Consider the following 72,089-nt stretch of genomic DNA (forward strand, 5'->3'; position numbering starts at 1 on the left):
AGTTCATACTTTTGTTGAGGCATTAACCATAAGATAAAAATTTTGCTAGATTCGGCTGTAGGTCGTCATGCTTTGGTTATAACTTATGAGGAGTTGTATACGTTGTCGAACTGCATTGTTCAAGGGAATCCTGGGTAGCATTCAGTCTCAAAGAATGCTAAAAAGAAGATTGCAGGTATGTTGGAGGTGTACGAATTTACTATAATATTCTCCCAGGTTTTGGCACTGCAAAATCAGATAAGGAACATGAAGTAGGGAGTAACACAGCCTGCAACCATAGTTAATGCAGTTCAACAAGCTACATGGTAGTGTGAGATTTGTGGTAAAAGTGTCTATTATGCATTTATATGTACTATAAAACCTTAGTTCACAATGTATGTGGGCAATGCTCAAAGGCAGAATTATGGGAACGCCTAAAATTTAAAGTGGCAGACTCAACCCTCTATATTAACCATGGAACGCAACAACAACAGCTTTAGAAACCATAGGTTCAAGGTAATCAGGCCACAAATAGAAATATTGAAAAGATACTAAAATAAGTGTTGGCTTATCAAACATAATTAGAAGTGGATATAAAGAGCAGTGGGAAGACATAAAGACTCAGTAGCAGCTACAAGGAACTTGGAGTTGTAGGTAGGGTATCTACAGCTGACACTAAAAACCAAGCCTCAAGGTAGTTTTCCAAGTAATACTAAACCTCATAAACAAGTCATGGCAATCACTTCTATGAGTGATAAAGAGCTTAATGAAGAACCTCCTAAGAAAACTAAGGAGCTAGATATTGATTTGGTTTGTAAATAGGTAAATAACAAAGTTGCTAAAACTTCAAGAAAGTCTGAGTACTCAAAGAAAAGTCTATTAAATAGGTGAAGAAGATCCCACCACTACCTTTCCTATAGAAGTATACAAAGTAAAAGGAGAATGTTTACTTCTACATGTTCTTTAACACGTTCAGAGATCATCATATTAAATTACCTCTTTTAGATATTTTATAGGGAATGCCCAGCTATGCCAAGTACTTAAGGGATGTGGTATCCAATAAAATTATGTTGTATGATGTGGAGGTTGTAGCACTCACTAAGGAGTTTAGCTCTGTAGTGATGCAAAAAATGCCCAAAAAGCTTATGGACCCTGGAAAGTTTACTCTCCCCATCCAAATTGGTAATAGTGAGGTGGTCCATGCACTCAGTGACTTAGGGGCAACCATAAACTTGATACCCCTATCTTTGTTATATACATTGGGCTTGGGAAAGCCTAGATGGACCTCTGTGCTACTGTAACTGGCAAACGGGACCATAGCCTGTCCTTAAGGAGTCATAGAAGATGTTCTCATTAAGGTTGGTAAGTTTATTATTCCTGATGACTTTATTATTTTAGATTTTCTGGCAGATTTTTAGGTGCTGATCATTTTGGGACATCCATTCTTAGCGACGGGATTATGCAATCCACTTAACACACTATCCCATTACAAAGACTTATGCATAATTATTGTGATTGAAGAGGATAAGTATATGTATGGTGGAGATGGTTCCACAAAAGACCTTTTTTGACTTTCTCATTGAGAATCCTAAGCCATAACAATGTAAGCCTGACATGATATAGATTGATGAGCCTGGAAAGGTTACTTGTAAAAAAGTTGTTGACCTTGAGAGTTCACAATAAGAGGTCAAAAACGAATAAGAAGATGTCCTCATATTATGATAAAAAGGATGAAGGAATGTGGATGAGCCATATTTGGGTTGTGCTGCGACACTAAATCAGGTGCTGCTTGGGAGGCGACCCAAGTTAAATAGGTATGTTTTACTTTTAGTTTTTTTAGCCTTTACTTCACTTGTTTTTGTTGTATTGAGTCACAGGTTGATGGGAAGTCTGAGCACTGGAAATTTAAACTAAGGAGCATGGCAAAGACTAAATGTGGGGTCCCCAAACCCCCTTGATGTATAAAGATACAACTAGTTAGGACTAAAGGCCTCAGGGAGTATTTCTATCTCTACTTTTAAGTTATACTTTGGGGACAAAGTAGATTTTAAGTGTGGGATGGGAAAATTCCCATTTTTAGGGTAAATTTAAATTTTTTTGTTAAGAATAAATGTGTGATATTTATGTTGGTGCTATATTTGACTACATGATGCATTTTTTGTTATGGTAAAAGTATGTTGATTGTGTGAATTACTATTTTTGAGACTCCTAGGCTCATGTTCATAACTCTTGCACTTGTTGGCTTAATATTGAATTCATGCTATTGTGTTGTTAGGAGTCTATGATGATTCTACTTAAGTTGAGCATGTTCGATATATGTGTGAGGTATTTGTATAGTCCTTGTTGCATCTGATATCTAAAACTTACCTGGTGTGTGTGTAAAGCAAAATAAAGAGTGTGGGTTTAGGAGATGATATAGGCATTTCTTTGATAGCCATGTTTCATACCCTTCTTTTGACCTAGACTTGTGAATAATCTTAGTTAAACCCGCATTGAGCCTTCATCCTTTTCTTTGGAAGCCTCATATATAGCCTAATCCCCTTCTTTGATTTACCTTAATTTGATCTAAGCTCCTAAGAGCTTTAGTGTAAACTTAATTAAGTCAAGTTGTTGAAAATTCAAGTAGCATAAAGGTGAAATTGAAGCCCCAAAGTGCTAGTTATTGGTATGTGAAAATTGTTTTGTTGTGGTTGGGAGTTAGAGAAGTTTGTGCTAAAGAAAAGTTCCCCTTTTTAGCCCAATTGTGTTACAATGAACCTATTTTAGCCGTGGTCCTCCTAGGACATTGTGCACCTTAATTAAGCAAATTTCTCTTAAGTTGAGGATGGCTATCATAGGGTGTGTAGCATAAAGTGGGTGTAAAAAGGGCAAAATTGAATGATATGTACATAGTATACTCCCTCCCTAATGTATGTGAATAATATTGATGAGCTGGGGAAAAACATAAGATGTGTTAGATGACAGTAGTGTACATGGATTGTTAGAGATGGGTTTCAATTATTAAAAGTGATGTATCAAGGTGCTTAAGGAAGATAGTCACTATTCCTATTCGAAATAGTTACTACCCATCCCTCAGCCTACATTACAACCATTAAAGACCTATTCAATCCTAATCTTCATTATTCTAATATTAGTGGAGTACTACACTAAAGGCAAGCATATGGCTCATCTTGTGTAACTTGTGAATTCCTTGTGAGAGTGAAAGTAACTTGATTCTTGTACTCATTGTGTTAGGAATTGCATTTATGTGAGTGTTTATGGGCAACTCTCTTGTGGTGAGGGCACAAGTTTGATGAATGTGTGTCATTTGTATGATGTCTTTTATTGAGCAATATGCATGAGTTTTCCAACCCGGTGAGTCAATTATTGAGGCTAGGATGTTTCGGAATAGTATTCTTGAACTTTCAATTGTGTACGTAACATGGTTAGTGTAGAAACTTGCATTCTGTGTAGTCATTTTAGTACTAGCTTGAGTGTCTCACATATAGTGGAAGTGTAGACTCTCGTAATCTTATGATGTTTAGAGTTAAGATTTTTTCAAGGACGAACAAGGTTTTAAGTGTGGGGTGATGATGTGTGGTGTATTTATGCACTCTAGTGTTGTTATCCTAGCCTATTTAGCCTTGTTTTGAGGAAAATTCTTGTGGTTTATGTGTTGATTATGATATAAGTAGGAATTTAAGTGTGAAAGGATGTGATTACAATGTTTTAAAGTGTTTTCAAACAAGTTTGGGTTCAAATCGATCATTTAGAGTCTAGGTGAGAAAACTTGTTTTACTAGCTTAAGCTAGGTATTGAGTTCCCAATGAGTTTCCAATGTCATTATTGTGGATTTATGAGAGGAAAAAATTTTTTAGAGTGTGGAAAGTTTAATTAAAATGATCCAAGAGTAAAAACTAAGTTTAAGCATAAGTGGTCGGGATTAGTGCTTCGTTTGAGTTTCTAGCTCGTAGTTCTTGACACGGTGTTGTGTTGAACTCAAATGCTTGGTGTTTGATATTTTAGGATGCTTGAGGATTTAAGGTGGATGATATTTTGATGTTTATAAATCTGGAATTGAAGGAAAAATAACACCACATGGAAAGGATGGACGATGAACACTTGGATAAAGTTTTGGAAGCAAATTCTAGTGAGGGCATGAAGATTAGCCCGCGACGCCTCAACCATAGCAGTGCACTAGAGACCGTGCAGCCTGCCTTAGAGCGGTGCAATACAGCTTGTGACACCTCAACCATTACGGGGCTCAAAGTCCCGAGATGCCCCTATTCCTACACGGCTTAGGCTTGCATCTATTATAAATACACGCTTTAAAACACTTTGTACTTTAAATTTGGACTTCTTAGAGCATTGAGTGGGGCTGCTAAACACTTTATTTAAGGTTTAAAATTTTTAACTTTATAGCTTTTTAATAGATTTGATTATGCATTCCATTAGTTTGATCACTATTATGTCTATTAGTAGCTAAAATTCCCCTTTCCAGGGTTAAATCCAAAAACATGACTACTATCATTTTGAATTAATTTAGTTTGTTTTCTAATCATATTTTGTTGTTTGGTTATCCTTGTTTTTACTATTTGAAGGATTAATGAATCTTTGAATATATTCATTGTCCACTTTGTGATCTCAGCAGAGGAACAAGAAGATATAACATGGGCATAAACTAAGTAAGGTTCTTATTCCTTTTATGAAATAAGGAATTCTAATTAGCGTCTAGGACAGGGATGTACCTAGAAGCCTTGCTTGGTTCACATGTAGGATGATTACTTAATGTGTCTAATTAGATTATTACATTCCCACTCAATGATGAAGTTTTACTGTCCAAGTTAGGTAAATGATTAGAGGCCGATAGACCATGATCATGCGATAAGCCCTTTGAATCAATAACCAAGATAAGCGATCTAACGAATAAAGTTCAATAGCGTAGTATGATTGATCGAAGTGAATTAACCTTGGGCTTTACTTTATTGATTGTCTTTAGTATTTTATTTTATGAAATGTTTACTTTAAATTTAGTTTAAAATTTTCAAAATCTCTCTAGGTTATGCTTGCAATGATTAATCTTAGAAGTTAAACTAGAATTGAAAAGTTGTTGGAACTAGTCCCTGTGGGATAGATATTCTGCTTTCTTTAAGGCCACTATATCACTTGGTTGACCATGTACACTTGCATATGTGCTTGAGAACTACCACAAGGCCCTGATTCGGGTCGTGTCACCATCCTTCTTTTGCACGAACAATAGTAGTGCACCCTACAGGGACACACTAGGACGGATGAAACCCTTGTCTAAGAGGTCTTTCAATTGCTCCCTAAGCATCTTCAACTCAGCTGAAGCCATTCTATATGGGGAAATATAAATAGGACAAGTGTCCTGAACAAGTTCAATACAAAAATCAATCTCCCTATATTGAGGGATACCAACAAGGTTATCGGGGAATACCTCTGAAAACTCATTCACCACCAGGAAAAAATTCAAAAAGGGACCCTCTAAGTTCGAATCCTTAATTCAGACTAGATTAACCTTTGGAAATAAACTTTTGAGCTATAAGATATGATATAAACTTCCCCTTAGGTTCTAGGGAACCACCCTCCCACTAAACAATTGGTTCAATAGGAAATTTAAACACAACCTTATGGGTCCGTCAGTATAGGAAAGCATAGCACGAGTGCAACCAATCTATTCCTAGAATAAATCCACCATGTCTAACTCTATCAAGTCCATAAGAATTTCTCAACAACCAAAAGCTACCACACACCCCTTATAGACTCTTCTGAATAGCATAGAGTCTCCTACCTGGGTAGAAATAGAAAAAGGGTCTGACAGACACTCGGGACCAAAACCAAAATGCATAGCAACAAATAGGGTCACATAAGAGAGAGAGGTCACCAAATCAAGTAAATAGTACACATCAAAATAAAAGAGTTTTAACATATCAGTAACAATATATGGAAGTGCCTTGAACTCCTGACTAGTAGTGAGAGCATAAAGGTGGTTCCAACTAATGCCAGAGCTAGAAGTGGCACCCTTTGATGCTAGAGATGATAAAGAGGCAACAAGAACCTTGTTTTCCCCAGAAGCAACTCTAGAGAGACAGTCCCACTACATATGGCCAATCTGACCATACATAAAACATCACTTCCTCCCCTTCTCATACTAACCATGATTATGCTGACCACAGAATCCACAAGAAAGGTAGGATGCTATGGACTGGGCCCCACTATCCTGAGAATGGGCAATCAATGCCCTAGAAGCTACACAACACTAAAAATATCTCTCTCAACAACTTTGGGTTGGGAGTACTAGCCATAGAATAGGAGATATGGCTCCCACAACTCTTTCTCTTAGCCACTTTCCACTCTACTGTTATCTCCCAGTTTATTCTATAAATCGAGACCTCTTACTCTGCCTCTCATCAATCTCATCATATTTCTTTTCTCCTTGTCTACTTGGTGTATATGCATAACGAATCTGGACATGTCCATGTCCTTGATCTATAATGCAGACTTACTCTCAAGGATCAAATTATGAGACAATCCTGAGGCAAAATTTCTCATCTAATCACTCATATTGGATACCAATTAAGGAGCATATTAGGACAACTGATTGAATTTCAAGGCATACTGAGTGATTGTCATCCTTTCTAGCCTCAAGTAAACCAATTCTTCCGTTTTAGCTTCTCTCAACACCTAAGGAAAGAAGCAATGTAGAAATGCACTAGAGAAATCATCCCACACAGCAGAACTTGCAACCTCATCTCTCGATGGTTCACACTTTTTGTAGCTTTAGTATGACACACCTTTTAATGTGTAGGCAGAAAACTCTACACATTCAACTTTTGAAGCATTAATAACCCAAAAAATCTTCTCTATCTCATCAATAAAGCTTTGAGGGTCCTCCTAAACCCTTGTACAAGTAAAAATCAAAGGATTCAGGCTCATGAATTGGACAAATCTAGTGCCCTTAGACAAACCCATAGCAACACCAATAGAACCAGACTATTATGACTATGATGTCACCAACTGTGTCAATAGGGAATGCAGTGATGAAACTTAGCATCAGTAGCCTCCCCGGGAGGTGACTGAGTATGAGGGTCACCCTCAAAAGGAGGATTAGTAGGGGTAGGTGGAACCCTATAATAATAGTCAGATGCAGCGACCATTGATCTGGTATAGACCCCAAAGGTTGGACACGCTTCGTCCATATTGTCCTCAGACGGGATAGAAGGGTTTACATAAATGGATCTTCTTTGAGGCATGATCTGAAAGATGAGAAAATGGACATCAGAAGAATCAAAGACCTTAGGCTCTGTAGCTCAAAAATAACACACCAGAAAAGGGAAATATTTCTTAATGTCTCATAGCCTCTCTTTTAAAAGTGTGGCGCGCTACATACCCATAAAAGAGACTCTACTTGAAACGAATTTATGCTCACCCAGTTGACCATTAACCTGGCTTTGATACCAACTTTTTCATGACCTAAACTAGGTTCTAGTCGTGCTGGTATCTCAAATCCTACATAGACTGGAGATCAACCCTTACCTAACCTAACTAACATCCATATAATAAGATAGAGCTATATAAGACTAAAAAAACTCATAAAATGTCTAAACCATTTATCACCACCACACACTGAACCATCACACCCAAGTCCACGATAATCCACAAAGCCTCTACAATCCAAAGTCAATAAATTATCGGGACCTCCCCCCGTTAGTATCCAAAATCCACATCTAAGGAAGTCTAGTATATATAGTAAAAAGACCATGAAATGAATGCCTTCCAAAGTACGGAAGCTCAACACTTCAATGTCAACTCACGAACCACTTAAACACCTGATCACTGTGCAGGAAAAGAAAAAAAACTTTGGCCCTTATATCGCGTATGGCTATAGTGAACGGAGATGATTAGCAGTTAGAGCACTAGTATGTAATTCAAGTATAAAGGTACAAAATAATGCCATCAATAAAACCAAGTAAAGTCTTCATATGTAATCACATGTATGTATACATATATATATATATAAGTAAATAGAGGAATAAAATAATTCCATCAATAAAACAAAGTAAAGTCATCATATGCAATCACATGTATACATATATATATACATATATATCCTGCTGGGATAGGTAACAAGGCTTAGCATCAACCATCAAACCATTATTCAAGTAAAAAACCATTATGTTAGGGTTAACCATGACCCATTTGTTAAAAAATAATTTCCATACACCCCCATGTGAGAAACCATTATCAAAAACATCTATAAACACAAGTGACAATACGAGAGAACAATACTTAGCAATATATATTACCCTCAACTATGAATTTCATAACCACTATTTATGATTTAAGAATAATGTTTAAAACACATGATTTTTGAGAACTAACAATGAAGGAAGATTCACATGCCTTATTCATAAAGATTAATGGATAGAACTTGATTCTAGAGCCTCTAGATGAACACCTTGTAAAAACCCTAGCCTAATCTTAAAGAGAGAGTTTAGAGAAGATTTTGATAGCAGTTTGATCTTTCCAAGTGAGGAATAAGGGACAAAATAGTGTTATAATATGTGTCGTATTAAGGGTTTGGGGTGGGAAATATCTATAATACCCTCAGATAAAAAACTATAAAAGACTTGCGAGAGGTACAGTTGGACCCCTCCACTCATACCCCATCATACGAGTGGTACCTTCCACTCGTACCTTGATAAAAATTTTGGAAACCATAATTTGTACAACGTATGACTCCTTAGCATGATTCGTAGCCAACCAAATTACTAGTACCCATTTAAGTCGTACCCTAGGCAGAATGTCAAGGCTAGACACTGAACATCATATAGTTTGTACTATATTTCTCGTATCATATGCATACAACATATGTGATTCCTTCTCATACCAAGAATAGAACCTGACCAATGTGACACTGACCAATATATGACTAGGGTCCTTGAACCATACCCATAACATACGAGTAGTATTATAAGTCATATGATGCATTGAATGTCTAAGACAAATTTTGCAAGGCCTAAAGTTTAGGGTGTTTTAGATTAACATTCACTTATCTTTCTAAATTAATTAAATTTGAAAATATGCTTATTCCTCTTGCTTTTTTATCCTTTGTGGAAAAGAGGGAGGTGGCTTCACACTTGCTAATATATTCTTATTATTCTTATTTCTAACCATAGCCTTTTATGTTGCTTTCTTAGGCTTAGCACTTCTAATTTTCTGCCACTTTGTATGGAAACCATATTAACCTTCTTGGGGTGATTATTCATGTCACTTTGTAGACCTCTATAAGATCTTGTGTATTGTTCCCTATCAAGCTATCCCATCTAAACCTCTAAGGTCGTTATGGCTAACCATTGATTTTATATGTCATTGTCTATTTGTTCTTGGTTTTCCTTGATCTTCTTCAATATCTCCTCAATATTGATTGGCTGTGCATTAGATTTACTACCATGAGTATGTTATTATAGATTTTCATTCCCCAGTTGGTTCCTATACAAATTTTAATTGACATTCCTTCTTAGATTTTTGCTCTATGAGAGGTTATGGTGATTTTACCAACTTATGTTATAAGTGTTCCAAAAATTATGATTTCTATAGCATTGAGAATTATCAAAAAATTTAATTGATTCTATCTTTACTCCACATGCATAAGACGAGTGATCACTATGACAGATACCTTACACCAAGTCTAGGTTTGCTGCACAACTTTTATCGGAGATTACTTCTATCCCAAATTTAGGTTACAAACTTAGAATTTATTTAATTCTTTATAGAAGTATTTGTGTCATTATTAGTGTCAACGAATCTTCTTCTAATAACCCTATAGCCTTCTTTGTGGTATTTCTTGAAAAATCAACATTCCATTTTTGGTTTCTCTATGAGATATGATTCAAAAGAGTATCAATTTCATCATAAGTATTTTCTAATGCTTTTTCACTCACTGATAAATCTATAAGAATCTTTGTTTTTTGATCACTTACTTTTATAAAAGTATGTGCCAAAACATTATTTGTATGGTGATAGTATGGACAATCATGAAACACTGAATTTAACCTTTCCCATGCTTGATACAGATTCTCAACATCATTCTATCTAAAGATTAATATCTCACTCCTCAACATTTTTGTCTTTCCAAGTAGAAACAAATGGATCAATCAATCTTTGGTCAAATCATCCTAAGTGGTGATGGAATTAGGCAGTTCTAACTTTGATTATCTCTTCACTTCCTTTTATAGAGAAAAAGGAAGGAGTGTGGGTTTCATATAGTTAGATGAGACTCCTATGGGAATGTATGTTCCACTAACCTCAAGATAGTTCGACAGATGCTGTTGTGAATTCTTATGAGATAGACCAGTAAACTGCCTACTGATTTAAAGTAATTGCACTATATTTTATTTCAACCTTAATCGACCACCTTCTTTCGATCTATGGATATTGGAGGTGACATTATTAATCATTGGGAATACCACCTCACAAACTGCTCTTGCTACCATTACTACAGGAATAATTTTTTCCTACTGAGCCAACTGAATTTGCTGAATTAGGTATTGAGGAGAAACTACTCTTCTCTGTTTATTAATTGCTCGTTCAAGCTAAAAATAAAGTACAACCAATTATCTTTCTATTGCCATCTTTAAGAATAGATTGTAAAAATAGTGTTGTCAACATTTGTACAATTCCAGTAAAAACAAAAGTAAAAAAATTAATAATTTTCTTTGTCCCTAACGATGACACCAAAAACATGTTGTATCCAACCACACACGCAAGTGTATATGGTCATTCAAGTAATATAGAAGATCTTTTTCAAGCCAGATATCCAACCCAAAGTGAATTTGATTTTAGTAAAATTTTAATTTTATTTACTATTAGTGTATCAAACAAAAGTCTTTGTAAACAAAGGTAATAAGATATTGAGTGATTTTAAATAGGTGAAAACAAATAATTAAAGATATATTGTACTTAACACATTTCAAGAAATATCTTTTAGAAATTTTAGGTTAAGGAACATGTTGCAACTATGTAAAATGGTACTCTCTTGTGAGTTCTTTTATTTATCTAGTTGTTGTTTTATAGGGTTGATAATATAATTATGTCTTTCAAACCTCTAATATTCTACCTAACTAGATATTACTACTAAATAATTGAGAGTGGATGGGATAACTGTAATACCTTACATTTTTCCTAGTTCAAATTCATCCCTAGAACATCAAAGATCTTGCTTTAAAGATTAATATATTTTATTCCATGTGAAATTTTTAAGACCTTGAATTTAGCCTTACCTCATCTAGCATACCAGTACATTCAAAGTACTGATGCATACTTTTCTCTTATGCTATGGTGTATTAACCAAAGGTTCAAAAGAGCGAGTTCCAAAGCACCCTTAGCAGTTCTGACTCAATCCGCAACACTAGACGTAGCAGTAAGTTCTCTTCATTCAAGGATGATTGTTATTTTATTATGGCATTAGAATCAATTTATTTTCAGTAGATGGAGTTAGTTGGGGACATATCTCATCAACTCCACAGTTCAGACAGTTAGAGGCTTTTCATATAGATTTATCAATATTCAGTGTTCAGTTTTGAGTATTTTAGATGTTTTGAACCTTATGGAAAGTTTCCACTAGTTTTTTGTATTTATTGTATTATATTATGTAGTGCTTAGGTGTATATATCAGTAGAAGGTTAGCTTGTGGTCCTGTGAGATCATAAGCACAGTGTGGCATTCTAATTCTAGAAAATTGGGATGTTACAAACTTAGTATCAGAGCCTAACATTCAATAGTGTCCTACGAAGTATGAAAGCCATATCTAAAAGAGTCTTATTCATGGGAGTGTTGCACAACACATTTATGTACAGAAGGCTATAAGATATTTTTTGAAATATTTCCCTTCTTTCATGTATCAGATCGTGCTATAGAAAGGTCCTCTAAGAAAGTTGGTAGATTATCAGCATGCTCCACTCATGTCAACTTTACCTTAACTTCAAGGTAATAGAAATAGTAAAGCTCAAAGTCCTAGAGATAGGGCCTTCTCAAACCGTCCCTGCAGATAGTTATAGGATTGCCCATAGGCTCAGTAGTATTCCTTAAGATCCTTTCTCAGAATCTTATGATAGCATATGACCTAGAGTTAGAAGCATAAAAATAGGAGTTTAGTAGTTGTAGAGTTGGAATAGCATTAACCATATCGAGAAGATTATGTATTCATAGGGATAGTTGTATAAGAGGTAAATCAGTAGGCTTCAACAGTACATGTAAGAATTTAAGGTTATTGATTAGAAACTAAGTGTAAAGGTATGGATGTGAGTTAGAAGGTGTAATACTAGTAGTCGATGAAGGAACAAAAGAAGATGATGTGTTTAGCGAGACAAACATATTTCGAAAAAGGGTGTGGATATGTGATTTATGATGGTAGAAACTAAAGAATGCTAAGAGTTGTATTCCAGAAGATTGTATTAGCAGTGTGTTTTATACGTTTAGGTGCGGACTATCCGGATGTGTTTATCATTCATGTGCATTATTATGCCTAATACTCTAGAGTAGATTAATTGTAATTCAGTTCTTAGTTTAGTAAAATGTTCTTAGACTTATGGTGATGACTTGAAGCTAAAGAGGAGAGTATTGTTGAAAGAGTGCAGAAGAAGTACTTCAGTTAAGTATAAGTTTCAGTATGAGTTAGTCAAAAAAGCCAGCAAGTAAGTTTAGCAGTCAGATAGTTAGATCCATGTAGTTTGTTTTCTAAACTTTCCATCTAGTCATGCTATCAGAAATCTCAAGGAATGATAACTATTCAATGGTAGAAAGTCCTAGTAGTTGCAAGATAAGTTCAGTTCATGAATCATGCATTAGTTTTAGCTCTTTGAGGTTTAGTTATGATCCAGTTCGTAGATGCCTTGTGCATCACCTAAATTTTCTCAAGTATGCTGGTGAAGTAAGCATTCATATATGGACATAGAGTCCCAAGGGGGAGATACCCTATAATTCCTTGATGCTTTCATGTCTTTAAACCCATTTAGTTGCATGTTAAGATGTTTCTCGTAAAGCTAGCATCAGTTATCATTGCAAAATTAGTCAACCATTAAAATGTCAGTTCAGTCAAGTATTTATGCATTACACATGCATGTTCAATAAAAGAAGCTAAACTTATCAGAAATTTTAGTCATGCATTCATGAGTAGTTATTCATGCATAAGATATGCATTATGAGAATTCAGCTTATCAGTAGCCTCAGTCAAGTATTCATGCATAAAATATGCATGTTTAGTAGAAAATCTCATCTTATCAGGGTATTCAATAATGCATTCATTAGAACAACTCATTCACGAATCCATGCACCAGATATGCATGTCCATTATGACAATTCATCTTATGAATAGCTTCAGTCGTGTATTCCATGCATCAGATATGCATGTTCAATATAAAATCTTAGTATATCAGTAGTTCCATTCATATAGTCACGTTTCTCATGCTCATATCCAACAATTAAGTTCATCCTGCTAGTATTCTCAGCTTAATCAGTCTTATTTTAGGACGAATGTTCCCAAGGGGAAGATATTGTAATACCCTACACTTCTCCTAGTTCATATTCATTTCTAGAACATCAAAGATCTTGCTTCAAAGATGAAGACTTTTTATCATGTGCAAAATTGAATAATCGTTCCATCAATGCCAAATTTGCCAAAATTCAACACTCGGGCGAAGAGTTAGAGCCATTTTAGTTAGATAGTGTACCACCTGGTACTTTAGCGCATCGCGAAGCCAGCCAAAATGGAAATTGTCAAAATCCAGTGAGCCTCCATGATTTCACCGCATCACGGTATCTTTCTAGATCACAACCAAGGTGGTAACATGATTTCCAATGCATTGCGCAAATGCCCAGTTTCCCAATTGTCAAATTTCTAGTAAGCTGGTGTGATTCTGGCATGTCGCGCCATCATTTAAAATCAGGATTTTTCCAAATTTAGATTTTAATTCAAAGGGGAAAATGGTCATTTTTATTCCCCTGTATATACTCCATAACACGAGATTCAGCCACATTAAACACAAATATTATTGTTTTCTCTCAATTTTCCTCAAGAATAAGAGCTAGGGTTCCAAAATCAAGACCTCAATCATCAAGGTTTCACCATTAATCTTCTGAGGAACAAGTAATAAGGTATGCAAATGTTAATTCCTGGGTTCCTTCCACCCAAGAAGTTTAAGAATCCTTTTCTAAATTCAAAGATCTTATATTTTAGAGTTTTCATGATTCATGTGAATTGAAATTGAAGTTCATGTTATTTTTGAGTTTTAATTCATTATTTGGTTACAAAGTTTCAAGCTTTGATCCTAGTTTGTAATATTAATGTGATGTTCATGACAAACCCTCTTCAAATTGCATGTTAAGTGATGTATTAATGTCAATTAAGTGTAGAAATTATTTAATAACCAACGTATGCTCCCCTTATGTTTGATAAAATGCTTATCTAAATGAATTAGAGCCATTATAGCATGTTGACTAGAAATCCCCAATTATGTGCAAGCTTACATGCAAAGTGTTTGTTGAAAAGCCTTAATGAATGAATTGTGACATGATAGCATTAAATTCCCCAATTATGTGATCTTCAATGCATGTTAAGTCTTTGATGCAAGACCTTGTTGAATGGAGTATGAGCCAATAGCATGTCTCCCTATATTATCACATATTTATGATTTCTAAATGCTTGAAAAGATGCTTTAGTGATTGTGATGGTGAATGAGTGTCAATGGTCATGATTATTCAAGAATGGTTATGTTTTAGTTTTATGTTATCGAGTCCTTGGGGTATTTATACCAGACAAATAAGTTGTTGTCTAGAGCCAATGTTAGTTTTCACAATAATCTCAGTCAAGCCTTGATCGTTAGCACTCAGTCAATTATAGAATCCAGTACTCTCAGACAGTTACAGAAGTTAAGAAATCTCAGTAATCTAAGTATCATTAGCTTTTTAGCTTCAGTTCAGTACTTAGGTCAGATCTTAGTAGTATTCAAGAATTCATTTCAAACCTCCGTAGTATTCAAGTAATCAATTCAGAACCCAGTATCATTCAGTCAGATAATGAGATCCAGTAGTGTTCCATCAGTATTCGTAACCAAGTGAACTTAACTTAACTTAGTTGGATCAGTCAAGAAATATGATCAATAACATATTCAGCTCAATCAAAGTTCAGTTAAGAATCAGTTCAGAGTCTTTCAGTTAGGAGTAGGAGCTAGCACCGAGAGAGTGCAGGGATACCAGTATCCCCGTTAGAGAGTCAGAGTCGTTAGCAACAATACCTGAACTCCACAACTGCATAATCGACGCAGGACTAGGAGTCACCTATTAGATTAAGGCTTGACTATCATATTGCCTTAGGCTTGATTTCCTGTTCAGGATCACCTATTAGAGAGGCTTGACCATAGTGGAGGTCTTTACTTATGGCATGGTATTGACACCCTTCCAGCTGGGATTACTGATTGGACCCCACCAGTTCAGTTTTTAGGCATGTCGGTTAAGTGAGAACTCCCACAGTTGTATTTTCATTATCATTCTTTAGAGTAGAACACAAAAATCAGGGTTGTCAGATATAGTCACCTATCTCAGTAAGGAACTTAGATACTTCCATAGATTCATGGACCATCCACTAGATAGGCCTAGTCTCTCAGAAAGTTAATTAATATCCATACTAACAGATCCAGAGACCACCTGTTTGATAGGCCTGATCTCATTCAGTTAATTATTCTTATTATCAAATCCAGAGAACACCCGTTAGATAGGCCTGATCTCAGATTTAGTTAATTATCCTCATTATCAGATTCATAGATCTTCCACTAGATAGGTCTGATCTTAGACATAATCATTTCTTATCATTGGTAGTAGACTTAGGGATCATACGTTAGAGAGGTTTAATCTCTGATTTAGTCAGTCGATAGTTGCAAGCTCAGAATTTAGTTATTGATATAAGCAGATGCAGTATCATTAGTTTCAGAGATCAACTGCTAGAAAGGATTGATCTCAACTGCAGTTCTTATTCATCAATATCAGAAGATTTAGTTATTTAGTATCTCAGTAATAGTAGTGAGTTCAGATGTCAGTTAAGCAGTATCCGAGTATCAATATTCATGGTTACTGTGATTTCAGTTATGGTTTATGTATTCATGCATATGTCCTCATTCATTACTCTCATGTTATTTAGTTAAGCTATGTTCATGCATAAGCCCTTGCATTTATCGTTACCTCATATAGCATACCAGTACATTCAATGTACTGATGCATACTTTTCTCTTGTGCTATGGCGTCTTTACCATAGGTTCAGAAGCACGGGATCCAGAGTACCCTTAGCAGTCTAGACTCAGTCAGCAACAGTAGACGTAGCAATGAGTCTTCTTCATTCGAGGATGATCCTTATTTTACTATAAAATTAAACTCCATTTATTTTTAGTAAATGGAGTTAGTTAGGGACATGTCCTATCAACTTTATAGTTCAAACAGTTAGAGGCTTTTCAGATAGACGTATCAGTATTCAGTTTTCATTTTTGAGTATTTTAGATGTTTTGAACCTTATGGCATGTTTTTGCCAGTTTTCCGCATTTAATATATTATATTATGCAGTGCTCAGGTATAGATATCAGTAGAGGGTTAGCTTATAGTCCTTCTGAATCATGAGCACCGTGTGGTGTTCCGATTCAAAAAAATAAGGCATTACAATAACTCAAGTTAAGTGCATTAAGATATCTTTCTATTCTATTATTGAATGAGGTGTTCTAAGTTTGTTCCTATTTTATAAATGAACCAAACACTTACTTGTTACAGATTAGAACCCTCCCCATAGACTCTTCGATCTACCCTAATGATTCTCCTTCCTATTTCACAAGAGGATTATAGATTTGTCTTAATTTTGGTCAAGCATTAACAAAGTGATAATACAGAGATTAAGAACAAACAATATGATAAATCAACATAAAATCAATCAAGCGTATAAAATACAAGCATGCATTCAGATTCACTCCAGAACAAGGGTTTCCTAAACACACATGCGAAAAACACGATAATGTGATGTGTCCATACGATAAAATCAACTAAGAAATTAAAGGGGACAAGAAACCTATTAGTGAACTTTTGTCAGTGTTTCATGCCTCCAAAAATGACCTACCCCCTTGCAGAAATGTGAAAAAGCAATATATATAGTAGGTGAAATAACCCTAATACTAATTAGTTTTAGGACACAAAATTAAGTCAAACATGTCATGCATGCTTGGCGCCATATAGTTGTTGGAAGTCTTCGCTGCCAAGTGTTTTCCCTCCTATGGCACCATGCGCATGTTGTAGAACTTACGTGTCTTGGTTAAAGTATGGATTGAGGCACAATGTGCTAATATATTCTACTAAATATGATTCACCTAGTGACTTATTCCTAAGTTCTCTAAAAGCTCCACATCTCATTTATGCTCCAAAAGGGTCATTTTACCTTGCATTCCTACAAACAAAAATATATAATCACATTGGTTAACTCATCATCAAAGATATACAATAAAAACAAGAAATTATAGGTAAATACATTCTTAAAATAACATATAAAGGTAAGTAAAACATGATAAGTGGGTGTATAACTATGAATATGATCAAAGGCCAAGCTCAACTCACTTCTTTCTGTCTCAAGGCGTCGACTACCTTATTTCTCTTGCCTAGATGGTAGTGAATATATAGGTCATATTCCTTTATTAACTCAAGCCATGTGCGTAGTCTCTAATTAAGAAACATTTTATTTATAATCTACTGAAGACTATAGTTATTAGTGAATATCTCTCTATGAAAGCCAAAAGGTATTGCCTCTAAATTTTAATTATGAAAAATAACGCTACCAACTTCAAGTCATAAGTGGGGTAGTTATGCCTGTGAACCTTAAGTTGTCTCAAAGTATAAGCTATAACTCAGTCCTGTTGCATCAAAACACAACCCCAAAAAAAAAATCCAAATCATTACAATATATTGTAAAGTACTCACCCTCAACTAGAAAAGTCTGAGTAGGAGCTACAATAAGTATTGCCTTAAGCTTTAGAAAGCTTGCCTCCCACTCATTAGAGCACTAAAATGGGACCCCTACCTAATCAATCTAGTTATAGATGCTAGAATAGAGGATAATCCCTCAATGAACCACTTATAATAGTCTACCAACCCAATAAAACTACTAACTCTAGTAATAGATGTGGGCTTGCCCAATCACAAACTTCCTTAACATTCACTGGGTCATAATAGTCGCATCTTTAGATTCCATTAGCCCTATGAATGATACAGACTCAAGACAAAAATTATATTTGAAGAATTTTGCAAAATTCCACTATTCTCTCAATGTATGGAGAACAATCCTCAAATGTTGCTCATGCACCTCCCTATTCATTTAATTGCCAATGATGTCATTAATAATCTCAATCATGAATGATTCCAAATAGGGCTAGGAAGCTCAATATATCAAGCCCATGAATGTTTGTGGGGAATTGGTGATAATGAATGTATATATACCTTGAAAATTGAATGTACCAATTATTAACAATATAGTTTACCCAACAAGGGTCAGGGACGAATTCACAAGGAATGAGAGCGAGAGCTTCATTCTTAAGTGTCACATGCAACTATAGATTTACATATAATGCTAAAATTAAAAGAAAAAAGTAAAATGGGGTGTTTTTCTTGAATAATTTTTGTATTGAGCTAATAGTTTCAACTTTTTTTGACAAAATGAATTCTATAAGAATATAATCAAATGAGTTAAAGCACTTGGGTTATGCCTTTTTGATAATAATTTTATACATGGGTAATTAAGAATACACCTAGGATTCATTTGCTACTTCTTCTAACCATAGTTTAAGGGATTAGGAGTTATTTCTTAATTCACAACCAAATTTCACATGGGTTTCTCTCGAACAATGAAGTGTCTACACTAACAAACAATCAATATCCTCAAAATGGATAATCTATCACTAGCATGAGAACTTAAATCATTTTAACTCAAATTTTGTTAGCTAAATCTCATCATACATGTATCTCCTTTCAAACAATACAAGATATCCAAGCATAGACCAAGTTTGCAATCATACTCTATAGATTAAGACAAAAAGATTTAGCTAAAATAATAACACATAAACTAATACAAATGTAAGTAATCACTACACAATAAATACTCGTTAATGCATAACCCCAAGTTTGGGAAATTAGATACTCATAATAAAGGGAAGAGAAATTATACTAAATTATTCTTTCATATTTTCAAGGAATCCAATTGTTTCCCAAGATAACTAAATTCCAAGTAGTAGTTAATCTCATATCTGGGGTTTTATTAAAAGCATAAATTTTAACAAATTAACAGAAGATAGCATTTCCAATGGCCAAAAAAGGCTTAAATAGCAGTTAGGAAAATGGGCTACATAATTATAAAATGATAACACCTGACAAATTGATTAAGAAAAGTCCATTATCAAATGAGTCATTGCAGCACTGAATTGCTTGTTACTTACAGATTTACCAAAACATCAAGCTCCCTAGGCTGGCTTCTGTCTCTTTTGGTGACACAGAGTGATGTCTATCAATTTCACTAGTGATGAGCTAAACTACTTTATATGTCACTATTTCATTGTTTGCCTTGGCACGAACTACTAATATTAGTGATTACTAGGCAAGATCATTGATGCATAAGAAATATTGGTGATGCAACAATTGTCTATTACATTACTTTTGTCAATTTTTTGCTCCAATCTTCATCTGCTTTGCACATTTTTTCCATCTTTTTCTATTCTAATCACTTTACATTGTTAACCTTAAAATTAATCCAAAACAACACTAAACCGTATTTAATTCCTAATGTTTTTGGCAAATGAGTCACCTTTTATCGTCTTATCAACACCCTAACTTAAACCTTTGCTCTTCCTAAGTGCACAGAATTCCAATTCCTACAAATATAAAAAGTTTAGAGCTTGGAAATGTACTTTATTTCTGAAAACACCTTGCCCTTATGATTTTGAAAAAAAATGGCTCAAGTTTCACTTATCAAACACTCAATTTGTAAGCTAGAAGAAGCAAATGTTGGCTTAATGTTACCAAGACAAGCATCTATTCATATACTCCAATCAAGATTGAAGAACACTTAAGCTTAGAAATTAAGAAACCATATGCAAAGAAGTCCCTTCCCTCAGGACATAATTATCATCAACATTAATTTTAAGGACTAAAATGAACCACTCAATCTCTAAAAGATGACCAAGGACACAAGTACCACATAATAGGTTTGCCCATAAGCTCTATTTCACCACATCCAAGCATACTACTTCAAAGATCATCAAGGTCTTATCTTGGCTTGTAGCGTAGGCTATAGGTAAGGTAGGGAAAGTTAAGGTTATAGCTACTCTAACTCATCAAAGAACATATACAGACCTTATTCAACCTATTTTCCCAAGGTTTGCTCTTTCCTTAAATTCACAGACCAATTTTCCAGAATTATTCAATCTATTTTCCTCTTCGTATCCTACCCAACCTTGAATAACTACACATATTTACAACAGTAACTAACAAAAAAAATCTTAATTGTTTTTCACCTTTTTCTCATATATTTTTTATATATCTATCATGGATACAAGGATAATTTGAAGAGGATATTAGAGGACCCCACATTTATGAACTATAAAGTACATGCAAATTTTGAGGTCTACTCTACCTGCAACTCAAGATTTTGGCCTAAGTTGCTATTTAACCTCACCTAGACAATATGAGAAGGTTTTGTTTGATAGAGGGGTATGAGGAAAAATGGTATTGGATTATAATAAGGTTATTGAAAAATATAGGTTTCAAGTCTCAAATTCGGTACAAAGTTTGTTACTCAACTCACAAGGGGTTGCATAATTTTGATCAAAATAGTGGGTTTCTCTTGATTAATGGCCTAAGATCTTATCTCCAATATAGAATATTCTTTTCTTTAAAACTATAGAAATTGAGCAAGTTTTAGGTGGACTCAATAGATAAGATCAAATAAAGATTTCTCCTACACATAGCACTCAATCTGATCGCACATGACACTCAATCTCATACTCAAAGTACTCTTCCTCAATTGTTGTACCACATTCATAGCACATATTGGGAAAATTATACAAGTAGCCAAAATAAGATACGAGAATCTAGAAAAAATAAGAGTTTGACTGCTTAACTAAACCAACTGAATTTTTTTAAGAATGGCCACATTCTTGAAAGATGGACATATATCACAATGGATAATAAATTCAAGAGTTGCGCATGTGATAGACCTACTTATGTGTACCACTTGAGTCAAAGTGCTCTATTGGTTGTGCACTTTCCTCACAAAAAGCATGCCAAACTGAATTTTATTTGCAATGGAAACAAAGACTACTAAGATAAAAAATCAAAATAAAGAAATAAAAATCATACATCACACACTCAATGAAATCAAAATATCAAAATATTGAAAACCAAATAAAAAGTATCCAAATGTCAAATCAACACATCAAAATAAAAAAATATCTTGTAATTTCAAATAATGTACCAAAAAGCCAAGAACCATGAGCTAAAAAATAAAGATCCAATAAATAAATAACCCCATTCCCACTAAAAAGTATGCATTTTTATTAATGTAATATGACAAAATAAATATAAGAGAGCTAACGTGAGGGCCCCCCTGAATATGGCTAAGCCTAAGGCAGGGACTAGCTCACTGAAGTAGCCATTGTCTTGATATTAACGCACAACTCAGCTTCATGTATCAAAAGGGATAGATTTGGTATAGGATCTATTGTCTCTAAGACTACAACTGAGCTAGAGGTCCTAATGTGTATCATCTTATGGACTGACCTCTCCACCGTAATAGAAACTAAAGCATCCTAATCTCCAACCTTTATATATGTGCTAATATCTCTGACTCAACCTATATACCAATTTGGTCATGCTCTTAAAAGTATCCCTAGATATTAACATCTTCCATCTCATCATCTAAATAGCAACATCCTCATCAATCTCCTCCTCCCGACCACATGATCAATATCATGACTGGGCATAAAACTAGAGGTGGTGCCTCAGATTGAGCTATCCAACGATGTGTCACTTTAGGGAATCAAAGCTCATCTACATGCTTCCAAAGAGATGCAAGCTTATCCTTTATATGGGCTTCAGTGTCCGGCATAGTAGGCTATAGTGGGGCACTTAACTGATCCAACCTCTTCCCAATGCTCTTAATAGTCACATGAAAACCCTAGATCTCCTAATGTACCAAATCCATTATAGCTTTCACCATGCAACAATCATCTCAATTATATCTCTTTTAAGTCTAGTCGACCTAGAATCTCTTAAATTAGCTAAATGCACCATCTGGATGATATCATCCTTATTTAATAGGGCTCTCAAAGAAACCAAAGTAGTAGAAGTCTTAAGACTATAGCCTCTAGGGTTAGGTGGTTGTGATGTTATACCTGGGGAAGCAACAAGAGGTGTAGAAGTGGTAACTAACAAGGAGAGGAAAGAACTCAAGAATAGTAAGAAGTGGTTGGTTTGCACCACTATCAATAGAACTAAAATCAACTACAGGGGAAATATCTAGTCATTCTTTCTTTTGCTTAATCTCTTGCATAAGCTCAATTCTAGTGATATCTACTAAAGAGATTGGGGTATACTCAAAATATTTCTTCTTGAAAATGGGAACATTAGCATTCCTACATAACTTAATAATTAAACATGGAAATACAAGTGAAGTTTTCTTTTGAAAGGCTCGACAAGCAATGTCTAAGATAATAAATGAGTCTAGATTCAACTTTCTCATTCTTGTAGTTGAACTTACAACCAATTTTCTTTGACTTATAGGGAAGGATATATTTGGGAGGGAAAAATATTACTACATACAAAACTCAACAAGTATGACACCTAAAATGAGATATATACCTTTAGAATTTGAACCCTCAGTGCAATCCATATGGGACTATTGTTACTCAATAAAGGGGCTAACCATGCCCGTACATCCTCCAAAAAGTCCTTAATTCTAGAAGTAAAGTTGTGGTTATCAATTTTTGTACACCCCTAGAGATCATTTATTATTATCTAATCACAAACAATATTCACACCTCTTACTTTATCAATATCCTTCATATCTTGCAGCCTTCTCTATTTCTTTCTGATAAAAGCTTCTATAAGCTAAGCAAAATTCTCTAACACAATTAACAATTTAAGGCCTCAAAGGGGAAGTGAATACATAAAATCTAGTAATATCGAGAAATTATAACAGCGTAATGCCGATAATACCTAATGGTGTTTACCCTCTAAGCCATTCAAGCTCAGCTACTACTCATCAATAATTAAGCATTCACTTAGGACCTTAAGATAATTAAGCATATGGTCACCTCCATATGGGTATGGAGGTTTCTTGGTTGGAGTAGTGGAGCTTTATCAAACTTTTGTTTCTTTGTTGGTACAACCTTAGGAGTAGTCGATGGCTGACGTATAAGAGTAGAGTACCCTTCATCAAAGGAATTTAGGTTATCCCTCTCGAAGTTTGAGTTATGATTTAAGCTATCTTTCTCAATAATTAAAATTTGATTGTAGACCAAGTATCCATCGAGAAAGAAAACTCCAACCTCTTACTACTATTCAATCAAGTATTTGATACATGATGGCAGTGGGGAAGTGGTCTTTACCTATTCGTAAATTCAACTTCTAATAGTAAATACATACTATCCAACCCATTTTTAGATGAATGAGTATAAGATTATTGTTATTATTTGAACCGTGATACCACCTTTCTTTGAAATATATTAAACTAAGACTTTTCCCTATGCTATTGATGTGCCTTGGAAATAGGGCATATTCGATGCATAAAACAAGGAATTTATGCTTGTTATTAGGTTAGTTTAGTAGATATGATGTTGTTTGTTGCATGGTTGTAGGGAAATCAGGCAGAAAGTGGCTTGAGTTCAAATTAAAAAGGTTGAGAAAATTCTAAAAATAATGAAATATTTGTTTGACTATAAGTCGTTAATACATCATATGACTCGTAGCACAACTCATAAAGATGGCACTGGCTAAGGATAAGTTGGAGTAGCTAAGTATCAAATGATAACTACTCATAAGGAGTGAATATGAGTCATAGCATATAGTCGTAAAGAGATCAATGAGCTATGCTGAAGTCCAGAAGTCAATTCATAGAATACTATAAGTCATAAGTTCTGGATACGACTCGTAGTGAGCAATTATAGTGAGACCAATGTTTGAAGTCCTAAAGTTTAAGGCACAAGTGATCACGATTGAAGAACACAGGTTGTAAGGACTGGCGACGACTATTGGTGAGGAATCATAATGACAATAGAAGCTTGAAACATTGAAGATAAAGTTACACTAGATTGTCGACGACTAGATTATATACAACTATTAAAGAGACCTTACGAGTCCTAATAATTTCTGACTTAATTTTCCTATTCCATTTTTATTTGGATTTCATTATTATTTTGAGATACTATAAGTACCTTAAGGTTATTCCTCTATAAGGTTATGCACTTTAGATGCACTTTGGGATTACTCTTGATACTTTTTGTTTTGTTATTAATTAGAAATTTTGGATTCTAATCTTTCATAATTGTCCAATTAATTACATGTATTTTTTATTGACTATCATGGATTGTTGCATGAACATGAGAAGCTAAATTCCTTAACTAGGGTTGTGGGAACCCTAGTGGAATATCTATGTAACGAAAGTGGAATGTTTGTCTATTCTATTGTAGTTGCACGTATTTTGAGCTTCTTCGTATCAATTGGACCCAGACTACTGTAGAAGCTTAGGAATCAACTATAATTAAGAACGTCCTTTCAATGGAGATAAAGATTGGGAAAAGGAGGTTACGATAATGATTTGAGGATATTTACCCTCATATAATCAAAATGAGACTAAAAAGGTAAGGGTTATACTAAGGTTTTACACAAGAGACTACTATACGACATTTTGAGACTCACAAGGTAATGAGTAAAATCTATCAATGCATTTATAAGATGGTTGATAGTACATAGCGTGACAACTTTTCTTGCAGAGAAAGAGTTTAGGTGGATCGCACATAAGAAACAAAGTTGTGAAGCCTGGGGGAACACAATCCTAGTGTTAGTCTTCTACTATTTACAAACTCAAGAATTCAAGTTTGGTTACTTTCTATTGACTTCAAAATACCCCCATTTACTTTTTTGCACTTCTTGTAGAATATGTCAAATTTAAGATACTATTCAACATTTTCCTTGTGGGTTCATCCCCAACCATAGTTAGATTACTATATTTGGCATTAATCACAGCATACCTCTTTGGAGGTTAGTTTTAGGCATCATTAAATTTTGGCATTGTTTCCATGGTAGACGGTGTGAATTATTTTTTGAAGTTGGAGATGTTTGTGAGTTTTAATTTTCTATTATTAGTTGGGTATACATCGGTGTATGCCTAGAATTAAGAGTTAAGGCAACCCATTACTCTCTATTAATCTTGAACTAGAGAGAACTTTACAAACTCCACGAAGGATGTTAGAGTAAGTTCATAATGGTGTTCCTACTGGGGTTTGGGATCCACAGAATATTGACAATAGATAGAAAGAGCAATTTTTAGTAGAGGTAGCAGAATAGAAAAGCATAGCCAAGAAGGCTCAATTGGCTCAACAGTCATATCTGTCTTTGCCAAGACCAGTAGAAGATCATCGAGCACTACTCTATGCAAATCATGATTGATAGCATTGGGTAGATCTTGAGTAGTCCTAGCCTACCAGTATGTACAACCATATGATGAAGATGAAGATATGGGTTATGTAGTGCCTGCTGAGACTGGAACAATTATTCCACCTCCTTTACCCCCTAATATGAAGTTTGATATTACCAATGCTATGATCCAGTTGTTGAATCTGCACGGTGTATTCTTAGAGGTAGAAACAGATGATTCAAACATATATGTAGAAAATTTTACTGGATATGCACTTCATATACAATCCCTGGGGTAGATCAGGAATCATTGAGGTTATAGTTATTTTACTAGAATATGAAGCATTATTGTTGCTAGAAGAACTTCCTAGAGGCTTAGACATGACTTTATATAAGATGCATAAATAATTTTTGAACCAAAGCAATGGAAATATATAGAGTATAGAATATGAGCAATGTTGTCAAAATTAGTAAAAGGCCAAGAAAGTCAAGAAAGCTATCTTAAGGAGATTAATGTAGATCTATCAAGGTTGAATTAAAAAGTTGAGTCGTATGCTACCGTGATCAAATAACTGTAGAAGCAGTTTGGCCAAATGTCTGCCATATTGAATCAAAAGAAAACTGGTACTCTTTATTATAATATAGTACAGAGCACAAAGAACGATAGTCATTGCCATACCATTACCACTAGGAGTGGTAAAACAACCATGGATTCGCTCGTATCCACTGTGAATAAGTCAAAGAATGGTTTTGATCTTGTTGTTTTCAAGGAAACACCTAATGTAGAAGTAGAGAAATTGTTAGATATTATGGATAATAGTATAGAATATAAAGATAAGGGTAAGGTTAAGGACCCTGTTCAAAATATCATTCCAAGATACCGACAACCATATCCTCAGAGATTGAAAAAGAAGCAAGAAGAGATTAAAAAAAAAAATGTATATCCATGTTAAAAGAGTTGTATGGAAACATTCCATTAGTTGAAGCATTAGAGAAAATGACAAGTTATGGAAAATTCATGAAATATTAAGTCATTAGAAAGTGGACTGTGAGCTATGATCCTGCTGATAATGGTCATCACTGTAGTGTTGTTGCCTCTAGATCATTAGTAGAGAAGAAGGAAGACCCAAGAGCCTTCACTATTCCATTCACTAGTAAGTCTTTCAAATTCACTCGAGCTTTAAGTGATCTAGGAGAAAGTATTATTCTCATGCCGTTGGTTGTGTTTAAGTAGTTGGGGTTAGGAGAACCTACACCAACATCAATGATATTTTTGATAGCTTACTAAATCGTTAAAAAGTTGATTGGTTTTCTATGTGATATGTTGGTAAAGTGGAATCTTTCATCTTCCCAATTGATTTTATGATACTTAATTATAAGGTGGATTTCCATGTCCCTATAATTTGGGCCAGACCACTCCTAGCTATAGGTAGGGCATTAGTGGATATGGAGTTGGGACACATGAGGTTCAGACTAATGATGAATCGGTAATCTTTAATATATGCACGTAAATATAGGAACCGAATGATCTAATAGTTTTTGTCCATGATAGACATCATTGATGATGAAGTTGATATTGTGACTGTGCCAATCGAAGAATAGCTAGTTGATAAAGCATTAGCAGCAGCGATTATGAATTTCTATAGTGATGGAAGTGAGGAGTATGATAAGATAGTTTGATCTCTGTATGGGGGAGGTTCATATACTTACGCTCCAAAGAAGCTTGATTTAGACGTGAAGAATAGAACCAGCCCTGTAGCTCACCATTAATTGAACAACCACTAGTATTAGAGTTTAAGTCCCTCCCATCCTTTTTACGCTATGCTTTCCTAGGGGCCAACAACATATTGACAATACTTATTATTGTAGATTTGATAGTGACTGAGCTAGAAGAGTTATTATCTATATTGGAAAAGTTCATATGAGCTATAAGATGGACTATTATGGATATTGTGGGTACTCATCCAAGAATCTGCACTTATAAAATACAACTTGAACTGAACTGTACACCGACTGTTCAGCACCAGCAATGATTGAACCCTCCTATATAGGAGGTGGTGAAGAAAGAGATCATTAAGTTATTGAACGTTGGTGTCATTTATCCAATTACTGATAAAAAGTAGGTCAGTCCTATTTAATGCATATCGAATAAAGGTGGCATTAAAGTAGTACCAAATGAGAAGAATAAATTAGTGCTAATGGGACCAGTCACAGCTTGGAGAGTGTGCATAAACTATATAAAGTTGAACACATGGACCCAAAAGGATCACTTCCTAATGTAGGGCTCTTTATGAGTCACAACCAAACATTATGACACATAAGCAGGAGTTGTAAGGACCTATAAATCAGATCACTTTTAGTTAATTGGTCTTTGGAGTCATTACGACTCTTAGAATGAGTCATAGTATTTGACTACGATATGTCACATAGAGTTGTAATAACTGGACACTCAGGTAAGGTTCCATTATTTATGAAAGAAGTCAAACTCTTAAGAAATTGTTACTAGTGGTAATCAATACTTATGACTAGGCTTCATAGTTCAGGTATCGCGGGTCTGCCCTGTCCAAATCGTGATTTAAAATGAAAGGGGCACCGGACCATTGAATTTTTGAACTCCCTCTTTTATTATTAGCTTGAAAAACTCTAAAGCACTCTAAATTCACTTTAAAACACAAAATAAACAAAGTCCATTCCTCCCTCAATTCAAAAATTTCATCAAGAATAAGGCCTAAAGTTGTTTAAAGTCAATAAATCCACAAACAAGTAAGTGTTCATGCTTAAAACCTCTATTTATTAAGTTAATTTTTAAAAATGATACAAGATTCTAAGATTACATGATTCAAATATGTGCATAAATTGGTAATCAAACCCTATTCTTAAAAGTGTTTTATAAATTATGGAAAGGGGAGTAAAAATAGGTTTATGCTTTAAAATTGTGCTTATGGGTGAATGTAGGAAGTACTGAATTGTGTTGTAATGTATATTGTTATTGTGGGATTAAGTATTGGAACCAACTAAGTCTAAACCCCTATTTTGTAGTGGACACAGGACTCCTAACGACTCGTTAAAACACTTAACAAGTCATTACGGGACTTGTAACCACTGATAACATGAAAGATTAAAAGAGTGTCAATTCTGATAACACTACGACTCACTTGAAAAAGTTGTAATCAATCGCTATAACTCATAGTAAGGAATCATAATGACTAGTATGTTTATGCAGTATATGAAATATTTTTGGTCAGCTTATGATTGTTGGTAACAAGCCATGGTCTAACATTATGACTCTCTAGGAGGACTCGTAATTTGAACAGAAACTACTAACCTAGGCTCTGTCTACATTATGACTGATCCAAATGATTCATACCCAATTATTACTACTCATACCCCTTAGTTGTAATGAGTCTAGTACATATATACTAACACTAAACTTCTTTTATTTTCTATCTTATTCTTATAATTCACTAATTAATCATATGAAAATAGGTACTCAGGGCTCCTAAGGATGATTCATCATCGAAATAAATTCCTTAGAAGATCAACAAAAAGAAACCTGCTCCAAATTCTGATTACAAGTTGGTAAATGAGGACACCGATGATTCTAGCGGTGACCTTAAAGTATCTCTAGTAAAGGGGCAGGTTAAGCCTCAGAAACAACTACCTTTGAGAAATAAAACAATTGTCGAGGAAGACACACCTCCCTAAATGCCAAAAAAGAAGAATCCCCATGTCTAACCACAACATTCACTGTCCCAGTTAGAAGAGGCCAGTGATAAGGACAATGAAGAGGTAGAATCTAGCTCTGAAGAAGATAGTGAGGGTGATGAAAATGGTGGTAACAATGAGGATCTTGACTCTAGTTATGAAGATGAAGTTGATAAGAATAATGGTGAGGAGCATGTGGCTCTGATTTACTTTTAGCCACCACCCCTCAACAAATTCCATTATCCATCGAACCTGTTTTGATGCCTATTATTGAATGGTAGGGGTACCCCAAGATGCAGCAAACATATAATAAGGGAGTAGAAATAAACCCGTCAACAAGAAAAATAAGGAAAGGAATATATCTGGTGAGAAGGTTAACTGCGGTAGGCATGTCTAAGATTCTTGAGTTCAAAACCCAGTTCAAAAAATATTATTTTTAATAGATGACCCTATCTCCGGGGAAATTCAATCCCGCACTAGTACAGGAGTTCTATGTAGCCTACAAAAGGATGATAAGAGGAAATACCCACAGGGAAACTTGTGTAAAGGTGGTGATCCAATCACCTCATTGACTATTCGTAGAGTTTGGGAGAACATCTCCCTGCAGACTATTTAGAGTTTCTTGCATGAACCTAATTTCCAACAACCAGTGAATATGGATGAAATTGAGTACTGCATGGATGAAATATGCAAAATAACAAGGAAACAAATGGGTACGACAGATAAGGTGAATCATTTCTAGAGGATAGCAAATATTATTACTACAAATGAAAAAGAAGAGAGTTGGGTAGTTGGTGGTCCGGGAGTGAACTCCTAACAGATTGCCAAGAATACGCTAAACTTTGAAGCAAAGACATGGTAAACACTTGCTCGACATTGATTGTGTCAAAAAACTAGGGACAATATTTATAGTTCAATCCGCACAGCATTAATAGTTAGACTTATGGTTGGGTATGAGTTCGACATTCCATAATTCATCGCCAGAGAGATACGTGACCAAGCGGTGGGTAGTAATGTGAATTTTGCATTCCCTTGTTGAATCAGATATTGTTGGAAGGGAGGGTAGTAGTACTTCAAGAAGTAGATCATTATATTGAGCCAAAGAACACCACTAACTTAAGGTTGATTCCTAAGGCAAATAACCCCATAACTTAAGGTTGATTACTACTAGTGTTAGATTTATGGAGGTAGATGACACTCTAGTTAAGGGTGGGTCATCTAAGACCCAGCCTTTTAATACAGCTTGTAAATCTACTGCTCTTACTCTCTCACAAACTATAGCACCATATCCATCTATATCCAGATTTATTTTGGCAGGCTATTTGATAATTACACAGGCTATATGGAATGAGGTAATAAAATGATTAAGTACCATGGAAATAAAGGCGCGTTTGATAGAAATGGGAATAAAACCCTAGGTTGAGAAAGGAATGGAAGAAAAGTATAGGAAGATACAGAGACAGATGGATAGTTTCAAGATGAGAATCACCCGAAAACTTAAAGATATTCAACCCACTAATATTTTAGGGGTAAAGTCTTAAATAGTATAGCTATGAAAGTTGGTTGATGAGATACATGAGTAGCTATTTTACCCCTTCCTATTATGGTGGATATTCATCTAGAGGAAGAGATTGACTAAAATTGGGATGTCAAAATAGAAGATGGAGGAAGAAAGTAAGAAAAATAAGAAAAGAAAGAGATTGAGTACTAAAGAAGTAAATAGTAAAGCAGCAAAAACAGCAAGTGTGCAGAGTAAGAAGGGTTAGGAAACAAGGGTCCAAGAGATAGTGGCGGCGGCCAGTAGCTCAAGACCTACTGATGTTTTTGATGGGGGCATTGCTTCAGTGCCACCGCCCGATCATCCCGTTAGTGCACCAGTAACAAATGATGCCAAGTTGTTCAAGATGTTCTAACAGCTGATAGCACTACTATTAAGGAAAAAGGGGCTTGATTTAAGGTTCCTGTGATGATCTTATATGAGCTGGAGCCTAGGGAACCTAAGTATATCCTCGATCCATGTTTCACATTTCTACATGCACTAGAAATAGTGTAGGATTTAGTTGGTGGTGGAGGGGTGTACCACAGTCACCATGGGGTATGGTTTCCTTGTTTAAAAACCTGTAAGCCGTAATTTAAATAATGAACCTACATATTATGTTGTTGTGTAATATTTAACTTAGAAAATTGGTTCTTAACTTGTCTTTTGTTTACAATCTGTTGATATCCCTTAAAAAGTTTTTCATTTGATAAACTGTTTGATGTGTGTATGCGACTGTTGAGAATCCCTTATTGGCATTATAAATAAAGATGAGATAACTATGGCATGTAGTTTCATGAACTAGATAGTTAGTGATTGATATCATGATCCTGTACAATATGAGTGTGAGGTGTTACTTAGTTCTCAGTGTGTGAATAGTCCAGAATTTACGTGGTTGCTTTTGCCTAGGTTGTATGTTGATTAGTTAGGAGATGATCATAGGTCATTTTTCAATAGTTCACTCGAGCCTAAAATGCTAAACAAAATAAAATATAAATCCCCTAATTCATAAGTTGAGCCTAATTGACCTGTTTTTGTAGTTTACATTAATTTCACATTCCCATTTGACTTAAATGAACTAATTTAAGCCTTGTCCTCGTGGACACTATGGACCACAACTCAATCAAATCACCTAAGTTGAAAGTGGCTATTATAAGGGTACATAAGAAAAAAAAAGTATGAAGAAAGAGGTATAGATAAAAAAAAATGAGGGTAGGCTAAAAATAAAATAAAAAGAATATAAAAGAATAAAAAAATGCAAGAAAAGGAAAAAGAAAAGAAAAAGATAACCACACCCAGCCCAAAATAGGCATGAAAATCAATAAAAGGGAGAAACAAGGGTGGATTGAATAAATAGATGGTAGAAAAAGTGGACCCGGAAGAAAGCGTAGTGCCAAAGAGGTAGAGTCACTTACAATTTCCCAAATGTACCATAACCAACCCCTAGCCTACCTTACAAGCCTAACAAAGTCTTATAGTGATCCTAGCTTGACCATCTAAAAATTTAGGTAAAGAGCATAAGGTCAACTAATGACATTTTCTATACACTATGTGGAATTTCTTTATGAGTGTGAGCGTCTCTAGACCATTCCAGAAATAATAATCTAAATCAAACTGAGTGATAGGGATTTCTTTGACTATGAGGGTCCATGGGTTACAATGTCAGGTTACGTATTTATCTGGGCAATGTATATTATGTAGGCCTAGTTGGTTGTTATTAATGTAATGCCATTATTTGATTTTTGTGAGTAACACTATTGTACCATATCAAAATACGTTGTAATGACTTATGAAAATGATATGGGGGTGGCAGGGTGGGATAAAAATATGTTGTGCTAATTGATAAATTGACCACCACATATGTTACAAAATTTTTCATATTTAAGTATTGTGTGTTGAGGGTAGCGAATTTGTTTTGCATGAGGATATGCAAAATATCCAAGTTAAGGGTGTTGATATTACTTGGAAACATGTAACATTCGATGCTTAAAATAATGAATTTATACTTGGAATTAGGTTAGTTTGTAGATATGATGTCTTTTGTTGCATGGTTGCAGGGAAATTTGCTAGAAAATGGCTTGAGTTTAAAGGATTGATGAAAAATCTAAAAAAGCTAAAATTGTGGTCAGGATACGAGTCATTTAGACATCATACGACTCGTATCCCAACTCATAAAGATAGAACTGGCTAAGGCTACCCTGGAGGAGCTATGTATCAGATGATAATGACTCGTAAGAAGTAAATACGAGTTGAGCATGCATCCGTAAAGAGAACAGTGAGCTATGCTGAACTCCATAAGTGAATTCATAGAATACTATGTGTCATAAATTCTGGATATTACTCATAGTTAGTAATTATAAAGAGAACAATGTTCAAAGTCCTATAGTTTAAGGCACAATTGATCACAAATGAAGACCATGACTCCTAAGGACTGGATACAACTCTTGGTGAGGCATCATAATGACAACAGTAGCTTGAAATGTAAAAGATGAAATTACATTGGAATGCCAACGACTAGCAAACATACGTCTCGTAAAGATAACTTAAGAGTCATAATAATTTCCGACTTTATTTTCCTAATCCATTTTATTAGGATTTCATTATTATTTTGAGATACTATAAATAGCTTATGGTAATTCCTTTATTAGGTTACGCACTTTGGACACAATTTTACATTATTCTTCATACTTTTTAGTTTTGTAATCAATTAGAGATTTTGTATTTTACTCTTTTATCATTGTGCAATTAATTACATGGGTTCTTAATTGATTATCATGGATTGTTGCATGAACATGACCGGCTAAATTCCTTAACTAGGATTGTGGGAGATTTTTCTATTCTACTATAGTTGCATATAGTAAAACCTTCTTCATGTTAATTAGACCCAACCTACTGGAGGAGCTAGGGAATATCCAGTATTCGAGAATATCCTTAGAAGGGAGTTTAAGATTAGGAACAGGAGGTTAAGACAGTGATTCGAGGCTATCAACCCTCATCTAATAAACTCGAGATTCAAAAGGTGAGAGTTTTACTGAGGTTATAGACAAGATATAATAAAGTGACACCATGAGACTCATAAGGTAAAGGGTGAAACCTATAAATGTGTTCACAAGACGGTTGATAGTACATAGCTTGTCAACTTTGCATGCAGAGCAGGAGTTTAGGTGGATCGACCCGGAGAACCTATCAATGTAGTTGTAAAACTAAGGGGAACACAACCCTAGTTTTCATCTTTTACTATTTACAAAGTCAATCATTCAAGTTTTGTTACTTACTGTTAACTTCCAAATTCCCGAATTTACTTTTCTACACTACTTGTGATTTTATCTAATTTAAGATACTATTCGATGTTTTCTCTGTGGGTTTGATCCCAACCTTTGTTGGGTTACCATATTTTGCATCGTCTGAAGCATACTTCTTTGGAGATTAGTTTTGGGCGATATCAGCTATTCAAAATTATTTGCACAACATTCACATCTAAATACCTGATTATCTCCATTTTAATAACCTATTTCAAGAAAGTTTTCAACCACTATTAATGTTCAATAATTGATTTTTAAATTAGCATTGAAGTTTATCTTATGGCTGCAAATACCAGCTGCAATCTTTATAATCTCAGCGATGGCCTATCCAATGGACCGAATATATCTTTTCACCACCAATTTCATTGCTTTGAGTTGCCATGGCATCAAATCTCCCTCATTAATTATGGGTAAGGTGTTACTCTCTCCAAAGAATACATAATATAGGTGTGGCGGTAGATGTTTAATCACTTTTATAGTTCTAAAACACCCATGCTAGAGACTCACTAATGATCAATCTCTATATTATTAGACACTTTATTATAAATCATATCAATTATTGAGATGACTTGTAAATCCATAGATCATTTCTTACCATACTCAACATTAACCAAATCCCATCCACTACCCAAGAATGGTCTACCAAGAATAATAGCGACCTCATGGTCAATTTCACGATCTAAATCAATAGGAAAAATAAAATGGATCACCTTCATAAGTAAATCATACAACACACCCACAGGCTTCTTAATAGAATAGTCGTCCATTAAAAGTCTTATTATAATTGGCTTAGGAGCAACCAAACCTAGATTTTGAAAAACAACAAGTGGAATAAAATTAATACTTGCACCAAGATCATATAAAGCCTTTCCAAATTTCTACATCCCGATAGTGCATGGGATGGTTAATGCTCTCAGATCATCTTTCTTCACAACCATTGTACTAGTCATTATTGCACAATATTTGTTCGTCACTTTAGTTGTTTTGAAATCCATGACTCGCCTCTTTGTCATCAAGTCTTTCATGAATATAGCATTCTTAGACATCTGTTGTAGGGATTTTAACAATGATTCTTTACCAAAATATTTCTAAACTTTAAAAGGAACTTCTTGAACTTTGAATCATCTTCATTCTTCTTAAGCATTTATCGAAATAGGATGGATTTTGACTTACGTCCTTGAGACAATTGGGTTTCATCCAATTTCGAAACATTACTATTAACTTCTTATGACACTTTTTTTCCTTAGACATTTTCCACTTCTTTTGGCTTCTCAATACTTGGCTCACTTGTCCTTGGGGATTCATCATTTGACTTAACAACCTATTTTTTTTTCTCACTCAAATATTCTCCAACACCTTTATCACTAGGACCTTCATCAATATTTGAAACATCATAGTAACAATTCCATGACATGATTATTATTTTTTGTGTTTGAGACCATGTATCTAGGAATGAACCCTATTGACCTTACATTCTTTTTCAAGAAAATATGAACTAGTTAAGTTTGAAGTTGTTTGATCGGGTCTGAATGTGAAGTGACAATTTGAATATGTTGTAATAAGTCATTATTAATTTTCTTAGCATACTATCACTTTCTTCAACTCCCATAAGGATGCGACCAAGACATCTTCATTCTTATACTTCTCTGGATTAACAAAACCCATTTTTATTCCTATGGCCAAATCATGCTGAGGAATGTACCTGTCATAGTTCTAATCTTTATCCCTATAATATTGGTTCCTATCTCTTACCTTATCTCTATAATCTTAATATCAATCATGATCTTTCCATTCACAGTCCCTTTTATTCTATCCTTAATTCTCGTCCGACCTTTGATATGTAGGTTAGAAATCCCTCATTTGGTTTGAAAAGAACCAAATTTCTACAAAAAGACACTTCATCTATCATCATCATGTTCATTGTCACCCTTAGAAGCAACGATATTGACCACCTTTAAAGTTGATCCCATTACAAGTTTGGTGTGGAGGTCCAAGTGTGTCGTTACTTTCATCATATTTTTGTCTCTCTTCTTATCATTTTTCCTTTGTTTTTAAATCATAAATGATTCATACAAAACCTCCATGGACATGTTTGTATCTCTAATGTGCCAACCTCAAATTTTTTTTGTCATTTGATCCAATAACACCAAAGAAACAACATAAGATTCATTGACTATAGATCCCCCAGTCACATTATCTGCTATCATATTGTTCAATTGATCAAATGCTCTATAAAATATTTGGAGGAGCATCTTGTCTGGGACCTCATAATTCAGTCATTGCTACAAACTCTTGTCAAACCTTTGACATACTTCATGAAATGGCTCACCACTCAATAGGTGGAAGTTAATAATCTTATCCCTCAGTTGTAACATCCAAGATTGTGGAAAGAATCGATCCAAAAAATCTTAAAATTCTTTCATGAATTAAATCCATGAAGTTATGGTACCCACGAGCAACTCCCGCAACTGTAGTACTGCATCTCCCATTAATGAAAAGGGAAAAAGTCTCTACCATGTTGACTATTCTGAAATATGGTCAATATCGAATGAAGGTTAAATGAAGGTTGGCATCTTTTTTTACTTTTACCCCAAATAAACCCTACATTTGAAGTAGATAGAGCATTACTTAGTGATGTGAAACACTCTATTTACTTCCTTTAGTGAATACAGATGGCACTCACTCTACAGTATCCTTGAAGTGATCCTCAACCTCAAGGTGTCCAACAAAGGTAGCAACATCACTACCATATTGACTCATTGTTTTGCGGAGGATTAGATTATCAACTTTATATATAAAAAAAAACAAATAACATAAAGTAATCAATATGGCCAACTTAAAGTAACTTTAACACTTTACATAATGAACATTATGTTTCATTTTTCCACTACATGCATCCAAACACACAGAGAAGTGTACGCATCGTACAAGTAATATAGGATTGAGAGTTCAAATATCGTACCCACATGGACTTGTCAATTAACTATTTTTCTAAATTAAACTAATCCTTATTATTCATTTAAGAAGTAAATTCCAAAATATGTATTTATGAATTAACTAAATAAAAATAATAACAATAATAATAAAAAAACTAATTAATAAATAATCAATCACGATGTAGAGAAGATTTTTATGTAATTAATGATTGAATCGATCTTGGATTATGGATTCGCAAACAATTATGTCGAGTATTAATTTCAACAACTTATTTAATTATCTAGTTGTTGATTTAAGGGGTTGATTATATGATCATGCTCTTTTGAGCCTCTAATCGTTTATTTGAATTGACCTTACAACTACATCGTTCAACAGGGATGTGATAACCCAATTCAAATGAATTTATATATCTTTCCATTTTGTAACCAAGTAAAGCTATCTAGGCATATTCCTATCCTAGTAACAAATTAGTTCTTCATTTACTAAATTAAATGTCTTATTCCCTATATTTTTTGTTCTATCTCATTGATTCTTCTTCCGAGTTTGTAAAAAGAATATTAATTTATTTTTGTGGTTGCTAACCATTAAAATAGTATCCACAAGGATATAAGAACAACTTTATGATAATTACATAAATAGAATTAAGAGTTACTAAACATAGATGTAGTTAGCTACCATAATCCTAGAATGAGAAGTTTAACTCCACATGGACATTGAGCAGTTACAATAAATAATACAAAGAATCAACATAAAAATAAATAATAAAGGATAAGAAAAGATGAAACCCATATTCTCTGGCCTCCACATTCATTTCTAACTCTCTCTAGGTCAAAATTTATGTGTAAACTGACTTTTTGGAATATCTATAGGCATAGGGAAAATCCCCAAATAAAAAAACAAGTCCAAACTGGACTAGGAAAAATTATCACGGAGCAATAGCTCCTTTATGCCACACTGATAAAGAGGGGTATGTCATGCAATTAAGGCGGCTAACCACTGGCAGCAAATTCCAATAGAAATTCGAATGTCACTTTTTGATATTTTAGTAAATTTATTTCATCAAGTTGCCTTCTTGATTTCACCTATAATATTCCATTTTTAATTCATTTTAGCTACAAATCTCTTCTTCTTTACATTACTTTAATCCTACATATTAGAATATAATATTAGGCACAATCCATAAAATCAATACTCAATAAGAACTAATAAAAATACTAAATATGAGGTAAATGATAATTAAAAATATATAATTTTATCCAAACATCAGTGAACTTTATGATAACGCTTAAATAAACTATCAAAATTGAATGCATTCGACTGTTTACAATATATTTAACCTATGTAAGAGGCAGAGTCAAATCCATAGGGAATGAGAGCGATAGCTTCACTCTAAAGTATCACAAGAAATTACTTAAGTGTCACAAGTAACTATCGGTTTGCATATAATTCTAAAATTAAACAAGAGAGTAAGGGGGTGTTTGAAAAACTTTTTTATCTAGTTACTAGTTTCAAAATTTGCCAAAACATATGCTATAACAATGTAATCAAATAAGCTAAAGAACTTGGGGTTAAACTTTTATAAGAATGATTGTATTCATAGGTAAGTGAGAATACACCTAGAATTTGATTTCTAGTTATGATTAAGCATTGTTTTAGTGATTTGGGAGTAATTTCTCAATTCACACCAAAATTTCACATGGGTTTCTGTCAAACACCGAAATTTATACACTACCAAACAATAGCCTCAAATTGGGTAATCTATCACTGGTATCAACACCTAAATGAGTGTAACTCAAGTTTTGTTGACTAAATCACATCACCGTTATATTCCTTTTCAGGAAATACAAGAGATCCAAGCATAGACCAAGTGCACAACCTCAATCTATAGATTAAGACTCATATCTTAAGCTAAAATCATAACATATAATCTAATAAGAAGGTAAATAATCACTACCCACACACAATCAATACTCAACAATCCATAACCCCAAGCTTATGAAATTTTCTACTAATAATAAAGTACTAGAAACGTTACCAAATTATTCTTCCATATTTGCCAAAGAATTCAAATGTTTCACAAAAAACTCCAAATTTCAATCACAAAAGTAGTTAATCGCACAACAGGGTTTTTATTACAATCTTAAGCTTTAGCAAATTGACCAAGGCTAAGGTTTCAAATGGACAAAATTGTTTAAATTATAGCTAGGAAAATGGGCTACATATTATAGAAATGCCAACGCCTGACAATTCAACTAAGGAATATCTATCAATTAATAATTTGGAAAAGCGCTAAATTTTTTATGGATCACCGATCTGTCAACACATCAAGATCCATGGGACAACTTTTATCTCTTTCCATGATATAGAGTAATGTAAGAAAATTTAGTTGGTAATGCACCAAACTACTTTGTATGTCACTTTTTTCCCAAAATCTATCTTGGCATGAACTTCTGAGATTGGCGATGATTGAGCTAGATCAGTGACGCACAGACGATGTCGGTGATGCACTAATTGTCTATAGCATTATCATTGTGAATTGTTAGCTTTAATCTTTATTCTTTTTGCTCCCTTTTGCCTGCTTTTGCTATTCCAATTACTTTTTGATCTTAAACCTAAAATTAAACCAAAAGAACATTAAAATTAAAAATTTAGCATTGAGGACATGCTTTATCAAAAATGTTAAGCTAAGTGAGTCGCAATTTGCTGCTCATTAATTGGTCAACCTAATAGACATCACTAAAAACTCATAATAGTCATAGCAAGTCTTGAAATCAATCTTAAGGATGTCTATAATATAAATCCTCAACTAATGGTAGCTATATTTCAAATTAATCTTAGAAAATATGGCTACACCTTATGGCTGCCAAATAGGTCATCAATATAGACATAAGATATTCATTCTTAACTATCACCTTATTATACTAACTGTAATCGATAAACATACATAAAGAACCTTATTTATCCTTCTCACAAAGAATTGGAGCACCCTAAGAAAAGATACTTTATTTATTAATTCCCTTACCTAGAAGACTGAAGCTGAATATTTAATTATTTTAGCTCTACAGAAGCCATATGGTAAGGTGCAAAAGAAATGGGTGGGATTCTTGGCTCAAGTTCAATAGAAAAATCTATGTCACACTCAAGAGGTAGTCTAGGTAGGTTGATATGAAAAACATTTAGGAACTCATGAACTACAGGTAGGGGTGTTCATGGTTTGGTTAAAAACCAAACTAAATTACAAATCAAACCAAATTGATTAAAAACAATATTTTATTTGGTTTGGTTTGTTTGGTTTTAATTTTTAGAAACTGACAATATTTGATTTGGTTTTGGTTTTACAAAAAATAACTGACTAAATTACCAAACCAAATCGATAAGTTATATACAAAATTTTGTAATTATTTGAATATATGGTATTAGTTTTTCATATATAATTATAAATATTTTATTTCTTTTAATCAATAATTTTATTTTAGTCTACTTCTTTCACATGCACTGCAACACTTTTAAGTTTTATTTTTCAAAAACAAATCCAACACTCTAAATCTAATTATCTATATACTATGTTGTAATGACCCATTAGGTCATTTCCTCAATTTGTGTGTATTTTTAGTGTTTCAAGTCTTTAAACAATAGTTACAATTCATTCATTATTTAGAAAAACTATCTATTCGATAATCGGATAGTTTATTTGGATTTTAGGCTCATTTGATTGTTTTGGAGCTTTTATTATTTAAGATTTGGTCTTAGATCAAAACTTTAAGTATATGACTTTGGATGGGAATTTTAATAGAGCCATTATCTCTGGAATATTGATTTTAGGCTAGAGAGACCTCTCTTCTGATCTCGAGACTTCCAGACTCCTTTTGGGCTATTAGGCGAATTTTGTGAAAAATGGAACTATAGGTATAGGCCCCATATTTAGTAGAAATAATCTTGGATGAAAGTTTTGATGGTTTTATTGAGTCTAGAATGTTGAATTTAGTATGATTACAAATTTTTTTTACACACACGAGGTTCTAAACAAATCTCGAACACTCTGTCAAAGTCCATTCCAAAATTTGAAAAAAATATAGAGCACCAGATCTGGTGTGACTGCAATCTCGATGAGTATATCGTGATTGCCAATCTAGTTTTATGTAGAATTATGATCACAAAGGGTAAATCATGATCACTGAATGTGATTTACTCTCTATCTGCCTAAACCACAATAGAAAAGGATAAATTACTATCGCGACTACCTTGTGCATTCTCTAGATGTTATGGTAGCAATACTCGGGTTGTGATAACGACACCTGAGCACCTGGAATGGGTATAAATACCCCTTTTTAGCTTATTTTTTCCATTTTCTCATCCATTTCCAAGAGAAATAAACCCTAGAAATTAGAGAGGTTAAGATTAAAGCATGTAGATAATTCTAAGAGCTTGGTTAACAACTATTTTTCTCTGATTTCCCTTTGAATTCATGATAAGATCCTTCGATTTCTTGATAAATTCTTAGACATTAGGAATTATAATTCTTAAACTTTAAGGATTTATTTGAGACCCGATTTGTGCTAATTTTGTGCTCCACGTTTAATATAACTTCCTTGTCCTTCAAGGGACCCCATGATGGATTCAATTTTAGATTCTGTTTACAAGCACTACAGGCCTATTCTTGACCCAAAGTTTTACCCGACCCATTATATGGAAAATATGAGTCTCATTAGACTTCTAATGATGCATAGATTATGATTTTGACAGTGTGTCAGCATTCTGAGATTGTGGAGTGAAAATGAATGTTTTATGGATAATTTAAGGATTTACAGTTCGGCTTTAAGGTAGACTTTTGTCTACTCTTCTTTACAAGATGATATGTTTTATATATTGCATGTGAATGTGAATGTTGAGATTGATTATAGGTAGAACGCTGTGACTTAGTCTTTATTATTAAAGTTTGTGGATTAGATGGGTGAATTGACCTGTAAGGTGAAATATTTATTATACTCATAAGAACCTATTCCCTTTTTCTGGGTTATATATCCGATCTATTGTATGATTATGGTATTATGATAGATTTAGGATGTGAGGTAGGTGTTGGAAGAGTGATTAGTATGATTATCCTTATTTGGTCAATTTAGCTATCTGGAAACCATAAGCTAGATGGAGTTAGCTTAATTTCTTATGTTATAGGTGGAATTCCTATCCTTGGGCTATGTCACGACCTGACACTATCCCCTATACATAACACGGTGCGTAAGTCCACAAATGATTCTAAGCTAACCCATGGTCTGGTATCTACTATAAGCACTAAACAAAGTAATAATAAAACATCATATGCAGAAACTAAACTGATAAAATTATGTCAAGGTGTAACACTAAAATAATAACCAACATGTTTGAACTTCTGATAAAACTAAAAACAAGGCTAAATAATTGAAAGCCTCTAAAACATGAGGAATTGATGGAGAAACCCCAACTAACTCTGACTGATTGGAATAAAGAAAGTACTGAAAATAACTTATCCTCAATGGATAAGGACTCATCATAACTGCTATTGAGTGATAGTGAACTGAATAAGGGCGTTCAGGGAATTTAACGTCTGAACCTATATTGTGAAATCAATTTAGTTCAAAAGAGAGTATGCGATCCGTACTTTGAATGTACTGGTATGTGAGATAATGATTAACTGAAGTACATGTAGATACTTAGCATGAATGCATGAATATGTAAAAATAAATGCAAAACCAAGTAAAACATGTACAAAAATAATCTAAAAAACTTACTAACTAAATAGCTGATAAGCTAAACACTTGGTTATACAAACTTGAGCAGATGTGGTCTAAATATTGAACTGAATCTACAGGAGCTATCATGTAACAGATATGGGGCCCAATCTAAGAAAATCAAGCCCTAATATGTAACCCCAATTGGATGGGTTTTGGTACCTTTCTAAGGGTACCAACACATGGCTAATGATGTGGACCCAACAAAGTTGATGTCCCGAACAACAAGGGCATCTTTCCTAAACTGGTGGGTGACCCCTAAGAGAGTTCCAGTTATAAAATGGCCAGTGACATCTCATAACCTACGCTGGCTATGTAGTTCTAAAACTTAGGGACTTCTACTAAAGGTCCTAGTCCTCTACTTGCGGGTGAACCTTCATCCCTAGGTTCGCTCAGTGCTAAGTCCTACTCCCAACTGAAAAACACTGAAGTGTAAGTTGATACATGTACTGAGAATGAATATGCTCATGTTAGGTTATATTGGAAATAACAATGCATGTAAAATCTAAAGAAAATATAAATATTTAAACTAATCTATTTAGCATGATGTAATATTGGTGAGTGCTCTTTATGAAAATGATAATTATGATATGGTGATAAAATCATGATTTCGACTGACTTGTTACTTAGAATTAGAAATATGCATAAACATCTAGATATCAAGTGTTCATAACCCTCTAACATTGAATAATACTTTAAATACAATAACATCACTTAAAATACTATAAGTAAATCCATGATTCAGAGACCCAAAACATAGAATATATCACTAGGTTGATGAAATCCATGATTATGAATATGGGAATACATTAAACTTATGAGGACAACATGATCACATTGTTTAATTCATAACTTGATAAATTGACATGGTATCAACTATACATGATATGGATGATTGTGATATAAAACATGTGAGAGCATAATTCACATGGGATACAAAATGTCATCATTCGTATTCAAAGCTATTAGAAGAAATTAAATCATTCACACTTAACATAAAATTTCATAAAAAGATGGGAACAGGTTTATACTTGAAAAACAACGTATTCTTGGGACTCAATGGGTGGAAGGAACCCAATGATGAATATCCCACATACTTGAATTGCTTGAATACTTGAAGAAGACTTGGATTTAGGATTTTGGATCGTTGAATTCTTTGAAGAAGCTTTGATTTTTTTCTTGAAGATGGGAGGGAATTGAGTATCTTTAAATGATGGAGAATGGGGAAAATAATTACCCTCTTTGGTATTAAATCATGAATTAGTTGTTTAGGGAGGGGAAAAGACCAAAATATCCCTCACCCCTTTAATAAAGAGGCAGGATTTATGTATCCTTTGTGGATTCGTGGCTATCATGGAGGCTAACCTTTGTGACACACTGTGTATCACAGAGACTAACCTCTATGACATGTTGTATGTTGCGGAGGGCCAGTCTCCGTAGCATGCTGAAATTGTAGAGGCATACTACCTCTATGCTCCTTAAACACCCTGAACCCCTTCTAAAAATTCCAAAACTCTCCTAAATGACCTTTTTAACATCCCTAAATATATTTCAACTCATAAATAAATATTTCAAAAACACAAAGACCAAAAATACAATTTACAAAATCTTAGGGTGTTAAAATGGCCATGTCACTTTTACTAAGTGTAAATTAAATTGCTTGGGACTTCTAAGCATGTCTAGAATAAGTGAAAACTAGTTTAGGGTTTCGTGGGGTGTTACAGGCTAACTATGGCTTATGTACCATCTATAACTCTACTTAGATACCTTAGGCTAGTTCATAGCATAAATTGCCTTAATATGGTGTTTGAGGATTAGAAGTGGATTGCTCTGGCCCACCTTTCGCCAAGACTTATGTTACACCTTTGGACTTATTTGCACATGTTTTAGCCATGACTATTAAACCTTTAGTATAAGGTTACATAATTACTTAGTGAATGATGATGGTTTTTCAAATTATAATATGCCTCAAAGTTATGATATATGACCTATAGATATGAGATGCCTTATAGATATGATATGTCTCATAGTTATGATATATGGCCTATAGATATGAGATTCCTTATAGATATGATATGCCTTGTAGTCATGATATATAACCTATAGATATGAGATGCCTTATAGATATGATATGCCTCATAGTTATGATATATGGCCTATTGATGTAAGATTCCTTATAGAAATGATATGCCCTGTGGTTATGATATATGGACTCCCATTGTCAATTATTTCAGATAGAGGTACTTAATTTACCTCTCACTTTTGGAAAGCTTTTCAGAATGATCTTCATACCCAAGTTCGTCTTAAAACAACCTTTCACCCTCAGACAGATTGTCAGGCAGAAAGGACCATTCAGACCCTAGAGGACATACTAAGAGCTTTTGTTATCAACTTAAGGGCAGTTGGGACAACCACTTGACATTGATTGAGTTTGCTTACAATCATAGTTATCATTCCAGTATCCATATGGCTCTATTTGAGGCTCTTTATGGAAGGAGATATAGATCTTTTATTGGTTGGTTTGAGGTAGGTGAGATCCCATTAATAGGTCCAAATTTAGTATTTTATGTATTGGAGAAAGTTTAGCTAATTAGAGAAAGGCTTAAGATAGCCCAAAGCCAACAAAAATCCTACATAGATATGAGAAAAAGTGATCTTGAGTTTGAGGTAGTCGACTTAGTTTATTTGAAAATCTCTCCATGAGGGGAGTGAAGAGATTTGGAAAAAGGGTGAAGCTCAGTCCCTAATATTTTGGCCCTTACAGGATCTTGAGATGTTATGGGAAGGTAGCGTATGAGCTTGAGTTGCCCACAGATATGGCATCAGTGCACCCAGTATTCCATGTTTATTTGTTAAAGAAGTGTATTAGCAATCCAACCGCAGTAGTCCCTTTAGTGAGTATGGGAATTCAAGACAACCTTTCTTATAAAGAAATACCTATCAAAATCCTTGATCATCAGAACCATAGACTGAGGAATAAGAAGTTCCCTTGGTCAAAGTTCTTTGGCAGAATCAGTCCGTTGAGGGAGCTACTTAGGAAGAAGAAGCAGACATGCGTACCAAGTACCCTCATCTTTTCTCCACAAACTCAGACTCATATCAAGGTAATAATTTTTCTTAGATTGTTTTTTTTCCATTATCAGTTCCAGCTATATAATCATCTTTCTACCATTACATGCATTTACAAATTACTCTAGTTATGTATTATGTCTCAGACTCAGTTATGTAATCATGTTTTCAGCTATGCATGTTTAGTAAGTGAATTTTGTTTCCTTGGTATTCTCAGCTTAATTAGTCTCATTTGAGGATGAATGTTCCCAAGGAGTAGGTATTGTAATACCCCATGTTAGTCTTAGCTCAGTTCTGCCCATAGTACATGTACAACAGGCTTAGAAGCTGAAAATTTAGCTAAGTGTTGAAGACTTGTTTTATTTTTGGCCTCTTAAATTAATGATTTTTAAAGTGACCTTCCCGGCCCCGAGATGATGGTTTCTAAGTTAATTCATTTTTAGGGTTGTAATTAGCATGTCTCGAGGAAGTTTTGGATCTTTTCGAGCAAGGATTGAGGCACCTTTGGATTTCAATTCCAGAACCTCAATGCGATTGTGGTTCTTAAGGTAAGTTTAGTGGAGGCATCCTTGGTGCGTCGCAGTGATGGCCAATTGGCATCCCAATTACAAATTTAAATTTTAGAGGAGTGGTCTTGTCTTTTCCCAGCATCTCGATTCATAAAAACACGGGATTGAACCGCTGATAGGGTATGATTTGCTCACAGTCCCCAATTTTATACTAAAATATACCCTAACCCTTTCCCAAATTCATCAATATCAATCACTATTCCTTCTAGAAAACTCAAGAATTCAAGCTTCACCACCCAAGGACTACCAAAAAAGTTAATTCTCTTGCAAGATTAAAGCTTTACGGTATGTTAGATTGTTACCCATGGCCCCGTTTCACCCATGGGGTCCAAGAACCTATTTTTATGTATTAAATCATGAATTTACATGTTTACAATGAGTTATTTTCATGAATATTTTATTAATTTTGATTATACATGAGGTTTGCAAGTCTTTTTAGCTGAAAAGTAGCTCTTACATGTTTAAAGCATGAAATTCCATGTTAAATCCCCAATGTATGGTATTAGTGTTCTGATTATGCTATTCCCATATGTTTCAATCATCCCCATGCCTAAGTTTGTGAATTTTATGTGTTTGATGAAATGCCTAAATGGTTGGATTTTTAACAATGACTAATTAATATGTTTTAAAGCTTTAGTATGTTTCTATTGTAAATATTGTCGAGTCCTGGGGCTTATGAATACCTAAAAAAATTGTTTTTTACTTAGTCTCAGTATTTTAAGAATTTTTCAGATATATTAAAGTATTATCAGTTCAGTCATTTGTCATATCAGTAAGACTAGTTTAGTCTAGTAATCAGAGTCGGCCTAGTTGGGAGTAGGATTTAGCAACGAGCGAACGTAGCGATGGGGGCTCACTTTTCAGTTAAGGGTGTGACCTTTAGTAGTAGTCCTTACATTCAAGAACTATGGAGCCAACATAGATTGAGCTGTTAACTAACCAGTTAGGGAGTGACATATATCTCACTAGATCACCTGCCAGTAGAAGGTGACTCTTTAGTCCTTTAGGACTTAACTTTAGTTGATCCACACAGCTAGTGTTTATACTCATGGCATGGTAGTAACACCCTTCTGACTTAGTTCACAGTTTGGATCCCAATTAGCTCATATTAGGGCTTGTTGGTCTGATAATTGCTCTCATAGTTTTAGTCCAGTCTCAGTTTGGAAGTCAGTTCAGGTTTGCTTGATCACAACATATCGTTTATAAGTTAAACCAGTACTCATATTTCACTATTTTAGTTTACAGACTATTCAGTATCATGTTATATGCTTGTTCATCCATTCGGAGATTTTACAGCCTTTACGTATACTATGCATCAGTTATATCATACCATTAATTCAGTCAATTATTATTCATGCACATGAGCCCATGCATATCAGCCTAGCCTTATTTAGCATACCAGTACATTCAAAGTACTGACTATATACTTATTTTTTGCGCTATGATGTCTCATTTCACAGGTTCGGATGCTCAGGTTCCCCACTTCACTTAGATATTCTAGCGCATCAGCAACAGTAGCAGTTGTGAGTCCTCATATTTTGAGGACCGATTATGTTTATTTAAGTATTTTACTTTAGTTAGACAGTTTGAGTTAGTTGGGGCCTATCCCTTCAACTCTTATTCTGTCAGTTTAGAGGCTTTCAGATACTTTTAGAAAGATTAGTCAATTTTTAATTATTTTACCAATTTTCAAACACTTGTTTCAAGGCTTATGATTTCAGAGATTTTTTTTTTGTATCTAAAATCTTATGGCATATTTAATTGTTTCCGCATATGTTCATCATCCGTATATTATTTAGTGCTCACAATAGGTACAAGCTCAAGGTTTAGCTTGTGGTCACTTGTGACTGTAAGCTCCATGTGGCATCCAGGGTGTACTCTCGGGGTGTTACACTATCTCAGCATCCTTAGCATCTAACTTATTCCTCATCTCCTCCATTTTCTTTCTTACATTTTCCTGAGCAGAAAAAAGTTCTAACATTTGTGACATAGTTCCCACTTTTCCTTATATGCATTAATTTTCAACTAATGTTGTCAGATTGAACTTTTGTTTGACTGTTCCAGGTTTTCCTTTAGTCCCAACTACTCAAAAGTGGTCAAACACTATGTTCAAGAAGTAACCATAAGTCATACCATGGTTCCTTTCCTTCTCATGGATAACCTTGTGCATGTGCTCTAACATTAAAGCAGGCAGACTTATCAACTCAAATTTGCTCAGACATTCTATCGGGAACAAATCAACAGCAGAGGCAATAGTGATTTTCTCTGACTTGGGCAAAAGAACCATGTTCACAAATTCAAATTCTAGTTGGAACACACTTAAGAGAAATTTCTTTCTCGCACCAGCTATTGATTTTCTTCCCACCTTTGAGGCGACAATCATGAACTAAATTGAGGCTTGTTGTTTGACAAAAGTCCTCACACCAATAACAGGCACATCAAGGATTTTCCATAGTGACTCTTTATCCAATCTAATTTTTTTTCTTGGACTTTGACAGTCAATCTTAATCCATCATCTAAGAACTCCATTGTGTAATAAAATCCTCTTACTTTCTCTTCAAAACCATGGGAGTTGGTTCCACCGGAAGTGTAACCATTCCTAGTGTTTGACATATTCAACCAATTCAACCATCTAGGTCTCTTATAAATTTAGGGATCAAACACTCATCCAAACAATACTTTTTGTGTTTCCAAAATCTCATTCCCTTGCTATCTATATCCATCCTTTTTTTCTTTCTCTTTTATTCTTTTTTTGGAATCACTGCTTTTTTTCAACAACTTTTCTTTTCTTGGGACCAGTCCCCTCAGAGATTTTCTTATTTTTAACAGTAATGTGCTTCTTTTTGCTTCCTGTAGGACTAGTAGACTTTGATTTAGAGGACCTAGTCCTTCCTAAAACATGAAGTTCTTGTCTTCTTTTCTTAGTTTCTACAACAACATCAAGATCTGTGTTGCTATCCTCTCTAACCTCAACAACTTAAACATTCTCCTTCTCCACTACAACAACTTTCTTGAGTCTTCTTCTTTTAGTAGTAGAAGACTTTCTAGTCATAGCATCAACTGACAACTTCTTTTCAGATTACCTAGTAGAATAGGATCAAGAAACCTTTAAACTAGAATCAATCACTTTCTCTTTGCCTTTACTGCCTCTTTGTTTTTTCACTGGCCACCTTAAAGTTGGTTCATTCTTATCCTTCTCAATTGAAAGTAGCACTATTTATTCATTCTTTGTCACATTATCCTTTTCACTTATTGTTTGTTTTTCTGCACCAATGGAGATTTCCATGGGATCATATGAAGACAGAAGAAAATTTTCAGCTACCTAATTTACACTACTGGACAGATCTGACCTCTTCACAAGTATTTCTTCATCACATAGTTGGGAAAATGGGGTCTAAATCACAGGGAATAGGGGAACCAGGTACTTGTGAGGTATTTGAGAGTTCAGTATGTTTTGGTTCTTTAGAATAAACGGGGATTTTAGAGTCATCAGTTAATTTTTGTTCTTTTGAAGTAGGAGGAAATTTGTCTTGAGATATTTCTTATTCAATTAGAGAACCAAAACCTAAATTCAGATCCTCTACCATGGTTGGCTCAACAGAAATTTCAATAGTTGAGGAAGTTTCAATGGGGCAAACCTAATTTGAGGTACTTGAATTTCTGGAGAGGACTCTGTGGGTAGACTTAACATGGGTTCTTAATGAGGATTTATGGTGGCCTCTTCCATGGTTCTCGGTGTTAATTGATCAGAGATTTCGATTTTGGATTTCTTAGACTAATTATGTGGGACTTTAACAACTTTAGGCTCTTTAACAGGAGTTTAAAAAGTGGAATTATCTTTCATTTTGAATTTTTTGTGTGAGAAAGAATGGGACCAGTTTCATTTAGAGTTGATGGATAGTTATGGAATATGATTTGAATTTTTTTAGAGAAAATTAAAGTAAAAGGGTTTGATTTTGTAATTAAGGGAGGTGACCACTTGACATTTAAAATGTGCCTTTATTGAAATGATGCGCCTGACTATAATAAGTACGACTCTTCAAATTTTCTATGGATTGATAGATTTTGTTCAGAGAAGGAAAGCCATGTGGATTTTAAGACAGAATTTTATGATTTTTAAAGCATATTATTTTGGTACTAACCTTCAAAGATGGGACCAGGTCCCTCTCTTTTTGAGTGAATTCTCCATTTGTGTTTGCCTAAACTATTTTTCTCCAAAACTATTCCCATAGGTGTATACATGTAAAGGTATAGTACTGAGTTAGACCAATATGCACCAATTTTACCAAGGATTCTTGTCTCCTAATCATAGCCAATTTTAGGAAGAGAAACTGATTTATTTACCAGGTGAAGTTAATTTGGTCAATCCCAGCCTCAACTTATTTGTTTCAATTCATCACTTTATTTTAGAATTGTTTTTTCAATAGACAGACTGAACATCCATTAAATTTCCAAGGTTTCTTTTGCATTGCATTGAAATAGTTATCATCTTTCAAAACCTCTTTCACATTTTGAGCTCACTTTAGGACAAGAATGCTGAGAAAATCATGAAATTTTTTACTTTAGCTCTTATTTAGACTCTAGTCACCAAATATAAAGTTAGAATGTCAAGGGAGTGAGAAGATTTTTGCCTCCGATTTAACCTTCTGAGATGAATTTTACAGGGACAAAGTCCCTGTAGAACTTGACTGGACCCTTCTCGATATTCTTTCAGCTGAAGTAGGGGTTTGTAACAGAGATCAGGATCACCATCACTTTTATTATTTTCATCTTTATCATATCTTTGAATAGGAATGAGTTCTTCAAATTTTGGATCTTCATAATCATCTGGATTCACCATATTTCCTGACTCATGAAATACCACATGCACACTTTATTCAACACACATAATCCTTTTTTGTTGAAAACTCCATATACGTAGCTTGATGAGGTGTAGCCTATAAGTACAACTTCATTCGAGTTTTCTAGGAAAATAAAATAACCAGATCCTCATAGATTTCACTATTTGTTCTCAATAACATTTTCTATGTGAACCTAGAGAAGTCATTCACACAGACAAACCTATACTCATTTTCTCCTCTACTTTGGACTGGTTGTCTAGAAATTTCAGCATTGGCATCCCACAGACCAGGTCCCTTGAAATCAGCTTGTTCAGTAAAGAGGAACTTACATTTCCCAACATATTTCTAATCTTTTGGACTTTGAGAGTAACTCTTCCAGACTTCAAGCTTGACACAATACTTCCATCAAATGTGAATTTAACCTGGTTGTCTTTTCTAAATGAGACATTCCCACCTTGAAGTATCTTAAGAGAGAGAATACATTTAGACCTTCCAGTCATAACCTTTGAACATTTAATTTTAATGAAATAGTTCAAACTACAGTCCCTTTCTCCCACATGCAAGCAAAGACATTTGTTACATTTGAGAACATACTTGAGTTTGAGTTCCCATTAGAAGGACAAAGACGTGATCAAGTTTTTCTAAGCACATCTATGTAATGAGATATTCTTCATATTTTTCAATTTTTTGTAACCCTTAGGATAGGTATTACCCTACTAGATATATCTAACATTGTTCACTCTAGCTCTAATCTAACTTCGATAGTTTTCCTTTATGTGACTATCTCTTACACAATAAGTGCATAGAGGTTTGTGGACTTTGTTTCTGACATCGTGAACCACCTTAACATGAGACCCAAGTGATTGATCTTTGTACTTAAGGCCTTTGACATTACTTACACATTGACTAATTAAATTGGAAAGGATCTGTGATGATGTGGTTCATTGTAGAGATTTATTAAGTTCTTCTCTCAGATAAACCAGGTCCATTTTTAACACTTCACTCTTATGGAGTACAGTCATGAGATGATTTTTAGAACACTTGAATTTTTTGTCAATGTCAATTTGAGGCTTTAAGGATTTTTTTCATCTCTTTATCATCAGAATCATCTACTTTCCCTAGTTGACTCATCAACCTCAGATTTTTAGATTTCAACTTAGCAACCTGTTCCTTAGTTTCAGATATCTAGAGAGTGAAAGAAATTAATTCAAGCTCTTGATTCTCTACTTTCTCTTCTAGAGAATTTTTCTCAACAGTCAGCTCACACATAGAATCAATCAACACATTAGAAAGCTTTTCAATCTTTCTATAATAGTAGTTTTCCAAGTTTTCTTTAATGTAATAAAGAGTTATGTTATTTTCTTCTTCGTTTTTAGTGTTTGCCATGAGAGCAAATAAGGAATCAAATGTCACCTTCTCATCCTCCATTGCCATCATGGAAACATCATTATGCTTCCCATCTTTCTCAAATTAACTGGAAGAATCCCTCGAGACAATCAAGGCCTACTTAACTACCAAATCAGTTACAGCCTTTCTTCTTAATTTTATAGGGACCTGGTCCCAGTTCTTTCCTTTGTCACCTCCAGTCTTTAGATATTCCTAGTAATCCATTTTGTTCATTGGATAGTCCTTACTAAACTGCTCAGCACTTCCACATTTGTGAAAAACTTCAACAGTGCCTCCCTTTTTGCTACTGCTACATCTTTTTTAAAATTGACCACTTTTCTTCATAGTTCTAACTATCCTTTTATCCAAGTAGGCTACATCAGTTTCTTCTTCACTTGAATCGGACATTGTAGACTTCAAATTCAGAGAGTTGTCTCTTTTAAATTTCTTCTGGTCTTGTCTTTGATGCATCTTGAGCTCATGAGTCTTCAAATTAAAAATAAGTTTATCCATTGTTAGAGTTTCCAGGTTTTTTGCCTCTGTGATAGCATCCATTTTTCTTTCCTAGGTTTTGGAAGAACCCTAAAATATTTTCTCACATATTTGTACAAAGGAATTACTTCTCCTAAGTAGTGCAACTCATTGGTGATTGAAGTGAATTTGGTACCAATTTCTTGAATTGTCTTTCTTTCCTTCATAGAAAAAAATTTATGCTAAGTAGCCAGTAGGTCAACTTTTGAATCCTTCACATCAGTTGTTGCTTCATGAGCTATCTACAGGCAATCCCATATTTCTTTAGCATTTTCATAGGAAGAATTCTTATTGTATTCTCAGGCCCTATGCCACAAACTAGCAGTTTCTTGGCCTTGTAATTTTTCTATACTTTCCTTCTATTTTTATCAATATACTCTCTCCTTCTTTTAACATCCATTCTAGTTATGTATTCTTCTTTGACCTCACTTACTTGCACATAAAGACCATGAAGTATTACATCTATCATCTCACATTCCTTAGCTATAATAAAGTCATACATCCTTGTTTTCCACCACCTATAGTATCACCCATTAAATCTAGGTGCTCTAGTAGTAGATTTCCCCTCTTTTAGATTAGGTGGAGCAGCCATGATAACCAAATCACTCTAGGTGTAAACCTTTTAGAGTGTTCTATCTATGAAACAAATTGTTGGAACATAAAGGGGTCACAGACTATGAGAGACCAAGTCCCTTAGAGTCAGACGCAGGCAATAAAATCATAAAGCACTGAGAAACTAAAACCTTGCTAAAAAGAAAAGAACACTGTAATTTAACATGGAAACCTCTTTGATCAAGGGAGGAAAAACCATGGCTTGCCCTCACAAGCACTCAAAAATCTACTATAATCAAACTCCTGATTACAGACTAGATTTAAACATAACTCTAGGCTCAACTAATTTGTAACAACTCTATTACAAACCTACGTTGACAACTCTACCAATAACTTACCTTGATATTGATTAACTCCAACTAATATAAAACTTAGGTAAATCTACCTATGCACTCTCAAGAACAAAAAGAAGGCATTACCCTTATAATATTAGTAACTAAGTTATAGACCATGACTTTACTCAAGAACACTCACTCTTTTAGTACATAAAAAATTAAGAACTTGAGCAATATTCAAAGTTGAGTTTTTGTCTATTTCTCTCTCCTCTATTCTAATTTGCAAAAACTCACTAATTGAGAAGCACTACTTTTATTTTACAGTGGAATAATGATTAGGGTAAAAATTTGATTAGTCCATGTGTCCTAATGGGTACAAGCTCACCTGAATAGTTTGTTACTCTAGATAGACAAAACTACACAAGATAGTGATGGCTGTACTGGATTCATGAAGACCCAGGGACCTTTGTTTTCCATTTATGAGAATAAATACACCAATGACTGTTACATAAGTGCCACTGTGACTCAGCATTTGTTACTTGTCAGCATTAAAATTGCAGAAATATAGTAATCACTTTTATTGAAGAAATGTTAATAAGAAAATACTGCAACCTAAAAATAATAAAAACAAGGTGTTGTATTCAGCTAGCATGCCTAACTTTAGTTATTTTTTTCTCTTGTTTGGAGAAACATATCATCTTTGTGATATCTGCTCTGATAGAAAAAAAAGGCAGAAATCAAAGCAATAGCAGAGTTGGGTCTATGACTACACTTGTTGAGTTCCTAATATGAACTTGCTTTTCAAAAACCCATGTGATGATGATGAGTCCAATAAGACTAAATCTCCCAGATCTTATTAGACCCAATACTGCTCCTGCCAATGCAAAGTAACTTCCTACTACAACCTCTAAGTTTTGGAGATCATGTTTTATAAGAGATGCCTTTATTTTGGTGAATCTATAGCTTGGAATGACATAGTTCTTATAAATGGCCTTTTGCTATGGCTCCTGGTTAAAGTAATGCTTTTACTATACCTTCGGGAATGAGTCCATTTGTATATTAAAGAGATAGTGACAACTCAATTAGTGTTGCTTATGTACAAATTATAGAGGGGAATCTAAAAAGTGGGAGTTGGAAAAGTATTAGACGAAAGTAGAGCTTGGACACAACGAAATAGACATTGTGTGCAAATATTTTGATGTAAATGCCATACCAATTTCCAAAATCTACAAAAATGTTAATAAAAGGCCCTCTATTCTAAGAGCGATAGGAAATACATAAATCATTGGAAAACCACTTTTTTGTTAGGCCATGGAGACGCTGAACGCTACTCATGACTTGCATTAAAGTTGTCCTTATCATCTTTGGCTATGTATTTGTTTGTGATTTTACCACCACCCCCTACCAGAATTTACAAATAAAACTATCAGAGTTTTATTTGTGTTCGTGGATGTTATTGCGTCCTTGGAATAGTTACAGTATAATGAAACTATCAAATTCAATTTCTTTGTTATAATATACATTGAACTAATGGTTATTTGTTCATCTCCTGGAGCTTTCTCTGCACTTGAGTGTTTAAAAATTGTATTTGATACGTTGATATATTCACTTACTTGATTTACATCTAGCATATAAGGTGAAGCGATGTACTAAATTTCTGCTTTACTATTGCTTGAGTTACTTGATTTATAAGGTGAAATAGTAGGAGCTGAAAGTTGAGGACTTGATTATTTTGATCCTATGATGGAAGTTGCCAATTTGAACTGAAAGTTGATGACTTAATTAAATAGTAGAAATAGGAGTAACTTGATTATTGTTTTGCTATGTATTCAAATGTTATGAAAAAATTTATATGATACTCTAGCTCGATCGAGATCGTAACTACGCTTTTTGTGAATCTATCATGGGATGTTAACTAAGTTTTCTCGTCTCTAATGATGTATATCATGTTTTTATATCGAGATTCTCGATAGCAATTTGGTATTTATTTGATGAAATTTCTTATTTTGTGATATTAGACTCATTTGTGGTCAATTAGAGACTAGAATATTGATTGTCTTTAAATGTTCATCTGGGATGAGATGTTGCTCATATTTAATGGTTAATCTACAACTAGAATGTGGCTCATCCTTACAGGTTGATCTACGAAAAGAATTTTGCTCGTCACTAAAGGATAACTATGACCACATAGTTAGTCTATTTGGGATGAGACCATCGTGAAAAGATAATTACGATGAAGTAGTTAGTCTATTTAAGACAAGTTACACCGTCGCTACAAGATAATAATGTCCATGAGTTAGTTTATTTGGGATAAGAAATACCATCACAAAACGATAATTACAATAACGTAGTTAGTCTTTTTGAGAAAAGAAATATCATCGCTAAAAGATTATTATGTCAAGGTAGTTAGTCTATTTGAATGAGATTGCTCGTCGCAAAAGAATAATTAAAGCCTAGTAGTTAGTCGATTAGGACAAGATAAACCATCGATAAAAGTCAATTACAACTAACTTTATTGCCGTTTCAAAAGGGTTTTAAGGATTGGTTTATTGGACTCGTCTCTAGTGACCTCTAGCGGCGAAGCCTATTAGGATGGGACGCGATCAGATTTTTCTAATCCAAGCATTTGGTATATTACAAAAGACATAAGAATTTTAATCTAACTGAGATTGCATATAGCTTTCGCAAAAATATATGTTCCAATGGTGCAAGGGATGGTAAAAGCTACGGGGCCTGTCTTTTTTCCTGCAATTTGATACTTATGATAGCACTACAACCATGGGTGACTTAAATTGTGCAACCTTCGATGACCTTCTTATTTGACATAAAATTTTTCATGAGCCTAGCATATCCTGGGATCTCTTGAATTGCTTCAAATAATGAGATATTGATAGAGAGGTTGCTAAGTTTGGCTATGCATTTCGTTAGTTTATCACCCTCCTTTCTTCTTTGAAGCATTTGAGGAAAGGGACTTGTATTGTGCACATTACATCTCCTTGTGGTTTATCATTTTTCACTACTGATTCATCAACTTCCACTAGTTCTTTTTCATCTTCTTCTTGAGATTTTGGTGGTACTTTTTTCGACTTAACCCTAGCCATCTTTTCACCCAAATCTTCTTTCAAGTGATTACCAAGGGTTTTTACACTCCTAGTGACTATTGCTAAAACTTAAGCTTCATTCTTCGAGTTCACAATAGTGTCACTAGGAAGAACACACTTTGGACTAAAATCAATAAGGTGGAAATTTGCCTGATTTGAGTCTCCAATTGCTTAATGAAGGCAGAGTGGGACACTACGGCTTGATTAAGTTTTATAAAATAACTTTTTATTTCACAAACCAATTTGTCTGTTCCTTCCACTGTCATCAAAATCTTTGCAAAACATCTTTGGCTTTGTATTTTTCGAGATCGACCATGTTACAATGTTTGTTCTTTGATCGGTCATGAGGGGGCCATATTTTTCAAAATTACGATCTCTGTCCCTCCAATCATAGTCACATTCATGGTCCATCCTACCTTGATTCCAACCTTTCCTTTGATAGGTGGGGCGGGAACCCCCTAATTAATTTGACAAGTACCGAATCTCTTCATCTAGCCTTTTAGCCTCCTTCTCATCTTCATAGGCTTTTAATGCCATTATATATACCACTTTTACAGATGCACCCATCAAATATTTTTTCAAAAGATCTAGTTGCATCATTATCTTAGCCATATTCTCCAATCTTTCTTCATCTCATTTCTTTTGTTCCTTGTCAACCAAGGATATAATGGGAGAACTCTTAGGAACCTCAACGTCTATGGTATGCCATCCCTAGTTTTTTTTTGTAACCTTCTCGAGCAAATTCATTTTCGCATGATAATGCGACTTCATGAGAGATTCCCTTCCAGATTCTCCACCATAATTTTGATGAGTGGATCAAGAACACGGTAGAAGATTTGAAGAAACATCTTCTCCGCGATCTCATGGTTTAGACATTGCATTAGTTTTCCATTGAATCTTTCCATTATTCATATAAAGGCTCTCCATTCAATTTCCTAAAGTTGATGATCTCATCCTTTAATTGGCGTATTTTGGAAGGTGGGAAATACCTGTAAAGAAAGGTCATGGTGATTTCATCCCATGAAGTGATAGGCCCGGTGAAATAGATCAAACCCATGATACCACCTCTCCTATTAGAGAAAATAGGAAGAGATGAAGCTTGATGTTCTCTTGGGTTATGTGTGTAATATAAATGGGTGCACACACCTTTACAAAATTTATCAAATGAAGGTTGGGTCCTCATAAACTTGCAACCAAAAAAGACCCTTTATTTTCTATATGTAAAACACGATGATTATGCTATGAAAGACACCGTTCCCATTAGTAGGTAGGATACGGATGAGACTTGAACACCCAACATTGTTGAGTTGCACCTCATCATCAAGAGGGCGATCAAAAGACCCGACATGACTAGCATTGTCACTCATGACTCCATTTATGCTGCGAAGATCACCTAAAAGGAAACAAAATCAACAAACAAAATCAAGAAACAAAATAAATATACAGCGCTATGGTTATGCCCTAAGTAAGAATCTATACCGCAAAAGTGAAATCAAAATTTCACTCCCCAACAATAATGATATTTTGGTAATGCTCACCCATACCACATGATGTAGTATAGGACAGTCATTGTAAATATCTCAACTCTTGGTGAGATTGAATCCACAAGGAGTGAAATGTAGAATTATAGTCTTAAGGTTCTTAACACTAACTAAGAAATCACCCAAAGGAAAATAAATTAAAAAAATGATTTAAAAGGGGGGGTTGGGTTTGGGGATAGCATGGGTCAATAGTAAATCGATTTCACAAATTGTAGTTTACTAAATAAATCTTGGGATTATGTTTACCTAACGACAAACTAGTCATGGTTAAGTTTAGATTTGGTTCATATGCTAGTTGTTAACAATATGGTAGGCTAGGTCTAAGGTACTTAAGGCTAGCTTGTGAACAAAACCTCTAAAATTTGACCTATTGAACCTTTCTACCTAATAAGAGTGTTAATTATATTTACCTACCTAATAAGATGTAGTCAACTTCATATTCACTATTATGTCTAAGATAGTGAGAATTAGTAAACTAAATCCATTAATTATCTACTATTGCCTTGGTTCCCAAATCCCTCTTTCAAAGATGATATGGGTTCCAAAAATTCACTGAAATCTCTCTTTCAAGGATGGTTTGAGCTTCCAAGAGTTTGGGTGTATGGTTTGAGCTTCCAAGAGTTTGGGCTTACACTCACAAACCCATTTTTAGTATTTGGGGCTTTCACCCACTAATCCCAAACAATTTAGTCAAGTAATAATAGAACCCATTATCAACTAACTAACATATACACAAATACATCATAACCCACAACTAATTGATCCTTAGTTCAACCTAATCTAGCTACTCATGGTGAAAAGAAAGAAACATATACCACAAGGTTTGTTCATGCCATCCATTCTTCATAAATAAAAAATCCAAATCTCTAAATCATATTTACAATTCTTGCCAAATTTAGGGTTTTAATTTTGAATTCAAAGTGTTGCTAGCCTCTAGAATGCAAAAAATAGGAAAGGCTTTTAAGCATTTAAGGGATTTAAGGTCATCTACTAAGAAATACAAAACTGCCCTTGGGCCTAATCACTCATTGTTGCGATCGCACATGATTTGTTGTAAGCGTGGATACTGTGGTCGTTGGTAGACCAACGTGATCATAGTTGTTGACCTTCTTGACTAGACGTGATCACATCCCTCAGACCGTGATTGTGGTAATTGAGGCCTATTTCTAATCTAGGTCTTCAAACTGCACTTCCTTTCTCTTCTTTTGATTCTTTTTGGCTCAAGTCCACATCTTTCCATCTCATAACCTATATGCCTACAAAATGTAGATATTAGTACATTTAATAATACATATGTCTAATTTATATATTTAAATCATGGAAATATGCATAAATATTGAGTACAAATTAGTGGTAAATATTGAGATACCCTCAAATTGGGATTAACATAATAGAGGCACGTAGAGCATCCTAAGTAAGTTCTCATTCTTTAGCTTTATATTATTTTCATGCACGGGGGATAGTGCATAGTCTTTTATTTAGGGTGGGGTATACCACAACCATTATGGGTTTTTGTTTTTGAGCTTCTTTCTTATCGGCCATAGTATATTTGTAGAATCAGTAAGTCTAGTGAAATATTGTGAAATATTTATTTTTGTTTTAAATTATGTTGTGATTTAGGGTAACTAGGAGAAAAATGAGTATCTAACGCAGATAATGTACTTTGTTTTGATTTTTAAGAAAAATAATAACCCTCCAAAACATTTGTTTTTGAATTGTGTGATGTGTATATATATGTGAACATTGTGAATTTTATTATGCCATTAGAATTAGGGAAATGATAATCATAGCTATCAATTACACAAAATAAATAGGTAGTAGATTGTAATTCAATTCAATGTTATGTGTGTGTGAGATACTGCTTTGTTCTTTATATGTGTTGAATCCAGAACTTGCCTGGTTAGTCTTGCCTAGGTTGTAAGATAGTTGATTTGGAAAGGATCATAGGTCATTCTTGATATTAGTCCACTTTTAGCCTAAATTCTCTTCCAAATGTGAATAAGTATCCCTTGATCTCTATTTTGAGTCTGTGTAGACTATTTTTCTTATTTTACCTTTCACCTTCTCATTTTTGTTATAATGAACCTATTTTGACCCTGGTCCTTCATGGAAATTATAAACCTTATCTTAAGCAAATACCTAAGTTAAGGGTAGCTATCATAGGGGTGTGTAATATTATGTGGGTACGAAGAAGGGTAAACTAGAGAAAAAAATAGTCGATTGAGAGTTGTAGAAAAAGCAAAAAAAGAAAAAAAAGAAAAAAGAGAAGAAAAATTGAAAAAGAAAAGGAATGAATAAAAGAAACCACACCCTTCCTGAAAGTGCAATAAAATAATGAAAAGGGAGAAATAAGGGTGGAATAAAAGAGAGTTGGTTGATAAGTTGACCCCAAAAGTAAGTGTAGTGCCAAGGAGGCTTAGTCACTAAATTCCCATATGTAAAACACCATCCCCAAATCCTACATTACAAGTAAAGTAAAGTACTATAGTGGTCCTAACCAAACTGTCAAAAAGCTAAGGTAAAGAAAATTTATGCAAGCCTATGGTATTCGGTGCAAATTGTTGGAACTTCCTTGTGAGTATGAGTGTCTCTTGATCATACCTATATTAACATGTATAATTTAATTAAGTGAGTGGGAATTCTTTATTATGAGGGTATGTGGGTTGTATTTCTAGCTTAATTAAGTGAGTGGGAATTGTTTATTATGAGGGTATGTGGGTTGTATTGCTAGCTGCTTATTTTTCTGATAGTGTAAATTATACATATTATGATTGTTTGTTGCTAATGTAATGCCATATCTTGATTCCCTTTTGTCATATTATTGTGCTTCTTATAGAGAAATCTAATTTGAGATTGTTCACATGCTTGATATCCATACCATCTCCACTTCTCCCTATCAGATGGTTGCAGCAAAACTTAAGGAGTTGAAGGAGCAACTTAAGAACCTCTTATATAAGGCGTTCAATAGGCCTAATATTTCTCGATGGGGTGCTCCAGTCCTATTCGTATGCAAATACGATGGTACTCTCTGAATGTGCATATAGTATAGATAGTTGAATAAGGTCACCATCGAGAACTAGTATGCCATACCCAGTATTGATGACTTATTTGGTTAACTTTAGCTTGCTCGTTGGTTTTTAAGGATTGACATTAGGTAGGGATATCATCTGTTGAAGGACAGACAATATGACATTCTGAAGACGAATTTTAAAACTCGGTATGGTCAATTTAAGTTTATGGCTATGTCTTTTGTGCTAACAAATGCTCCTACAACTCTTATGGACTTAATTAATAGGGTCTTAATGTAGTATTTAGACATGTTCATCATTGTCTATTCAATGACATACTTTTTCATTCTCAGAGTGAAGAGGATCATGCAGGCCATTTTAGAATAGTGTTGTAGACCCTTAAATATTGCCACTTGTTTGCAAAATTTAGTAATTGTGAATTTTGGTAAGAATTTTTTACCTTTTTGGGATATGTGATTTTGGGTTAAGGTATTCTTATAGACCCTCAAAAAATAGATGTAATGAATCATTAGCCTAGGCCCATTACTCCATCTGATTACAGGAGCTTTCCCGATTTAGCTGGTTATTATAGGAGATTCGCTGAGTGTGTTTCCTCAATAGCTGGACCATTGACCATGTTGACACAAAAAAGGTAAAGTTCTAATGGCCAATCAAGTGTGAGAAAAGTTTTCAACAGTTTAAGGATAAATTGACTTCAGCACCAATGTTAGCTTTGCCAAATAGGTTAGATGGATTTATTATATAATATGATTCCCCTATAGTTTGTTTATGTTGAGTTTTGATGAAAAATTAAAGGTTAATATCTAATATCTTATGCATCTAGACAATTTAAGAAAAATAGTGAATTGAATCAATTTTATCTCTTTCTCTCTAACTAATGTTAAAACTAACATTCACTTCAACGTCTCTCTCGACGTGACTGGGTCTTTACCGGTATAGTGGATACCAGCAGCATAATATCACCGACGATAGGTAGGTACACTTCCATCTTCTCTCTCTCTCTCTCTTTTTCTTGGCCTCCCTATCTCGCCCCCTTTCTTCACTGCCAATCCTCTTATCTCACTGGTGGTGTGGATTTCTGCCGTTGCTATTGCCGGTGATGGAAAGAGCAGAAGTAGCACCGGCGGCAGGAGAAAACCTCAGACATCAGTCCTTGAAACACAAAACCATATTTATGTCGGCGACTCTCAAAGAACCTTCTGGCAAATTTTTTGGTAAAACAACTCCAGTGACTAATTTCTACCCGAATTTGATGAGTTCCGGCATAGTAAGTGTAACACCCCAATTTACTGAACTAGAATGCGACACGGTGCTTATCACCGCGAGGGACCACAAGCTAACCCATGAATTATATCTTTATCTGTATACTGTAAATCATAATATAATAGTGCAGAATACATGGAACTGTAAGGCCATAAGGTTCAACTGAATACAATCATGAGGGTGAAAATACCCAAAACAACTAAATCTAAAAGTAAATCTGAAAGTAAATTCGAAACCCTCTAAACTGTCTGAATAAGGAGTTGAAGGAACATGTCTCCAACTAACTCTATAAAACTAAACTGAAGAATAAATAAATGAATCAAATCATATTTTACTCGAATTAATAAGGATTCACTGTGTCTCTATGATTGGAACTCTACCGCTACTGCTGGGCTAGAGCTCGTGTCTTAGAACCTATGGTGTAACATGAAAACAAAGAACCATAGCGCAAATGTGTCAGTACAACTGGAGTACTGTGTATACGAGGAAGGTAGTCTAAACATAAAAGGTCTCATGCATGAACAACACTGACTAACTAATATGAACACGGGAGTACAAACACACATATATAGAAACTGGGACTATGAATACGTGATAGCATGACCTGTTAGGTAATACATGGTTTACTGATAACTTCATGACTGATACTGAAACTAAAAACAAGGATGACTGTATCTGACAGTCCTGTATATACTAAAATCTGAAGAATGGTCTGAATTCTTTTGCTGAGACTGATACTAAAACTTATAACATGGATTACTGTATCTGATAGTCCTGTATATACTAAAATCTGAAGAACGCCCTGAGTTCTTTTATTGAGACTGTTACTGAAACTGTGGGAAGTAGTGTTTAACCGACATGCCCCATGTATGCTATTATGGCTAAGCTAGGGTCCAATCTTTGCCCCAACTGGAGGGGTGTCAATACTGTATCACTAGTAAGGACATCTATGAGTAACCCTTATTTGGAGGGTACTCAATGAGAACGGTGGGAACACTAAACTCACAGGTTAAGCCACCTCTTCAACCCTGAGTTGATGGGTTAAGATGTCTCAACCTACGCTAGCTATATAGTTCTGGAACACAAGGATTACTACTAAGAATCACACCCTGAAATGGCGGGTGAGCTCCCAACCTTGGGTTTACTCGGTGCTAACCTATACTCCCATTTGGAGGGACTGGATATGATTAACTACTGTGTATGACTTAATCTTACTGAATTTCGTTGACTGGCGGAATGTTACTGATATCTGATAACTGACTAAGATCATGAGATTTTCCTGAGTCACATAACTGACTAAAGTTTATGGAATCATAGCTTGAGTTCGGATATCATGAAACATGACATGGATCTAGGCACACAGCTATAGTTTTCGGGTAAAAGTACCCCCAGGACTCGATGGAAGAAAACAGACACACATGATTGACTTGATCATAAGAGTAGAGTCCATAATTTATAATATCATAAGTAGGGATCTCATATTATACATGGTTATCAATAATGTATTGCATGGAAAGGATTTCATATCACATGGAAGTACTTGCATAATCTTAATATCCTATTCATTTCATAATCATATTGGCAATACATACCAATAGCATGGAAGTTCATATGGATTGCATAGTTATCGTACATCTTGTTCATAAGTCGGATTTGCAAGTGAACATAGCATAATCTCATTAGAATAGTTCATGAGTATTCAAACAACATTTACAAGGCACATTATCAATATATAAGTTATTGGAACGTAGGGCATATCATGAATCCTTCACTTAGTCACAATTTAGCTATATTGGATGATTTCTAGATCCTTAGGTATTTTATCAAACACCTTACATGCACATCTTAAGAATAGGTGAATTCATCAAATTATACATCATGAACAACCAACTTTACATGTTTTCAACTCATATGATATCATGAATTCACAAAAACATATAAAAATTCCATCTTGGGAATCACCCAATATCAACAACATGATCATTAACACCCAACAATATAGAAATCATACTTTTATAATGAAAAAGAGGTAAAAAAACAAGAATCAGCATGGGTATGATCATATCACCACAATAAACCAAGCTTTTGTATTTTAAAGATTGATTCTTGAACTCCACGAACGAAAGGAATCCGTGGATGAACACTACGCATACCTTAGAAGGAAAAATCTTGATGATTGACGGAGGAATTTCCTTAAAATCAAATCTTCAAGCTTAGTTATGCAACCCTAGTTGTTTTTCTCCTTTAGTGCTCTTGGATGATGAGCTTTGAGATGAAAATAGGTTTCAGTATGTTTAGAAGATATATATTTTGTAGGGTTAAGTTTAGGGATATGTAAGGAGTATTTAAGGTCTTAATTACCTTTAAAATAACTCAAGACAGAGTGTTTTTGAAACTTGGAATTGACTTAGGCAGCACCCAAGTAATTACCTATGATTGGGTTGGGCGGCGCCTAACCAATCGCCTATGCTTACTGTCTCTCACGAAAATGGGCATAAGTTTTTGCTCGAGTATTGGATTAACGAGAAATTGGTATCATTGATAAGCTAATTAGATTATGTAAAATTAGGTTGGTATAAATCAGCCAAAATACCAAATTAACATCGAGTTATACTCATTCAAAGATGACCCTTGCAAAATCGAACACTAAAACTTGATGGATTGAAAAACTCTTAGCTTGTATTACCTTAAGTGACTCATATGAACATTCTTAATGGATCATAAGCTATCCTATCACTAGGATATTCATTGTAAGTCATGTACTCAAGTATGAATCACAAATTAGAAACATGTGGGGTATTACATTATCTCCCACTTGGAAACATTTATCCTGGAATGAGAATTTACTAAGAAGGGATACAAGATAATAGAACCTGAACTGAAAATAAAGAACTGAAACTTCATCTCATGACTGACATGACAAACATACTAAACTCATGCATATCTGATACACGAACAACTGATACATGAATGCATTACTGAGTATGATACGGTTAATTGGTACCAAGTTTATACTGGAAACATGAAATGAAACTTAATACGCTTAGGGAGAACTGTTACCTTGAGCTTGATCTGAATTGGCGGGGAAGAGGTGAGGATACTTGGTACACATATCTACTTCTGCTTCCTAAGTAGCTCCCTCATGAGACTGATTTTGCCAAAGAACCTCGATTAGAGGGACTTCTTTGTTCGTCAATGTACGAGTCTGATAATCTAAGATTTCGACGGGAATGTCTTTATAAGAGAGGTTGTTCTGAATGTCGATGCTCTAAATAAGGACAACAACTACTGGGTTACCTATGCACTTCTTTAGTGAAGAGACATAGAAGATTGGATGGGTTGAGGCTAGATCTGAAGGGAACTCATGCTCATAAGCTATTTTGCTGAAGCACCAAAGAATACTGAAGGGACAGACATACCGGGGACTGAGTTTCCCTTTCTTACCGAACCTCTTCACTCCCTTCATGGGAGAGATCTTAAGATAGACATAGTCATTGACCTCGAACTTTAGATCCTTTCTACGAAAATCTACATAGGACTTCTATCGGCTCTGAGCAGCCCGGAGTCTCTCCCTGATCAACTGAACTTTCTCTAAGGCGTCGAATACTAAGTCTGGACCTATGACTGAGGTCTCACTAACTTCAAACCAACCAACCGGAGATCTACATCTCCTACCATAGAGAGCTTTAAATGGATCCATCTGAATACTAGAATGATGGCTATTGTTGTATGCAAACTCAATCAAAGGCAAGTCGTCGTCCCAACTTCCCTTGAAGTCAATTTCACAGGCCCTTAGCATATCTTCAAGAGTCTGAATGGTCCTCTTTGCTTAACTATCTGTCTGAGGATGAAATGCTCTGCAGAGTTGGACTTGTGTACCAAGACACTTTTAGAATGCTTTCCAAAAGTGAGAAGTGAACTGGTTACCTTTATATGAGATGATATATAGTGGAACACCGTGTAATCTGACTAACTCTCTGATATAAAGTTTGGCATAATACTCTGCAGAATAAGAAGTACGAACAGAAAGGAAATAAGCTGACTTGGACATTCTATCTATGATGACCCTAACTGAATCATGCTGATGACGAGTTCTAGGTAAACCTGTCACGAAGTCCTTGTTAACTTCTTCCCACTTCCAAGTAGGAATAGTGAAATCTTTCATGGAACCACTAGGTTTCTAAAGCTTTATCTTAACCTGCTGACATATACAACACTTAACTACAAACTCTGCAATATCTCTCTTCATCCCACTCCACCAATAGATCTCCCGCATGTCGCGGTTCATCTTAGTGGCCCCTGGATGAATAGAGTATCACACACCATGCGCTTCTGCAAGAATTTACTACCTCAATTAATCTACACCTGGAACACATAGATGACCCTGTCAATGAAGAACACCATCTCCCCCTTGGGAGAAAACCTTGACTTTCTGATTCTGAACTGACTCTTTGAGCTTGACAAGGCTAGGATCCCTTTCTTGTTTCTCTTTTACCTCAAAAACTAGAGATGACTTTGAACCATTATGAATGCATACACCACCCTCTGAAGAATCGACTAAGAATGCCTAGTCTGGTATGCTGATGGATCTCCTGAGCCATCTTTTTCTTACAATCCTCAACGTGAGAAATACTACCCATGGAGAGTCGACTGAGAGCATCATCCACAACATTGGCCTTGCCCGAATGATAAAAAACACTTATATCATAATCCTTCAAGAGCTATAACCACCTTCTCTAGTGAAGATTGAGATATTTATAGGAAAAGACATAGTGGAGGCTTTTATGCTATGTGAAGACATCTATATGAACTCCATAGAGAAATGCCTTCAAATCTTCAAGAAAAAAACTACCGCTGCTAACTCAAGATCATGAGTAGGATAATTCTTCTCATGTGGCTTTAACTGTCTAGAGACATAAGCTATGACCTTACCATGCTGTATGAGGAGACACCTAAACCCACTCTGGATTCATCATAATATACTAAAAAACCATATGAACCATCAGGAATAGCTAGAACTGGAGCAGAGGTAAGTTGAGTCTTCAACTCTTGAAAGCTCTTCTAGTATGAATCTGACCACTAAAACTGAATCTTCTTCTGAGTCAATCTGGACATGGAAGATGTAATAGAAGAAAATCCCTCGATAAACCGTCTGTAATAGCTAGCTAAACCCAAGAAACTCATAATATATGATGGAGATATAGGTCTGGGCCAGTTTTTACTACCTCAGTTTTCTGAGGATCTACTCTAATTCCATCACTGGAAATAATATGGCCAAGGAATGCTATTGATCTTAGCCAAAATTTGCCCTTACTAAACTTAGCGAATAACTGGTGATCCTTGAGAGTCTAAAGAACAATCTTGAGATGGTCTGCATAATCATGCTCTGTGTGAGAATAGACCAGAATATCATCTATAAAGACGATGAAAAACATGTCCAAGTACTCCTTGAACAAACGGTTCATCAAATCCATAAAAGCTACCGGGGCATTGGTAAGATCAAATGACATGACTAAAATTTCGAGCTGACCATACTGAGTACGGAAAGCTATCTTTTAAATGTCACATTCTCTAACTCTGAGCTGATGATAGCCTGATCTGAGGTCTATCTTGGTTAAGTAACTGGCACCATAAAGTTGGTCGAATAGATCATCAATCCTGGGAAGAGGATATGTGTTCTTGATCGTGACCTTGTTGAGTTGATGATAATCAATACACATCCTGAGAGAACCATCCTTCTTGCGTAAGAATAATGCTGGAGTACCATATGGGGAAATGCTGGATCTGATGAATCCCTTATCTAAGAGATCCTTCAACTTATCTTTTAGTTCCTTGAGTTCGGCTGGTGCCATTCTGTATGGAAGAATAGAAATAAGTTGAGTATTCAGAAGAAGGTTTATGCCAAAGTCTATTTTCCTTTCAGGAGGAATGCCTGGAAGATCTTCGAGAAAGACATCTGAGTATTCATTACCAACCGGGAGTGTTTTGAGGCTGAGATATTTAGAACTAGAATCTTTAAAAGGCACGAGATAATACACACACCCCTTAGAAAACATTTTTCTTGCCTGAAGGTAGGAAACAAGTTGATCCCTGAACGCTGAAATGCTACCCTTCCACTCTAGGACAGGCTCATTCAGGAACTGAAACTGAACTATCCTATTTCTGCAGACGACTGTGGCATAGAAGGAATGGAGCCAATTTATTCTGAGAATGACATCAAAATCAATTATCTCTAACTCCACTAAATCTGCAGATGTGGGTTTCTGAGATATCATAATCGGGTAGTTCCTGTATACCCGCTGGGCTATCATGGTTTTACCCACTGGGGTAGAGACTTAGAATGGCTCTGCTAGGACTTCAGGACTGATTCTTAAATTGCCAGCTATGTATGGAGTAACAAAAGACAAAGATGCACCTGGTTCTAGCAAAGCATAAACATGAACATCAAAAATCTGTAACATACCATTAACGACATCAGGAAAAATTTCCTAATCCTGCCGGGACTGAAGAGCATAGAGTCTGTTTGGGCGTTGCCCACTGGTAGCACTGGACATGACACCCTGCTAGTTCGGGCGACTGGACTGAGCTGTAAAATAATTTTACTGACCCTAAAGACTTAACTGCAGACACTCCCTAATACTATGGCCTGGCTTTCCATAACCAAAATAGACATCCCTACCAGCTCTATAAACGCCCTGGTGGTTCTTACCACAAGTATGACAAAGGGGATTTATTCGGGCACTGCTAACACTGCCCTGAGATTTAGAGTCTGGCGCTTTATTTCTATTGCCATCTTAGAACTTCAGCACTGGAGCATTGGTAGAAGAAGGAGATGGAATGGATGACTTGGAGTAAAACTGTGAACGGTTTTCTCCATCTGACCTGGGGTGAGCAAAGTTGAAATTACCTGACCTTGCTCTCTTCTTCTGCCTCTCCCTAGTCTTAAAATTCTGCTCTTCTACTTGCTGGGCATGGGTCATGAGTCTTGATAAGGTCATATCACCGATCATCATTGCAGACCTACACTCATTTACCACGCTATCATTGACCCCTGACATGAACTTGCTCATCTTAGCTCTATTATCTGCAACCACATGAGGAGCATACCTAGCTAGCTGAGTAAATCTGAGAGAATACTCCCTAACCATCATATTCCCCTGCTTGAGGTTGATGAACTCAAGAATATTTTCTTCTATCAGCTCTTGCAGAGAGAATTTACTAAGAAGGCCGTGAAAAATTCCTCCTACTCGATAGGGCCTGTATCATCTAACCTCTCAGACTTCCACTATTTGTACCAATCAAGACTTCCACTAGATGCAGCTTTCAGACTTCCTAGGACTCTATTGAACCTTAGGCTTTGATACCAAGTTTGTAACACCCCAATTTGCTGAACCGGAATGCTACATGATGCTTATGACCCCGAGGGACCCCAAGCTAACCCAAGACTAATATCTGTACCTATATACTACAAATCATAATATAATAATGTAAAATACATGGAACTATAAGTCCATAAGGTTCAAATGAATACAATCATGTGGGCAAAAATAACCAAAACAACTAAATCTGAATGTAAATCTGAAAGTAAATCTGAAAGCCTCTAAACTATCTGAATAAGGAGTTGAAGTAACATGTATCTAACTAAATCCATAAAACTGAACTGAAGAATAAATAAATGAATTAAATCATATTGTCCTTAAATCAATAAGGACTCACTGTGTCTCTGCGATTGGAACCATACCACTACTACTGGGCTGGAGCTCATGTTTTAGAACCTATGGTGTAACATGAAAAGAAAGCACCATGGTGCAAATGCATCAGTACAACTGGAATATTGAGTATACGAGGAAGGTTGGCTGAACATAAAGGGTTTCATGCATGAATAACACTGACTGACTAAGATGAACATGGGAGTGCAAGCACACATATATAGAAATTGGGACCATAAATACGTGATAGCATGACCTGTAAGCTAATACATAGCTTACTGATAACTATCATGACTGATACTGAAAATGATAATATGGATGACTGTATCTGACAGTCCAGTATATACTGAAATCTGAAGAACGCTCTGTGTTCTTTTACTGAGACTGATACTGAAACTGATAACATAGATGACTGTATCTGACAATTTTGTATATACTAAAATCTAAAGAATGCCCTGAGTTCTTTTACTAAGACTATTACTGAAACTATGGGAAGTAGTGTTTAATCGACATGCCCCATGTATGTCGTTATGGCTAAGCTGGGGTCCAATCTTTGCCCCGATTGGAGGGGTGTCAATATCGTGCCACCAGTAAGGACAGCGGTGAGTGACCCTTATCTGGCGGGTACTCAATAAGAATGGTGGGAACCCTAAATTGATGGGTTAAGCCACCTCATCAACCTTGAGCTGACAGGTTAAGATGTCTCAACCTACGCTGACTACGTAGTTTGGGAACACAAGGATTACTACTAAGAATCACAGCCTGAACTGGAGGGTGAGCTCCCATCCTTGGGTTCACTCGGTGCTAGCCTCTACTCCTATCTGGAGGGACTAGACATGAATAACTGACTGTGCGTGACTTAATCTTACAGAATTCCACTGACTGGCGGAATGTTATTGATATCTGACAACTAACTAAGATAATGAGATTTTCTTGAGTCACATGACTGATTGAAGTCTATGAAATCATAGGTTGAGTTCGTATATCGTGAGACATGACATGGATCAAGGCACACATCTATAGTTTTCGGGTACAAGTACCCCCAGGACTCGATGGAAGGAAACTAACACACATGACTGACTTGATCATAAGAGTAGAGTCCATAATTTATAATATCATAAGTAGGGATCTCATACTATGCATGGTTATCAACAATGTATTGCATGGAAAGGATTTCATATCACATGGAAGTAGTTGCACAATCTTAATATCCTGTTTATTTCATAATCATATTAGC

This window comes from Capsicum annuum, chromosome 5 (assembly GCF_002878395.1).
Source record: "Capsicum annuum cultivar UCD-10X-F1 chromosome 5, UCD10Xv1.1, whole genome shotgun sequence".
Taxonomy (NCBI): Eukaryota; Viridiplantae; Streptophyta; class Magnoliopsida; order Solanales; family Solanaceae; genus Capsicum; species Capsicum annuum.